Source organism: Dromiciops gliroides, chromosome 2, assembly GCF_019393635.1.
Source record: "Dromiciops gliroides isolate mDroGli1 chromosome 2, mDroGli1.pri, whole genome shotgun sequence".
NCBI classification, from domain to species: domain Eukaryota; kingdom Metazoa; phylum Chordata; class Mammalia; order Microbiotheria; family Microbiotheriidae; genus Dromiciops; species Dromiciops gliroides.
In genome coordinates, this window is record NC_057862.1 from 577,215,395 (window position 1) to 577,287,483 (window position 72,089).

General features: G+C 39.7%; 1 protein-coding gene across 2 annotated transcripts; it reads left to right on the forward strand.

Annotated features, from left to right (window-relative positions):
- The first annotated feature begins 3,524 nt into the window (after positions 1-3,524).
- Positions 3,525-20,951, forward strand: LOC122741802 (prokineticin receptor 2). 2 transcript variants are annotated; one of them, XM_043985585.1, is made up of 3 exons: positions 3,525-3,653; positions 6,500-7,122; positions 17,476-20,951. In XM_043985585.1, exons 2-3 carry the CDS (start codon positions 6,650-6,652, stop codon positions 18,170-18,172), a joined length of 1,170 nt encoding a protein of 389 aa, XP_043841520.1. In that variant the 5' UTR covers positions 3,525-3,653; positions 6,500-6,649; the 3' UTR covers positions 18,173-20,951. The 2 variants fall into 2 exon arrangements, with proteins under 2 accessions (XP_043841520.1, XP_043841521.1); XM_043985586.1 differs by lacking the exon at positions 3,525-3,653 and adding an exon at positions 3,891-3,991.
- The last annotated feature ends 51,138 nt before the right edge of the window (positions 20,952-72,089 follow it).

Consider the following 72,089-nt stretch of genomic DNA (forward strand, 5'->3'; position numbering starts at 1 on the left):
CCTAGGGGAAAGTAGGAACAGATTGGAAAATCAGTGAGCCAAGAATTGAAAGGGCCCCAACTTCAATAATGAATCTTGCCAAAATGAAACAGCAAAGCACATAATCTCAATATTGCCATATGAAATGGCAAGGGGTGGTGGAGGCAGTTCGGGGCTGGGCAGTGGGGGGGGGGTGGCGGCAGAACTGTGCTATAGTAAGCCAAGTACAGCTTTACCAAAATGTCTGCCCAGTGTCCTATGAAAAGATGAACCTCTGTAGTGATGAAATTTCTCCCAGATAAATTTTTTTCTTGCCTATGGAGAGCCAGAAGCAAGGTACTGATTTGTGGAAAATCTTTCATAGGATCATAGATTTAAAGCTGGAAGGGACTTTAGGGATCACCAAGTTCAACCCCTTCAATTTATAGATGAAGAAACTGAGGCTGAGCAAGTGATTTACCTAGGGTCACATAGTCTTTGAAGCAAAGTTTAAACCCTGTCCTGAAGTCCAGAACATTATCTCTTCTACATACCAGACTGTCTCTCACTTTGATGCCTCTTTAAATGTCCCTTTGGATAAAGCAGCATACCCTTATTGCAGGTAAATTTTCGAGGAGGAAATGGACAGCCTTCTGAATGCAAACCATACAAACTGAAGACAAACAGCAAAACGTTGAAGTCTCTTTGTGTTAAAACTTTCACATTTCATGTGTCATATTTCTGAGGACTCCTTTTCTCTTCACTGGGCTTAGGCACTTTGGGATTGATCTGTCGGCTGTTGACAGTCTGTGCTTTCCTGTTCCTTCTGCCTTTATTGGTACATGATGGGGAAAGGAAAGAGAAGGTATTGATGCAGGTGAGTCAATGCCACAAGATGACATAACATTTAGCTGTTATAAAAAGGATAGCTGTAGGAGGCAGCTAGTACAGAGGAAAACTCCAGAGACCTGAGCGCTCCAGGAAGTCCTGAGTGCCTCCTTATTACTTGGCTGTGACCAGAGACAAGTAATTTCTCTGCTCTGGGCTCTAGCTCACTCATCTGTAAAATAAATGTGCTGGAAAGACAATAATAAGGTGGTGACAATATAAATTGTGAGCCCTTCAAGGGCAAGGACTGTCCTTTGCCTTTCTCTGTATCCTCGGTTCTTAGCACAATGTCTGGCACATAGTAGGTATTCATCCAAATATTTATGGACAGACATTTATATAGCACTTTAACGTTTGCAAAGTACTTACTTAATGTTATGATTTTTAAAGGCCCTTCTATCTCTAAAGTTCTGTGATCTATAAGCAAGGATAGGTTTATGTTTGTGTTTCAAAAAGAGGTGGGAACAATACGAAGCATTTGGCAGAAGTTTCTGTACCACCCCTCAAAGCATTGGCAATGAGCGCTCTCCCCTCCCCACAAGGGACATCAAGGGCAGTTACTTCAGCTCCTATCCCCATCTCCCCCCATATCACTATTTCCACAGCAGCCTTCTAGAATTAGGGAAACCCTCCTAATTGGGGGACAGGAGGGGGAGTAGAAAAGAGTACTGGAATAGTTGGAAGGAATCCTGGATCTTCTTACTTCACATGGCCTGAATCTCTGAGACTCAGTGTCCTCATTGGTGAAATGAGGGCTTTAAATGAATTTCCCAGAAAGATGAATTTCAGAGATTCCTATTTTCCTAAGATACAAGAACTTCCCCCTTAACAGGGATTCGCAGTTATGCCCTCTCTCACCTGCTTTCCCTCTACGTGGAGAAAAAAATGAGAGCTAACTTTTACCCAATGCTTTACCTGCATTAACTGAGCTGCTGCTCACAACTACCCTAGGAGGAAGGTTCCACAGGAGTTATTATTCCCATTTCACAAAGAAGACTGAATCTCAGAGAGGCTTTTTATTTGCAGGTCTCTCTGAAATGGGAATCTAGATGACTGGGGGGGGGTGAGGGGGGATAGAACTCTGGGCCTGGGGTTAAGAAGACCTGAGTTCAAATATGGCTTCAGAAACTAGCTGTGTGACCCTGGGCAGATCACTTAACTTTGTTTGCCTCCATTTCCTCATCTATAAAATGTGCTGGAGAAGGAAATGGCAACATCATTCCAGTATCCTTGACAAGAAAATCCCTTGGACAGTAGGGTCCATGGGATCACAAAGAATTGGACATGACTAAACAACAGGAACAACTCCCTGAAATAGAGGTGAGCAACTCTAGCCACTGAGCCATGCTGCCAGTCAAGGAAAGAAAACTGGAGATGAAAAGATTTGCCATCTAGTGTTGGGTCTCTACTGGTGGGTATGACCAGGGTCAGGTCAGGACAAAATTGTGAAAACGATGAAGGGGGCCTTCCTCTGCTTCCTGAGCCCTTGTTTTGGCTTTCAGGGAATACTTCCCATCTCTCCTCTGCTTAATTTCATCTATTACAACTTCTTCCCCTTGCTTAATTTAATCCAGTATAACTGCTTCCCCCTGAACTCCCCGGGGGAGATTTGCATTTGAAGAGGGGGCAGTGTCACCTGTTTGTTTAAACCCAAGGAATGAAAACAGATGCTTGGACTTCAGGCAACCGCATCCCCCTGGAAATGGAAGGGTTCCGTGGTCTAGGGCTGTTGTTTGTCCTTTCTTGAAGAGGACATGACATGGAGAGGTGATGTCATGACTTTCAGTTAATTGGATTTAAGTGAGACAGGACTGTGTAAAGTCGCCAGCCTCTCTCTACTCAGTAGCCATCTGGGGGCCTAAGGCAGAGCGGTGGGCGTGGAAGGCGGGGGGGGGGGCTTTCAATCCCCTTTAAATCACTTCACTCTAGCTTCACCTGTTCGGAAAGCATATCGTTGTCAGGATAGCAGAGGCAGCCTACAGCTCAGCAAGTTGTCTCTCGCCACACGGTTTGAAGACTATGGGTCTTAGCTCCCTTTGAAGAGAGAGCGGGTTTCCCTCCTTTTCTCATCTTACACGCAGGCACGCTCCGGGCTAGGACTTGCTTTTCATAGATCGCAGCCCAAGAGAAGTTGCTCAGGCTGACTTTCATTCCCAGCGATCGCCCTTGTGCGTTTGTGCCCGAGCGCAGCTACGCGCAGACAGACCCCGCTGCTTCACCCACAGACCCTTGACCCGCAGTTGGCCCGCTTCTGAGGAAGTTCAGAGCAGCTTTCTCCCCAGTGCCTGAGGAACTCGCACCAGCCTCCGCAGAAGAGACAGCCTCCACTCTGGCCAGCCGACGCCAACGCTGGGTTTAGACTGATCTTCTACTTCCCACCTTCCATCCGGTGACCCCTTGCCTTCCTTCCCCCTTCCCTGGTATCTCCCCTCCCAGGACGCGAGGAGGAGAGTGGGTCATCAGTCCGCCAGGGGGAGCGCCGGAGCCAAGCGCGGATCTGACCAGATCGCCTGGGTCCGCTGGAGAGTGGAGAGGGTCCCTCCAATCTGCGGGCGCGGAGGGCGGAGCGCCAAGTGGTAGAAGAAAAACCTCAGCTAGCCGGCACCGAGCCCAGAAAGCTGGAGAAAAAGAGGCGATCGTCTCTGCTGGGGCACCTTGGGTGAAGAAACCAGCCGTCTCCACCACGCGCCCCTCTCCCTCTCCAAGAAAAGAAGAAACAACAAACTGGCCCCTGACCCCTTTCCACTGCAGCCCCGTGGACCGTTCTGGGGGAAGAGAAGGCATCCGAAGAGTCCGATAGGATCCAGGTACCCGAGCCCCTCGGAACCAGGGGTGGGGGCGAGGGGACCGTGAGATCAGACTGAGCCTGGGGCCCTGCTGAGGGGGTAGGGCATCCTCCTGTCTTTCTAGGGGAGGCTAGGTCTGTTTATGGGTTTCCCTCTTTTGGGATGTACGACTCCCCACAGTCTCCCTGGGCTCCTCGAAGAAAGTAAGGTGCTAACTAGTTAGGAAATGTTAGCCACCCTCGGAATTTTTGTACTGTGGGGAACATCAGAGAATGAGAGGGTGCGGAGGCTGAGGACTGTACCCGAGGGGAGCTGGCTACAAAGTGGGTGCTGAAAGCAGTCGCCCATGGAACTTCGAGGTAAAGCCTTTAGATGGAAAAAGGAAGGGAAGAAACCCGGTCCTGAGCAATTTCACTCCCGAATGTTCTTGATCACTTCCCTTGCTACCTCCCCCCCCCCCAAAAAAAAAAGTTTTCATTTTTCCCTGTCTTTAAAAGGTGAACTTTAGACTTGCCCTCTAAATTAATAATCCTCTCTGTATATCGAAGTGCCTCCCATAGCAGAAGGCTCCCTTTCTTTCCCTATCCCCAACCCAGTATCTTAGGGGTCAGAGAGTGGCAGTAGCAATTGGAGAAACTGAGGCTGATTGAAATCCAAGGGCTCCTTAAGGAAAGGAAATGACACATCCTGACATTTCATCCTTTGACTGCCCCCCACTTATACCCCAACTAGTTTAAGGGTACCTTCGAGAAGAGGGGCAGGACTGATGATTTTACCTAAGGATGGAGCACCCTTGGAAAGAAGTAGAAGTGGTGCATTGGACTACCTATGTAAAGGGGCTTATAGGTGCTACTTAGAGAGAGAAGGGAAAGGGAATTGACAGGATTTAAACTGCTACTTTACAAGAGGTCTGGTGCTGCTTATCTCTGAGCCTTCCCTTGTTCTCCTGGTCTTTCTTCTAGGTCAGGGGCTCTTAGTCTATGATGCATGAATTTAATTTTGTAAATACTTTGATTAGTGTATTTTGTGTAATAATTTTAAAACATGTTATGAATTTTAAAACATTATTCTTAGAAAGGATTCCCTAAACCACCAAACTGTCAATGGGGTTCATTGCACAAAAGAAAGGTTAAGAACCCCTATTTAACAACTCAGAAAGTAGCCGTTTTTTGTGGGTGACCTAGCTTACCTAGGTTTCTTGAATGCCTCTTTTCAGTGTTGCTTCCTGAACTGGACCAGAAATCTCTTCCCTTTCCCATCTCTTCCAATAAATTTTGTTGACCAGACTGTCGAGTAAGAGATTCATTCTAGTAGTAGTAGCCTACTCTGGTCATTGAACTGATCCAAGTCCTGGGGGAAAACCTTAGAAGCAACCCCAACTGTATTTTTTGAAGGCTTTGAGTTAGAGAAGGAAGAGGGGAAAAGGGAACAGGTTGGTTGTTGGTCAGATGTGACGATCTGGTGTTTGTAATTATATGGTTTTTTTACAGGCATCCAGCTATTTTTCTTTCCTCCTTCCTAGTGAATAACTGGTTAATTCAACATTGATTGTTCACTATTTCTTTGAGTTCTTTCTGATCTAGAACACTACTTAAGGAGGGAGCGTGGAGCCTTAATGGGAAATATTGACACAAAACACTTTTATCAGAACACAGCTTACTTGTGGTAGAATTGAGTTTTCTTGACCCCTTCCCTGTCAAAGACTATGTTACAACCATACTTGTAGTTTACTGAGAGCTAAATAGTCTTAAACTTAAGGTTCTCTCGAAAGGATGCAACTTTTTGTGAAAATTCTGTAATTCTCAGCATCATTGATGAAAACATATCACCAGGAGGAATCATAGAATCAGTGATCTGGGGAGTAACAGAGTAGGTTGAGAAATAATTCCCTTTTGAAGTACAGTCATTGTGGAAAGAACAGCAGTCTCATCTGTATGTAGCCCCATCTCCAAGGAGTGCAAAGTATTTTATAGGCATTAATTCATCCTTCCTTTTTATATCCAAGAAAAGTTATTTATTAAAGACAGTTATTTTGTAGACAGCCTAGGACTCAGGAAGGGTAAATGAGTGGTCCAGTGTCATACAGCAAGTCATTATAAGAATGAACTCTGGATTTTTAGTCTATTTCTAAGCTAGGGTTACAAGGAAGTGTGGCCGGCTTGCTGGAAAACCCAGTGGGGCAAGGTGATATCTTCCTGCCCTCATTGAGATATAGGCTGGTCTTTTTAAACCATTAAAAAGAGCTGGTACTTTGACAAAGGGGGATGACCTCTACAAAGCAAACTAGACAGATTCTCAAGATGTCAAGTTAGGAGGGGGTAGCTAGGTGGCGCAGTAGATAAAGCACTAGCCCTGGATTCAGGAGTACCTCAGTTCAAATCTGGCCTCAGACACTTGACGCTTACTAGCTGTGTGACCCTGGGCAAGTCACTTAACCCTCACTGCCCCACCAAAAATAAATAAATAAATAAAGATAAAGAAATTTTAAAAATAAGATGTCAAGTTAGGCAGAATTTCTAAGGAATAACAGGCCTCCATTTGTTGCCACCTTCTACCTTCACACCTGTTACTGAGGAAAAGTGTTAAAAATGCATGTTCTTCTGGACATGTGTAGATATCAAGTCAGTGCCAGATTATTATCTAAAGTAATGCAACCAATGCCGAGTGTCAGTTTTTCTCCATGTCTTTGCCACCAATTGGTCTGTTTCTAGCCAGTCCTGTTCCCCTTCATTCCCCTTCATATCACCCTTTGATAGTCATTCCTAGCAGGCAGCCAACAAGATCCGGTTGGACTGCAGCCCATACCACTGTGATAATGACATGATTTACTAATATACATATCATTTCTGCTTGTATCTCTCTCAAAGGCCTGAGGTCTCCATTCCAATTATGTTGGGAACAAAGTGGTGACTTGTGGTTTAAGAGCAACATATCTAAAGGTCCAACCCCCTGGTACTCTGGCCTGGGCTGAATTTCACAACAATTGAACTCTCTACTCCCTACCCACATTGACCACCATGGGACCCGAAGAGGTGAATACCACTGATGCACACAGCAACTTTGCAGCTATATTCAACTCCCACCGGGAGCGCACTGCCTCCCTCCCATTCAACTTTAGCTATGGTGACTATGACCTGCCTCTAGATGAGGATGAGGATGTAACCAAGACCCGTACCTTCTTTGCTGCCAAGATTGTCATTGGCATAGCTCTAGTGGGTATCATGCTAGTCTGCGGCATTGGTAACTTTGTCTTCATTGCTGCCCTGGCCCGATACAAAAAGCTGCGGAACCTCACCAACCTGCTCATTGCCAACCTGGCCATCTCTGACTTCTTGGTGGCCATTGTATGCTGTCCCTTTGAAATGGACTACTATGTGGTCCGCCAACTCTCCTGGGAGCACGGGCACGTGCTCTGTGCCTCTGTCAACTACCTTCGAACAGTCTCCCTCTATGTCTCTACCAATGCCTTGTTGGCCATTGCTGTAGACAGGTAAGTATTAGGGTAGAGTGGGGGCACTGGGACAGGAGTGACCATTGAGAGAGATGATTTGGTGTTCCTACTATACTCACCCCAACTGGACTGGTAATAGCAATGTCTCCACCCTACTCCCTCATGTTAGCAAGAGCTGAGTTTCACAGCTGAGGATTAGCAAGAGGAGACCCTGTCTTCCATCTAGGACCTGGTGAGAGATATCTATGCTCCCTAGATGTTGACAAGTCCTGAGTTCCTGGGTCTGGGAGATATTCTACCTGGCCTAGGCTGTTGATTTGTGAGGGCAGTGGTCTTAAATTTTCCCTCACCTAATCTTACTTAGCTTGAGAAGGACAGCTCCAACTCTGAAATTCTGAAATAACAGGTTTAACATTCAGTGGCCTATTACCTCTAAACAGCACACAAGTCAAGAGGGATTTTTCAGTTATGAGAGACCCCATCCCTCCTCACATACCCCCCTTCTACCAGCCCCACTCCCCTCCTCCAGCCAAGTCAGTTCTTTCTTAACAGATTTTTAAAACAAGGTTACTGGATTTGTTTGCATAAAATCCATGGACACATTTGTGTATGTTCTTTTGCATAAATCTGTGTGCTTATTTGCATACATTTGCATGCAGCCCTTCCAGAACCCTGGTTCAGCTATGTAAAGTGAAATTAATGAGAGCAGCCTATAACAACTATTATATATGCTGTATTTATGCATTTCTTACTGTTTAATCACTTATGGACTAAGTGATTTTCATCAGATGGGCACAAACTTTTTTTTTTAATCCAATACAAGCAAATCTCTATTAGAAAGTACTTTTCCACAGTGTAGATTCAATTTAGCTGAACCATTGTTACCTGTGCTATAGAGTCCATCCCTCCCTCTATAATGGGATACCACATTGTTCTCCTTTATCCCCCAACACCAGAGTTATGGTAGGACTCTGATCAACAGGGATCATAGAATTTAGAATTGTAGAGATTTTGGATACTTCCCTATTTTCACACCCAATGCTTGTAAACGTTATATTCCTCAACAAAAAGACATGTATTATAATTTTATAAGGTGAGGACATAGATACCTCAGATTATTCCCCTAAACCAGAGAGAGGGATAAGAAAATCAAGCTGGTCCCAGGGAAATACAGTGTGTCCCAAAACTTTTAGTACATTTTAAGTACTTCGTGACCCTGGGCTATTAAAGTTTAAAATTGCACAAATACTTATGGGACAACCTGTAATATCATCTGACAGTCTGATTCAAAAATTGTAGTCCCTCTCCTCTGTCATTAGGACCTATGGATTATATTTATTTTATGGCCTAATAATAGTAATATAAATATAAATAGCATTTATATAACACTGAGGTTTGTAAAGCACTTTACATGTGTTATTTGATGAGATAAGAATTGTAAAGTGTTTAGCATTGTCCCTGGCACATAATACTAATGTAAGTTATATTGTTATCATCATTATTTCATTTGACTCTCATGATAGCCCTATAAGGTAGGTACTATTATCCCCATTTTACAGATAATGAAACTAAAGGAGAGGTTTAGTGACTTGATCAGTATTACATAGGTAGTAAATGTTTCAGGCAGGATTTGAACTGAGGCCTTCCTGACTCCCAATCCAACACTCTATCCATTGTGCCACCTATTACCTGGCAGCAATGACCTCCCCCCATTCTCCATCTCTAGAACTCTGCCATGTCCTCAGCCTAATACTTTTGCCCTGGCCAAGGTCATCCCATCTGAGCCTCAGAGCCTTGCCCCAACCTCAAATAATTATTGAGCCCGTCACAGAGCTGGAAATGGGTTTCCAGGACACTGGGTTTGCTGTTCACCATCAGTTTTGAAAGTGAAAGCCCACTCCCTTTACTTAGAAAAAGGGCTATGCTGTGCTTTCACTGAAATCTGCCAGCACTGGGAAAACTCAGATTGAATTATTTCATGTGACCTCTTGCTGGCACTACATCGTTTCCCTGGGCATGTGCTTAGCTGCTCTAACATGCAAAAAACACACGCTTTTAGTGAAAAAAATATCAGAACTATTTCTCCACCATAGCTCTCAGCTTGTGTGCTATAAAGCAGTTAGCACTGGCAGAATGCAAGGCTGAAAATTCCGTTAACTTGAATGCAAAACATCTGTTCACTTTTAGATAACACGTATTTTCATTTTCCTTTAATTTAACTTTGTTTCCCAAAAAATGTGGGAGACAAAAGCTAAGGCTCCTCCTGCCCAGTATTTACTTATTGAATTTATATTCAGTGCTCTCCCCCCCTCCCCTGATCTCTTGAGACACTGACCTGAGGGTTTTCAAGTCTACTACATTCTGTACCCATGATCTCCCGTAGGGAGAAATGGTGGGACAAAGGAACAGAGGTAGAGACAAAAAAAGGCAGCCTGACATTTTAGAGGAAGATGACAAAAGCAAAATGGGAAGGAGAAAATTTTCAAATTCATCACCTTTGTTGGCTGGTGCAGTTAGAGCACAGTCCGCAGCCTCTACCAGGATTGACCAAAGAAACAGAAACATCCTGCTGTTTAAAATGTCCCTGTTCCTTCAGAATCTACTGTTCCATTGCAGGTGGTCACTTGGTACAGGAATAACAACTAAACAGAAGGTCAGGTGATAGGGGCAAACCATTGGTATTACAAATCTGTAGGAAAGAATTGGGATTTAGATATTCTTATTTTCTCACCATGTAGAACAGACCAAGTATCAGTCTTTCAACCTGAACTTCTCTCTCTTCAGTTCTGCATTTCTAGCTCCCTGCTGATCAACTCTATCTGGATGTCCTGCTATGATCTCATACCCAGTATGTCTTATAGAACTAAGACCTCTTCTTGAGGGCAGGAATTGTGCTGTTTTTCTTCATCTCATGATCATCAAGCAGAGTACCTGCCACCGAGTAGACACTTTTAAAAGGCTAGTTGAGTTGAATAACAATTCAACTTATTATAGTGTTTTAAGAATTACAAAGCCCTTTTCCCACAACAATCTTGAGAGGTGGGCAATGCAAATATCATTGTCTCCATTATAGAGATGAGACTCAGAGAAGTTTTATTCTTCTCAAATTCCACTTATTGTGCCTGATCTGGTTCTACCCTCTGGAATAAACCAGAATACATCATATCTCTCTTGCCCACAGTCAATACAGGTAATAAATGTCAGAGTCAATATTTGAACCCATATTTCTCAATTTTCAAGTGCAACATTCTTTCCATTGTATCATACTATCTAAAGCTGAACCTGTCATTTTTCCCTAATAAAAAAAATTAAGAAATTGAAATCAAGTTTCTATCTGAACTTTCAGTTGCTCTCCAAGGTAGTACAGAACACTCAACCAGTCATCCAGCTTCAATATCTTAGTTTCATCCTTTACCTTTTCATCCCTTTCTACTTTCTACATTGGCAGGAACCAAGTCACATGGGTTCTTCCCTCTTAATATCTACCATTTTTCAATTTCTTCAAATGCCTACTACCACCAGTCTAGTCCAGGGCGTCATCCTCTGAGACCTATACTTTTCCAGCAGTTTCTTATCTGATATCAATGTATTCAGTCTCTACCCTACTTTAGTCCTTTGTAACATTGTCTTGTATGTGTCCCATTTACTCAGCCCTTACTCAGTGACTTCTCACCATCGATAGGTAAAGTCCAAACTCATTCGCCTAATATTCAATGCTCTCTTCAACCTTCCCATAGCCAAATAGACCTATTCATTGTCTCCTGCACACACAATTCACATTTCTGGCTCATTACCTTTCTTTATGCCATTTCCTATATTTGAACTCTGACTCTGCCACTTACTACAAAACATTCATCCTCTTTGGGACTCAGTTTACTGATTTGCAAAAGAGAGGGATGAACTAGATGATCTCTAAGGCCTCCTTCAAATTTAAATCAGCAATCCCCACCTCAGAATATATCTTTTTCTTTGCTTCTGATGATCTATATTCAACTCATGCTACAAAATCCAGATTTCCTGTATCATTTCTCATTTGTGCCAGGATAGCTACTTAGTTTATGGTGTGTTTTAACATGTGTGTCCTGCTTCCCCAACTAGATTCCAACCTCCCAAGGGCAGCAATTTTGCCTTCTCCATTTTTGTACCCTGAGCCTAGCAAATACTTGTCAGTCAGTGATGGTGATGGTGGTGGTGGTGGTGGTGGTGATGATGACGACGACAACGATGATGTACGTATTTTGGGTACCTATGTATCTAGGTGGTACTGCATAGAACACTAGACTTTAGCCAGGCAGACCTGAGTTAAAATCTTAGCTCAGAAATGACTGGCTGTGTGACCCTGGACAAGTTATTTAAGTTCTGTCTGCCTTAGTTTCTTTGTCTGTTAAAAGGGAATAACAGTGCCTATTTCACAGAGTTGTGGAGGGGAACAAAATGAGATAATATTTATAAAGTACTTTGTAAGCCTTAAAGAGCTAAATAAATATTGTTGTTGTTACTTTGGGTCCAAACTGTCCTATCACCAGTACCAAGAGTGACAGGACCAACTATAGAAGATTTATAAGACATGGCCATTTTTCTCAAGGTGTTTATAATCCACGGGGGAGGTGGAGCAGGAAAGGACAAAACAAATATGTAAATATGTAGATGTATGTTTGTGTCTACATACATAAAGCTTTATAGATATAGATATATGAAACAATTAGATACTAACCTATACAACATTTAGCAAAGTGCCTGACACATAGAAGAATAGAATAGAATCAATGCTGTTTCCTTTGATTATAGCATTCAGAGAAAAGACAGATCTGAGTAACTCCGGTAATCAGGGAAAACTTTGGAGAAGAGGTTGGTCATCAGCTGGGCTTAGCAGGATAGGCAGAGGGGCAGCTAGGTGGCACAGTGGATAAAGCGCTGGCCCTGGATTCAGGAGGACCTGAGTTTAAATCCAGCCTCAGACACTTGACACTAGCTGTGTGACCCTAGGCAAGTCACTTAACCCTCATTGCCCCGCAATATATATATACATACATACATACATACATACATACATACATATATACACACACACTCATATATATATATATAGAGAGAGAGAGACAGAGAGACAGAGAGACAGAGAGAGACAGAGAGAGAGACAGAGAGAGACAGAGGCAGGATCTAAATGAACAAAAAAAAGAAGAGAGTATTTCAGGAGGAATTACTCTAGCAAAGACCTGGAGACAGCAATGATCCTGGCATGTACCAGAGACAATGAGAAAACATGTGACTGGAGTAAAGAATTGCTGTTGAGGATATTAGGCTGGTGGATTGAAAAAAGTCCAAATTCTGAAGGGCTTTGGAAGAAAAGCAAAAGAGAATAAACAGAATCATTGTGATTTGGAAGTGGAAGGGATCTCAAAGATAATCTAGTTCTTAGGGGCAGGGATTATGGGTTGTTGTTATTGCTGCTGCTGCTGTTTTCCCTAGCATTGTATCCCCACTCTCCTAGCACATAGTTACCTGGAGTATTCTACAGGGGTTCCCAACTTGGGGTGCAAATACACTCAGAGGGGTACAAGATGTTTATCAAGGGGTATTTAAATTAAAAACTTTATTATCCTATTAAAATTAATCTCTGTGCTTTATTTCTTATATACCTATGCTGGATAAATGCTAGAATTTATTTCCTTTCATAATAAATCGGGTGTATGGGAAGATTGAACAAAAGCCAAGAAGTATGAGTCTGAGAAAAGGATAGGAATTACAACTCAAACAGCAACCTGAATTGTTGAGACCACCTAGAGAGTGGAAAGCAGAAAACTTTTTTTTTTCATTCATGGAATTCCCACTCGTTTTTGTAATTGTAGCCAGAATGTTCCAAGATGAGTTTTATTTGTGATAGAGTTTATTTCAGATTGACTTCAGGAAGCAGAAAGGAGGGAATGAAGGCTCTATGGTCATGTATCCATTGCCCTTTACATGGCTCACCTGGTGACTGCTACAATAAAGATTGACATGGATAGGTATGGTGGTGAATCCATTTAGTTATCCAAGAAGAAAAGCAACACAGTTTTCTGTTTCATCCGCTGGCATGCCTTCATCTCACCTTGATTACTTGGGGTTTTGCCTGCCCAGACAACCTTTCTTTCCTTGAAATATCAGCAATAAATGGATTGAGAGATGAATCATTGAGGCTGCCTATAGCTAGCTGACTGGGCATTGGGCAAGCTGGTGATAGATACATAGGCAGAAAAATTAAATCTGCTGATTGAGGTCTTTCTTCTTAGAACATTAGTGCAGGGAGAAGTGGACTATGGAGAGGAATACAAATAAAGAGAGGTGTCACTCACTCAATAAGCATTGATTGAAAGGTTTCTGTGTGTCCAGGTTTTTGATGGTTATTGTGAGTGAACTTAGAGAAGGAGAAATTAGGATGTAGTCAATGTATCAATCTATAGCAAAAGCACCAATTGAGGTTGTAGCATCCTCTCTTACATTGAACTTTCTCCTATCCAACCTCTTATCTAACTTCTAATCTCATACACCTTTTTTCCAGCCGCTTCCCAGAAACGGCAAGGGATTCTTCCATTTTCCCCACAGAACATTTGTTCAGTGCATGAAGAATGGAAGGAATACTAGAACTATAGAATGATAAAATTGGAAATGCCCTTCCACATCATAGAGAGTCTAATGCCTTCATCTTACAGATGAGGAAACTTTAACCAAGAGAGAGAAAGTGACTTGCCCAAGGTCATCCTGCTAATAATGGTAGATCCATAACTCCTGGCGGTGATCTTTTCACCACTCTATGCATTATTATAATGAATGAATTCCTTTTATTCAGACTGAGCTTGGTGAAAAAAAAAATTCACAGCTGAGTCAAAGAAAGTCATGGGTTCTAAGGCATCTTTCCCTTTAAGTCTGGGTTCTTTAGCTGATGGATGTGTTCAGTCTCTGAAAGCAAAATTCAGATGCTCACACTGTACTTACTTTAAGCACTGACAATGAGCTGCACAGCACTGGTTTTCAAGTTATAAGATCCTGGGCTGAAGTTCAGGGCCTCCTCCATCTCCAAGGACTAGCATTACCAGGAGCCCTCCCTCCCCATCAACATACCCCAAGTTCAACCTGACTCCTTCCCTTCATCTTGGATCAGACAGACAACAAAAGCCCAGAAAAGTGTTATTTCTTTTTTTCAACTTGCATAGCACATCAAAGCTGCAGGGCTGATTTCACATCTTACCAGAGCAGATATATAATGGTCCTAGGAAGCTGAAATATAAAGGGATGTCTAGGATGAAATTATTTTCTGGAGGCTAGTCAACAGAACTACCAGAAATTACTTGTGAAGTGGAGATGAATCCAGGAAAACTTTAGACAAGTCATTTCCCCTCTCTTGTTCTCAGTTTCCTTATAAATAAAAGGAGGTGGTTGGACTACATTCCTTTTAGGTCCTTCACATCTCTAGATCTATGACTCTATGATCTCTAAAGGTCCTTCCAGCTCTAAATCCTTTGAGCCAAACCTTGAAAAGAGAAGTTTTGCCAATGAATTCACTGAAAGAAAATAGCAACTTATGCATTCCAAGTGCCATTGAATTACATTTTAGTACCCCAAGGGGATTGAGTTATCAAATTACTTGAAATTCCTTATGAAATATCCTTAAAAATTAGATGCCATTGAGCAGGAAGGAATAGAATCAAAGTGCTGACTACAAAAACATATAAATATGGAAATCCTCTTTGACTAAGTTGCCATTTATGCTTAATATGATAGAGCCAAATTGTGATAAAAAGCCATAAACTCCTGGATTCCTATCATGATACAGCAATAGGTTTGGAGCACCCATTGCTGTAGACAGCTGTGCCAGGCTAATATCATGGTCTTTGTAAGAGGACCCTTACTTAGTGATGAGGGGATTGTTAGCACACTTCAAACCACACTAATCCCTCTGTAAGTCCCTTTGTGACACTGTTATACTCACCCAAGTAGCATTGATGGGCTTGGCATTGAGTTCCATGAAGGGGCTGAACTTTGGCTGGAGAACTCCACCAGCCACCATGCATAATAATGCAGCCAGCTGGGGTGAATAGTAGGTGGAATTTGATCCAATTTTATCTAACATCTTCAGAGAGCTAGAAGAGGGAGGGATTGGCATTTGAGTAAAATCTCTATTTGCATAGATAGATAGATAGATAGATAGATAGATAGATAGATAGATAGATAGATAGATAGATAATATTAAGAGCTCTTCATCTCTTACAAGAATAGCTTGAGATATTTTATAAAATGAGTCACTAAAATCTAGGCAAATTCAGACTTCAGAATTTCTCTAATATAAAAGTTTTGTAGCTCAAAAAAAAAAAGGAAATGAAGTTAGTCTAGCATGACTTTCCTTTGATGAAACCTTTTTGGTCTTTGTAAGCATTGATTCCTTCATTAATAATTTTGGATGTCAACTAATCATCTTTTTAATGATATGTTCTTCAATTTTCCAAGGAATTGAAGTCAAGTTCACTGGCCTACAGTTTGTAGATTTTGTTCCTAACCATTTTTTAATCATGCAAAAACAAAACAAAACAAAACACGTTGCCCTTCTCCAGTCTTGTGGTACTTTTCCCATTCTTGACAAACTCTTAGATGTCACTGACAATGTTTCACTAAATCATATGTATCAATTGTGCCCAGACCTAAGGAGAGATGAAGTGCATTTGGATCAAGTGACTTGAATTTATCAAGGACAAGTAGTTGGGCTCTTACTATATCCTTACTTATCTTCGGTATCTATTCCTCATTAATTATTGTTGTTCTGTTATTTCAAGGGGAAAGAGAAGTGTCCTTAGCAAAGAAAAGGGAAATAAAATAATAATTGGATAGCTGTCATCCATCCAAAGAGGGCCTCTTATCCTTTCTTTAATATTCTTCTCCATATAAGCTTAATTTTTTTATTGTCATTAACTTTGCTTGCCAGTTTTAATTCATTCTTCCAGAACACAAGGATACCGCATACATTGTAGCTCTTTGGACTTCCTCCTGGAAGAAATCCTTCTTCTCACATAAATGAGCTCATTTCCTTCCCCAAAGTGCTATTTTCTTGTCTGGATTACTTTAGGGAAAAGCAATGTGCTTCAAGGAAAGGACAGCAAGGAATTCTGAGTTGTTGTCCAAGTCACAGTAGTAGAAACAGAGTGTAGCTCGGTGGTGAAAAGAGGACAAGAGAAAATCACGAAGCTTGAGTTGCAGCCTCTACTCTTCTTGACCTTGACCCATGTCACAAATCTTTTCCTTGATGCAGTTTTGTTAATGGATGTTTGTGAGAGAAGAATGAGGTAAATAGGGAGGCGGCATAGTACAGGGGAAAAAATGATGCATTTGAAGTCAGAGAATGTGAGTTCAACCCTTGGCTCTGCCCCTTGCTTCCTCTTTGATCTTGGACAAAGTTACTTAAAGTCACTAAGACTCAATATTCTAAACTGTAAAATGAGGGATTGTAAGGAATGATATCCAAGGTCTATCATGACTCTATATCTACAATCCTTTAAAAGAGCAATATGCTCTTTTCCCTTTCTTCATTTGAGGAATAATTTCTTTTTCTAGTGATGTCCTAGAAAGGAGTGATTTATTCTTTCACCTGCTCTATGAATTACTGACAGTCCTACTTTTGAACTACAAATGAATAGGAATAAATATCTAGCAAAATACTGCTAGTATCATAGAATTAACCATAGAAGGAATCTTAGAGGTTATGTAGCCCAACTCTTTCATTTTTCAAAGGAGGAAATTGATTAATGGCTACCCATAGAAGAGAAATAATTTACCCAAGGTCATACAGATAGCAAAACTCAGATTTACATCCAGGTATCTGACCCCCAAATTGAACATTCCTTCTTCCTGTCGCAGCACACACAGTCTCAAACTCAGGGAGTGGCAGGCTAGGAATATAGTTGGTATTTATTATTGCTTCTTTCTTTAATACTTAAAAAACTGGTGGTTTCATAATGTGTGGGTACTTCTGCCATTGATGCAAATTGCAACTGCTTAATAGAATGACTGGTAAATTACCATGGTAAAAAAAAAAATCCATTCCCTAGTTTCTAGTTTCTTGGATACAGTTACCTCCAAGATTAGCTGGAGTAGTCCTTGGACAACAATCTACTTCTTGAGCCCATTTTTGAAGACTTCTCAGCTTGGTAGAATCTTCTAAGGTCTGTGCTCCACTGGCAGCACACCCTTTAAATAATCAGGGTTGTCATTTCCACCCCATAATGAGGCATCAGAGAAGGCCTTAGGTGGAGGACCACTATTAATAGCATTAGCAATGACTGTTTTACTCCTAATAATAGTGTTGCTAAAATTAGAATAATATCAAGCCCATTGTCTTCATTATTATTATGGCTATTTTCCTCCTAGATATCTAGCTATTGTCCATCCCCTGAAACCACGGATGAATTATCAAACTGCCACCTTTTTGATAGCATTGGTCTGGATTGTATCCATCCTCATTGCCATCCCCTCAGCTTACTTTGCAACAGAGACTGTCCTCTTCATCGTCAAAAGCCAGGAGAAAATTTTCTGTGGCCAGATCTGGCCAGTGGACCAGCAAATGTACTACAAATCCTACTTCCTGTTTATCTTCGGCATTGAGTTTGTAGGACCTGTGATTACCATGACCCTGTGTTATGCTAGGATCTCCCGAGAGTTGTGGTTCAAGGCTGTCCCTGGCTTCCAGACAGAGCAGATCCGGAAACGTCTCCGTTGCCGAAGGAAGACAGTCTTAGTGCTAATGTGTATCCTGACTGCCTATGTGATCTGCTGGGCCCCTTTTTATGGTTTTACCATTGTCCGGGACTTCTTCCCGACCGTTTTTGTGAAGGAAAAACACTATCTTACAGCTTTCTACATTGTTGAGTGCATTGCCATGAGCAACAGTATGATCAATACTGTGTGCTTTGTCACGGTCAAAAACAACACCATGAAATACTTTAAGAAGATCATGCTGCTCCGCTGGAGGTCTTCATACAATGGGAGCAAGTCCAGTGCAGATGTTGACCTCAAGACCAGTGGCATGCCCATTACAGAAGAGGTGGACTGTATCAGACTAAAGTAATCTATTGGATCTTTTAAAAAATTATTTTCAAGCTGTAGGGTATCAGAGGTATTAAAAAAGCATGCTATTAGATGAGTGTCACCAACTGAATCAAGGCTCAAATATTTAATGATGACAAGTAGATACAGTCTAGGATCTCACAATTTCACCGATGAACAAATATCATCACTCACCCATATTTATTGAGCACCTACTGTATACAAAATAGTATGTTAGGTGCAGGGGATATAAACCTGTGTCCAGAATGTATTAATAGAAGAATAAAAAATTTAAATTAAGACAATACATTCGCAAACAAGGCAGCATTACATGGCATATCAAAGTACTGAGCCTGGGATTAAAGAAGATCTGGGTTGAAATCCTACCTTCAACATTTACCTGTGTAACCCTGGGCAACTCCTTTAGCCTCTATGTGCTACAAGCAAATTGCTGGGATTTAACTAATAAGTTATTAATGAAGAGTGACCCATACCAGTAGAAGAAGATTATACATTGGGATTTCCTTGCCTCGGCAAAATCACAGACTTTTCCTGTGTTTTGAGTATGAACAATAAAGTGTTGGCATCATATATATCATTAGGGCTGGTGAGCACAGATAGGTAAATGCATTCCAAGAGCTTAGGTTCTGCTTCTGGGACATGCAGGACCACTTCCTGAACATTGGCATGGATCTTCTCTGACATTACTCCTAGCCAGGGACTGGTCAAGCTCCAAATCCCAGTTTTTCCTGTGCCATCCATGATAAAGAACATGAAGCCTTTGGAAATGAAGATGTTACTCTATGGGGAGACCTTAAGACTCTCAGTTTTTTTGTATTTTACAAAAGCTGTTGTTATTTCTAAAACAAACTCCATGGTCGGGGGTGCCAGAGAGGTAAGAGGCCCTTTCCAAAAGGACCGACCTTATTGTGGGCAACTCTCTTATGTGGTATGATATGAAGGGCAAAAGGAAAGTTCCCAATGGTCTCTTCATACTTGAAATTCTACTATTCATGATTCACAAGCTGACTCTCTCAGTGATCATCTTTTAGAATGCAATGAATTAATTGATTAATTGAATGAAATGAATTAATTTAGCTGACCTGCCCATTGCAGAGATTGGGGGATTTGGAATAGCATCGGGCACTTTCTTGGAAGAGAATCACAGAAAAGGGAGGAATGTACGTAGAAACAAGGAGGCCTTTTTTTCTAACCCGTCCTTCTTGGTGGAGCCACAGACTCCCATATTACTGCTAATTAAGAGTTGCTTATTAATATTAGGTAGCTTCTTTGGACAAAGGAAGACCCCAGTCCAAATGCTATCATCTCCAACCTTTCTTCATTGTTCTTTGTGTGAACTATTCTATTGTTCTCTTAGAGGTTAGCTGACAACCTGGTGAAAGAGATCAAGGTCTGTGAAGCAATTAGGAGCAAATGATCTCATCCATTTGGCTCAGTGACCTCCACAATAGCAGCATGATTTTAGCCGTGAACCACTGACGAGATTCTCCATGTTTGAGAAGCCAAATGATGCAGCAAACAGCAAGTTGGATTGGGAGCCAGGGGATCTTGATCCTGGCTACGTCACCATGGCAAGTTACAACCTCTTTGAGCCTCAGTTTCCTGACCTGTAAAAGGAGATCATGTTTCTTGCACTACCTACCTCACAGGGTTGTTGTGAGGAAAGCAACATAAATGTGAGTTATTGTTATGTGATTTCTTCCAAAACTGCATGTTCCTGGGACTCCATCAGTTGTCATCTCTAGTTGTGCTTTTCTTATTCCATGTATCTCTCTCTCTCTCTCTCTCTCTCTCTCGAATGACTTTATTTTCTGATTGACTTTTGGTATACATAAAAGTTCAAGTTGATTGGGAAATGGGTTTGTGGAAATTATAAAAAGATATGGTGGGGGTGGAGGTTTTGTTCTTTTCCAAATACAAATGTTCTTTTCTGCAGTGAATTGTCAATCTCTGGCCAATTTCTTCACACCATGCAGCATTCTCAGCCTCATTCCCCAGCCAAGATATCCTCAGAGGATGCAAAGGATTTTAATAGTTGTCTAGGAAAAACATAACTTGGAACACACCAAATCGCATAATGCATTCTAATGCCAAGAAAATAAGTCTGCGATTATCTGGGATGTTATTTGAGTTTTGCTTTTTAGAAAGTAGTAGGAACCATGCCACTACCTTGTCTCCATTAGCAATGATAATTGAGAGTTGGCTATATTAAACCTGAACCTTTTTAGATAATACTAGGGACCCCCTCCCCCACTGTCATTATGAAATGTACAGAATCTTCCTCTCCACTCTCATAGTAATGGAATCATTTGCAAGATGCAGAGCTGTATAAGTGCTGGAATTGGAGTCAGAAAGACCTGATTTTAACTTCTGCCTCAGACACGAGCCATATGACTCTGAAAAAGTCACTTAACTTCTTAGCCTCAATTTCTTCATCTTTAAAATGGGGATAATAAATGATAACCCTTACCTCACAGAGCTATTATGAAAATCAAATGAGACAATGTATAAAAGGTGTTTTGTGAACTGTAACACTATATAAATGTCACTTATCATTATTATCATTATTATGGTTATTGTTAAATATTGTTGTCTGCTTGTGGTGTTGTAGGGAACATAAATCTTGTGTTGTTGACCAAGTGAAACAATGGATATGAAAAACCAACCACACTATTCATGGATATCCCCCCCCAAAATTTGTTTTCTTGTGCTTATATAGTTGGATATAAATGATGTAAGATTAACTGAGCAAATCTACTTTTGACAGGAAGCGAACAGGGCTTTGCCCACACAATGTACTTAAATAAATATTTGTCAGATTGTGTGAATTGAATTACTGAATTATTGCTTACAAATATCAAAGTTGTCTCATAATCACAAACTTCTATTTAATTTTTTCAGTGTCTTGTCTAAAACCTTTCTGTTTTCTTACAGTGGCATGCTTATAGAGGGTCCATTTTGTACATAATACATAAAACAAAGCTGAAGTGCTATCTGCTAATGGTGATCAATTTAGTGCCTAAAATGACACTTCTATTCCCAATGTGGCAGTTTGTCTATTTAATTGATGGATCCAATCTCAACCTTCCCACCAGTTACTCATCATGCTTTTGTTATTCAGTAGTTTCAGTTGTGACAAACTTTTCATGACCCCATTTGGGGTTTTCTTGGCTGATACTAGAGTGGTTTGCCATTTCCTTCTTCAATTCATTTTATAGATGAAACTGAGGCAAACAGGGTTAAGTGACTTATCTGGGTCCACACAACTAGTAAATGTCTGAAGCCAGATTTGAACTCAGTAAAACATATCTTCCTGATTCCAAGCTCAGTATTTAGTCCACTGTGCCATAGGCCCCTAAGAGGTATTAGAAGGTTGAAGTACTATTAAAGCCACCAGAAGAAGAAATTGTGCATATCTTTTTTCTTTTGTTCCCAAGGCCAGTTGTTTTCATTTAGGTACACATATTCCTCTTTTACTGGGGCACCTAGTTGGTCCAGTGAACAGTACACTGGGTCTAGAGTCTGGAAGATCTGAGTTCAAATCCAGCATCAGATATTTACTTATCCAGTATATTATTTGTACATGTTTGTTTGCTTATTGTCTTTCTCATTAGATTGTGAGCCCCTAAAGGGCATTTTGACTCTGTATGCCCAGATTTTAGCACAGTGCTTAGCACTTCATAGGTACTTAATAAATACTTATTGACTGATTGAATGTTAGAGAGGTTAAGTGATTTGCCAAACAACACATAGGTATTAAAAAATCTCTGCAGAGTTTCAGACTCAGCTACTCTTACTTCAAATTCAGTGTTTTACCTTCTCCCTAGGAAATAACGTCTTTCATAAGGCATTTAGGGCAGTGAGGTGGTATAGTGGATAGAATGCTAGCCCTAGAGTCAAGAAGATTTATCTTCCTGAGTTCAAATTCAGTTTCAAACACTTATTAGTTGTGTGACTCTAGGCAAGTCACTTAACCCTGTTTGCCTCAGTTTCCTCATCTGTAAAATGAGCCAGAGAAGGAAATGACAAATCACTCCAGTATGTTTGCCAAGAAAACCTTAAATGGGTTCATGAAGAATCAAACACAACTGAACAACACTCCTTTTCTATGCTTAGAGTTCCTCACATCAGAAAAGAATGACATTTAGAAAAGTTGAATATATTTCTCAGTCTTCACAAGACCAAAGAATATACTTGATATGAAACCTTTGTTTTTAAGGTAGGCTACTGTCTACATAATTTTAAACAAATTACTTCATAAATCGAAGAGGCTGAAAGATATTACAACCACCTCTGTAGACCCTCAAGCGTGAAAATGATCCCATACTGACTGAACATGAAGGCTAAAGAATTTATGAAATAATTAGAAAACTAGAAATGAATTTCATTTCTTAGATAATATCATGGTTTTGTAGTTTATACCTCCAAATTAGCTCATTTCTTCCTTTTAGACTTATGCAATATAGAATCACAGAATTACATGGAAAAATATTAGTTAACAATTATACAGTGCTTTAACACTGATAAAGCAATACATATGCATATGTGTGTATAACATATATGTTATACATATATGTGTGTATTTTTTTAATTCTTCAAAACAACCCTGTGAAGGAAGTACTATTATTATGCCCATTGTATGGATTTTTAAAAATTGGGGTCTGAGAGAGGTTAAGTATTTTGCCCAAGGTCACAAAGCTAGTAGTGACTACAGCAGGATTTGAGTACAGATACAGATCTTCCTGAATGTTCTCTCTTTCTCTGACTCTCTCCCTCTCTCTCTCTCTCTCTCTCTCTCTCTCTCTCTCTCTCCTCATCTCTCTGTATTTCTGTCTGTGTGTGTCTCTCTCTCCTTCCCTCCTTCCCTTTCCCCACCCCATCTCTTCCTCTTTCACATATATGTGAATGTATGTATGTATGTATATGTAAATTAACTTAAAAGAATAAGATGAGACAGGTATGGTTAGATAGTAGTTTGCCAGAAAAACATCTGTGGGTTTTAGTGGACTAAAAGCTCAGGATGAGTCAGCAGTGTCTTGTGGTAGCCAAAAAGTTAAGGTGACCTTGGGCTGCATTGAGAAAGGCATAACTTTCTGCAGTCAGAAGATGAAAACCCAGCTAAAATCACCCTGGTCATCCATGTGGAGAACTTTTTTTTCCGGTTTGGAGGCCCACAATTCATAGAGAGGATGTTTATAAGCTAGAGAATGTCTGGGGGAGGCCAATCCCAATGGTGAAAGGCCCTGAGTTCATTCCCCATGGGAATTACTAGAGGAGCTAGGCATACTTAGGCTATAGAAAAGAAGGCTGGGGGGCAGGGAGATCTGCAATCCATGATAGCTGTCTTCAGGTACTTGAAAGGTTGTCATGGTGAAGAGAAAAGGGGGGAAAGACCAGAATTGCTTGGGGCCTGGAAATGAGGTTAAAATGAGCCTTACTCAAGGTAATCAAAGGTGATGTGTGAGTGGTGACAATTCCCTGCCCAGTGTAAGATAATGAGGGAAAAGTATTCCAGGAATATTTGCAATATTGACAATCAAAGATTGAAGCTTCAAATAGGAATTCAAGGAATGTTAAGCAAATTGGGACAAGGAGAAGATCCAAGTAATGAAAGCTATGATTGGACAGTAACATCTGTTTCAAGTGGAGTTGGGGTAGCTATGTCCCATCTCTCCTTTCTCTTCCTGGTACTATACTATGAGCTGGACCTGACAGCCAGTCAGATCACTATCATCAGAAGAGTCACTGATGCTGGCAAATAAAGCTTCAGCCTACATGCCTTTGTTGTTGTTGTTGCTCTGTCATGTTTGATTCTTCATGACTCTATTTGACATCTTCTGGGCAAAGACACTGGAGTGATTTGAAATTTCCTTCTCCAGCTCATTTTAAAGGTAAGAAAACTAAGGCAAACAGGATTAAGTGGCTTGTCCAGGGTCACACAGCTAATAAGGGTCTGAGACTGGATTAGAACTCAGGAAGATAAGTCTTCCTGACTCCAGGGCTGGCACTCTATCCACTATACTACCTAGCTCATCTAGATACCTTATCAAAGGCATTATTTCCTAGGGGGAAGGGAAAGCACTGAATTTGAAGTAAGGGGAGCTAAGTTTTATTCTCCATACAGCCTTTTGAATACCTATGTGACATTGGACAAATTACTTAACCTTTCTGTTATTCATTCAATCAATCAACATTTACTAAGTACCTACTATGCACCAGGCACTGTGCTAAGCACTGGAGATACAAAAAGTAAAAAACATGGGCAGTTAGGTGGCACAGTGGATAAAGCACCGGCCCTGGAGTCAGGAGGACCTGAGTTTAAATTCAGTCTCAGACACTTAATGCTTACTAGCTGTGTGACCCTGGGCAAGTCACTTAACCCCAATTGCCTAACCAAAAAATAAAATAATAATAAAAATAAAACAAAAAACAACATGTCCTACCCTCCGGGAGCTTACAATCTAAAGAAAGCAAACAAAGGTACAAACTATATACAGGATAAATAGGAAATAATTTACAGAAGGGAGGCATTAGGATTAAGAGGTGGTAGGAATATTTTTTTATTTTAAAAAAAGAGGGGCTAGATCTTGGTTTCCTCATCCAGTCCAATTAGGAAATTAGACCAGATGACCTCTGAGGCCCCTTCCAGTTCACAATCTACAATCCTTTGATCAATGATTCTATTCTTCCAGTGGAAGCTACAGCTGATCAGTATTTGCTCCCTGCTATATGTTCTGTCTGCCTTCCTCCCCATGTCATATACCTGTACCTTTCTTATTTAAGGACTTCACTGACTATAACTGGGTCATGAATATGCCTTTCACTGGGTTTGCTCACTGTGTCTTTAGAATTCGACTTTGAGTTCGTTTATTCTCTACCTGATGCCTGCATTCTTGAGCATCAGGGAATTTCCCCATCATCAGCTGTGATGAACTGGAGTGGCTCACATCAAGCACAAGTGTCAGCTGTGTCCACAAGATGCCAAAACAGCAGGGTGAAAAGAACTGGCAGTTGAATTAATTATCCAGGTGTTGGTTTTCATTTTTGGTCTGTGTAGCATCTTGTAACCAAATACTGAGAAACATCTGGACCAGTGTTAACATTTTATTTTGCCATCTGCATGTCTGATGTCATGTATACACAACCATAGCAGAGCATGGAAAGCTCTGAGATATCACTTCTATTACACGTAATTATCTATGGAGGGCCCACTCTACACAAAAAGCTGTGAGGACAATAAAAGGAAACAGTGGTCTTGTTTCCTGACCTCAAAGGTGAAGACTGACATCTCCATGCCCATGCCAGGGGAATGCTACTCCATTCATTCTGAAATAGCATTTCACAAGAGAGGGTTGTTTTTTTTTTAAAAACTCTTGAATGGACAGATACTTTCCAAGTCCCTTAGCATGTTTTCATTAGAGGTTAAAGATAACCAGAGATTCAACTCCATGGACATGATTTTCTTATAAAGTCACATGGGAGGAAAAAAATAAAGTCACATGGATATTGCTCTGCCTCTGTCTTTCTTTGTCTCCCTCCATCTCTGTTTCACTGTCTCCCTTCTTCTCTTTTTCTTCTTTTTTTTGTTTTGTTTTGTTTTTGTTTTTTGGCAGGGCAATGAGGGTTTAGTGACTTGCCCAGGGTCACACAGCTAGTAAGTGTTGTGTTTAAGGCTGGATTTGAACTCAGGTCCTCCTGAATCTAGGACCAGTGCTCTATCCACTGTGCCACTTAGTTGCCCCCTCTTCTCCTTTTCTTCTATCCCTTCTCTTCTTCCCTCCCCCTTCTCTTTCTCTCTCTCTCTCTCTCTCTCTCTCTCTCTCTCTCTCTCTCTCTCTTTCTCTCTCTCTCACACACACACACACACACACACATAATTTGTATAGGCCCAACTATGACTTCTCAGCCTTTTGGGAGTTCCCCCAACCCCAGAATAAACCTGTAAGCCCCACCTAGCATTAGGTAAAGAAAGTTTTTGAAATGGCTTTTAAGTGGGTTTTCTCTTCTACAAAGTTTGGATTCCATTGCTGTCACCAAGGGAGAGTAGCTCGAAAGCAGATTTATCACACTTGGACTCCATAACTCAGACGACATTTTACCTTCTAAAATCATAATAGTTTGAATGACGATAGGAGTGACCAGGAAAGACAAGGAAAAGAAGTCTAATTAAATCAGAAGAATCTGCTGGGTAAAGAAAGGGTCAAGTTCAGGGAGACTGACCAAGATGAAGAGGAGCAAGGAGGAATCATGAGTCTAGGCAGTTAAGCAGGATGCTATTGTTGTTTGTCCTTCTTTCTCAAAGGACCAAGAGGATCATGACATCAGGGTGATGTCATGACTCACACTGAATTGGATTTAAGTGAGGGAGGGCTGAGCAAAGTCACCAACCTCACTCTCTCCTCCAGAGCCATCTGGGTCCAGTGCCAAGGTACACATCAAGATGACTGGAGATGGCCCCAGATGTTTAAGCCAATTAGGGTTAAGTGACTTGCCCGGGATCACACAGGTAGTAAGTGTCTGAGGCAGGACGCAGAATCCAAAGGAGAATAAAGTCAGTGAGCAGAACTCTGGTGAATAGCACAGCTTAGTTCTATTCTCATGGTAGAAGCTGATTTTCCTCTGGCCTGCTTCATTTACTTTACAGAAAACCTCAGAGGTTTATCAAACATGACACTCCAGCTCTTAGCCTTTGCTCTGATTGTCCCCATGCCTATAATGCTCTGTCATTTCACTTTCAAGACAGAGCTCAAATCCTTCTACAGAAGCCCTTTCCCAGACCTGCCAGCTTCCAGTGCTTTCCCCTAAAATATTTTTAATTTAATTTAAAAAAATGTATTAAACAAATTAAGCATTTCCATAATGTAGTACAATAAAAAAGATGATTACACATGCAACTGCAAAGCCATTATGTACAACTTGCTATTATCTTCAAATATCTAATAAAGTTATTGTGTAAATTTCCCATTTTCCTTTCCTCCCCACCCCAGAGATGACTATCATTAGACAAAAATAGGCGTGTGCATGTATGTGTGTATATACATGTATGTATGTATGTAAAATTATTGTATACCTACTTCTATTTTTCAGTTCTCCCTCTGGATGCAGAAAACATCTTTCTTCATAGGTCCTTTATAGTTAATTTGGGTATTTATAATGATTTATTAAAATTATTAAATGATTAAAATTAAAATGATTTATTCACTCAAAATAATTCTTAAAACAATATTTCTGTATACAATGTTCTCTTGGTTCTGCTCATTTCACTCTTAATTATTTTATGTAAGCCTTTCATGTTTTTTCTAAGATAATTCATCTCATCATTCCTTATAGCATAGCAGTATTCCATCACAATCATATACACAACTTGTTCAGCAATTCTTCAATTGATGGATATCCCTGTAATTTCCAGTTCTTTGCCACCACAAAGAGAGCTACCATATACATTTTTTAGAACATATAGGTTCTTTTCCTTTTTTCCCTAATCATCTTTTGAAATAAAACAAGTAGTGGTATTGCTGGGTCAAAGGGTATAGGCGGTTTCATAACTCTTTGGGCATAATTCTAGATTGCTCTCCAAAATGGACTAACTTCATATCTCTCTGTCTTTCTCCATATATATACATATACATATCATGCACACATGTGTGTACATGCACATGTGTGCACATATGTGTATTTATATATGCACATAAACAACACATGCAAAATACAGATATGTGTGCTCACACATCTCATTGTGTGTGTACACACATACACTGCCCACCTGTGCATATACGCATGCATGTGCAATACATATACATAGTTTATACATGTAGTATATGTGTGCATGTGCACACAAACATGCATGCAAACATGCATGCGTTCATGCATGCATACACACATAGTATCTGGCTATTTTCATGTTGCCTCCACAATTAGATTGTGAGCTCCTTGAAGGCAGGAACCATATTTTTGCCCGTTTTTGTATCCCTAGAACTTAGCATAGTGCCTGGCAAATAGTAAGCACTTAATAAATATTTATTAACCAATTGACTTAAGGCCACTCCAGTAGCCAGGGGCAGAGATAGAATATAAATCCATTTCCTCTTATTCCACATCCAATAATCTTTCTTTTATGCCTTCAGACGGCTGGAAGGAATAATTGGTTTTGCATTATTTCCATTTGGTCTATTTTCAGGCAATAGAATGGAAAAAAAAAACAAAATGAGATGAAAACGTTATATCCTCTTTCGGTTATTCACAACCTCCCTATTATCTGTGGCTCATACCTGTCTCTTATTGCTTGTGGTCTTTCTCTTCTCAAATGTCTTCTTACATTCTTGCTGTTGTTGTTCAGTCAACTCTTCATGAGCCCATTTGGGGTTTTCTTGGCAAAAAATAGTGCAGTGATTTGCCAATTCCTTCTCCAGCTCATTTCACAAATGAGAAAACCAAGGCAAACAGGATTACATGACTTGCCTGGGGTCACACAGTTAGTAAATTTCTGGAGGCCGATTTGAACCCAGGAAGATGTCTTCTCGACTCCAGGCCCAGTATTCTATCCACAGTGTCACCTGGCTTCTCCTATTATTATACGCCAAATGGAGAGTAGTATGGAGCAGAAAGGAGGGGTTGAAAACAAGAGTTCAATCAATCAACAAAACCTGATTAAGCACCTACTACATGTAAGGCACTGTGCCAGATATTACTGATACAATGCAAAAAATTAAAATGTTAAGAAGGGACTGGATAAAAGAAAGTAAGTTGGTTAAATGTGATGCTTAAAGTAGTTCTTCTTAAACAAGGTTAATAGCAACAGTCAGGGATAGATTTAGGCTAATTAAAAGATGTTCCTTCAATGGGAGGTTATTTGGTGCGACTATTAAATATTTGTTGGTACCACACATAAAGAATGCTTTAGTAGGCTTTGGAGGAAAGCCATCCATAGAGTTTTTTCAAAAGTAAGTCTAATTTTTGTTCTTTTTGTTGTTGTTTTGTTCTGGTTTTTTTTTTGTTGTTCTTTTTTATCATGAACTTAACAACCATCAAGAAAACATGCAAATTTTAATAAATGAATAATTTTTAAAATAACTATATGGGACCATGAACTGGTTGCATACCTTCCCCCCAAAGACGTATTAAAATGAAAACTATAATAACAAAACTTACCTGATTGGTTCTGTATCCTTCTGAATTTCCTAATCAAAAGCAAGTTTTCAGTGCTTCTAATTAGCTGGTTTGAACATAAGGCAAGTTATTTAAGTCATTTCAATTCAACACTTAAAAAATCCTATATACAAGACATTATTCTAGGCACCAGGACTATGCAGATAGTTACAACATAGGCTCTGATCTCTAGTTTATAATAGTGTCCAAAAAGTCTTAGTGCAGTTTTAAGTTATTAAAATTTTAAACCACACTAAGATTTTTGGAACAGCTGGTACTGTGGGGAAAGTTACAAATAACAAAAAAAAAAAAATAGCTGTGATACAAGGAAGAAAGAAATGCAAAAGAGAGAGCCATGTGTAGCTGGCACCCGCCCAACAAGAGTTGAGGCAACCCCTCCCCACCACTGCAAAGTTGAGGGAAAGCCTGATGTCAGCAAAGGTGAGGAGAAAATGGAGCTTCTGGGTCAGCAACCATGTGGGAGGAGAGTAGCCTAAGGTGCCATACAGGAGAGTGATGAGATGTCCAACAGCAGAGGAACCAGAAAGAGCACAATAGTGAGGTCTGGCAAGGACTTATGTTTAAAGGGAAACAGCCATGAGGCTTTGTAGGCAATGGGGAAGGGGTGGGGGGAGATTGAAGAGAACCTCCAATGCATTTCAAGATTTTATATTTCATTTGTTAAGCAATGAGGGGTCATTAGAGAGTTTTGAGTAGACAAATGATGTGTTTAAAGCAGTAGATTAGGGACATTATTTGGGCATGCTGTGGAAAATGAATTGCAGAAAAGAACTTCAATGAAGCATTTAACAAACATGCAGGAAAAAACAAAAAGGAGATCAGAAGAGGACACAAAGAAAGCAATTTGGTCACTACCTTGTTAAATGTAAAATACACTTAAGGAAAACTGTACAGCATGAGAGTTCACGGGTTCTTATATAATCAACGTCTTTGTTCTTCTTTGGGCACTCATTTTGGTATTTTTTCTTTGGATAGTAAAATTGGGTGATTGTTTATTATATTTGTTCTTTTTATGGTAATGTTCTGTGATCATTCATTATTATTATTTGCTTTCCTTTGTATAGTAAAATTGCTTGATTCCTCACTATTATTTGTTCTTTGTATAGTAAAATTTTGTGATTGTTCTTTATTATTTGTTCTTCTTTGTATATAAAATTTGGTGATTGCTAACATCATAAGAAAAAAAGAAAAAAGAAAGAAAGTGCATTGAAGAGGAAATGTAATTATAAAGTCAAATCTAGGCTAGAAGACATGAAATACTCAGACACTTACTTGTTGTGTGACCCTAGGCAAGTCACTTAACCTCTATTTGTCTCAGTGTACTCATCTGTAAAATGTAGATAATAATAGAATATACCTCCCTGGTTTATTAGAAAATAATTTTAAAGTGCTTAACATAATGTCTGGTGAATAATAAACACTATATAAATGTTGACCATTTATTATTATCATTATCATCATATGGGAAGGGTGGAAGAGAAGGATGATTATTCCAATGGAAGAGGAGAAGAAAGCCTAGATACAAGAGATGAATCAGTCCACAAATATATATTAAGCACTTATTGTGTTCCAGATGCCTTGCTTACTAGCTGTATGACCCTGGGCAAATCATTTAACCTCTGTTTGCCTAGGAGGCAGCTAGCTGGCTCAGTGGATAAAGCACTGGGCCTGGACTCAGAAAGACCTGAATTCAAATCTGGCCTCAAACACATTATGTGTGACCCTGCACAAGTAACTTAACCTCAGTTTCCTTTAATCCACTGGAGAAGGAAATGGCAAACCACTCTAGTATCTTCCTGAAGAAAATCCCATCAACAGTATAGTCCATGGGGCCATGAAGAGTTTGAGATGACAAAATAATAACAATAACAACAAACAATGACATCATAAGTAAAATATGATATGTAAATAGTTATCCTTTCCACATCTCAACTTTCCCCATTGTGGTTTCAATATATCACAAGTCAGCATAAGAAATTAGATGGGAGTTTTTTGGAAATTTGGGGAAGGCCAGCAGATAACACAGAGTCTATAACCAAATACTTAACCCAAATTTTATAGTAAGGGATTGTAAACACTGCATAAAAGAAAAAGAAAGAAAAAAATCAGATCTCCTCTAGCACTAAGGGAGAGCCAAAAAAATTTACACAGATTTTCCACATCATGGAATCCCCATGCCCCTAACCTCCATGATGTGGAAGGAATTACTATATGAATGGACAAGGAGGAGGTCTTTTTCCTTCAAGACCAAAGGGAAAGAGGAAATGTTGGGTGAGGACACTGAGAAGATTGAAGGAGAGGAGCAGCAGAGTTAGAGGAGTTGACAAAGGACACCCTCAGTCTTTTCAGTAAAATTGGAAGTGAGATCATCTGCTGAGAGTAGAGAAGAAGGGCAAAAGATGAGGCCTGAAAGAAACATTTGGAACAGTCCTCGTGAAGAGTATTAAAGCTTGAAAAAGAGATGAGTCAAAGAACTGTCACATGACTGTGGTGGCCTAGCTGAAAACAAAAAGCACAAACTTATTCTGGACATAGTCAACAAAATATAATTTTCTCCAATGGCTCTGGACATCATAGAAAAAGGAGTGGAGAAAGCAGATCATAGAAGTTATCCACAGTTGGGGGTTAGCAGGGTAGAAATAGCAGAAAGGGAGTTGAGTAGAAAAGGGGATTATTGATTAAATGGAAGGGAGGTAGGAAATTGAAACCAAAACCAGGTTGATAACAGAAAGTACATAGGAATAAAGACCAGGGTGAAGACTAGGTATGGATAAATTAATGGAGCTACAGAGGTGGGAGGACAGGAGATTATGGTCAGAAAGTGGAATTTCAGAATTAAAGATCCTGGAAGTGGAACAGTTTTGAATGATGATGAAGCATAACACGGATGGAGGTGGTAGGAGCTGAGGAGTAAGAATATAGTGTTAGAAGGTTCATTAATGTGGATCCAAGGATGAAGATAGAAGATGGAAAAGTGGTGAAGGTACCAAAGTCATAGAGAAAAAAAATGGAACAGTGATCAATAGAGGGAGAAGATAATAGATTAAGGCAGAATAGTTTCACTAAACAAAAGGTTGTTGAGTCATGGGACCAGTGTTGCTATAGCAATTTATTGTTGCTTTCACACCCAATTCAAACACTACTAAGTTGATCAAGTTGGACCCCTGGGCGTCTGCCAAATTCCATTGCCCCTCCTGGCCCCCACTCATAACAATTGTCCATTTACTAAAGATGAAATGTCTTTCACACAATGGACAACATCCACATTTCTGCCCACAAGGAACTCTCAAAGGGAAGAGGAGACAGCCAAGCATGAACATTCAAAGAGCAATGAGAGGGAAGGAAGGAGGGAGAGTAAAGTCTGGAGATGATGAAGTCTAAACAGTGGCCCATTGATTCATTCTTTCTGTCTGGTTGTGGGAAATTTATCTCTTCTTCTAGGAGAAGCCTATCTGGGGACCAGATGGGTCAGGACAGCTCTGGTAGAAGCAAGATCCAACTGTGTCCCTAAAACCCTGTCTCATTTCCAACCATTTCATTGTTTCTCCCTTGCTCCCTGCCTGGAACCGTGACAGACATTACTAGCCAATTCCCAGCTGCCACTAAAGTATATTCAATTATTCTGTCCTAACTCAATTTTTCTGTGTTTTCCCAACTGTATCTCATGTTGTTATTTTCCTCCCGTTTTCTCCCTCTTTAAACTCATCTGTGCCCTCCCCATCACAGCTGTTGTCACATGACCATGATTTCACATTCCTCTCTGAATTAGAAACTTATGGAGTGGAGTGTGGTTGCCATAACAACTGTTGTCAAATCATATTTAGACTGGCAGCCCCAGAGCCCCACCTTGGAAAACCCAGTTTGGGCAACAGGACTGGAGATGCTGACAAATTCTCCCAAACCTTTATTAAAGTTAACCACCTGTTTGTTCTCATTTGGTAAAAAAGTTAGGAAGCGGGCTTGCAGATGATTGCAAAAGAATAAATAGAATCAAAACAAAGAAAGACTGAGCAGAATCAGACTTCAGTGTGAATCACTACAAGTGAAATGGAGAGAATCCAATTACAGCCAGCCTTATGGTAGCACAGGTAGAGAAAGAAGCCTTGTCCTAAGTGGCATGGTCCCAGGAAGGATGGGAAGAGATCCTAATACCCCTTTCTAAGCCCTCTCCAACCTTCTGAACAATGCCTGCAATTCCACCATCTGAGATTTATTGCTTTTGGTTAAGCTCTGATTCTTATTTTAAATGGCTATAAACTTAATTACTTTAAGTTGTGATTAGCCATTTATGCCTTAGGGTTAATGAAGGATCCGAAAGCAATAATGAAGACAAGGCAACTGGAGGTTTTGATTCAGGTCCTGAAATTTAGAAGGCGCTGAGGGTACTTTTGTTCCTTCGGTAGTGTAGAGACAAATGAATTTAGCACTGAGTCAGCCAGAGTAATTAGGTAAAATAGGAAACTACCTGGTGATGTGTTTTTCTCCACTCTAGGTGAGTTCCTTTCTGGGCCCATTCACTCTGTGACTTCCTCACAAATATCCAGATCTCTTCACAAGTTTTACATCCCTTACCCAAGATGCCGTTTTGAGCAGTTAACCCTAGGGCCAATCGCTATTCATAGTTCTGCCTGCCAGTCTGAAACAAAATTGTGAAGCAATTTGTCTTTGGTAGACTTAGCTGCAGCTAGGTGGTGCAGTGGATAGAATGTTGAGCCTAGAGTCAGGAATATCTGAGTTCAAATCTGGATTCACACACTTATTAGCTGTGTGGCTCTGGGCAAGTCACTTCATCCTGTTTGACTTGGTTTCCTCCTCTGTCAAATGAGCTGGAGAAGGAAATGGCAAACCCCTCCAGTATCTTTAACAAGAAAACCCCAAATGGGGTCACAAAGTGCTGGACGTAACTGAAATGAATGAACAACAACGACATATTCTGTGATCCTTTCCCCTACTCAACGGATTCTCCTTCCTCTCTCATTCACTCCAAACCCCATCAAAACCTAGGGTTCACTCTATTCCAGTCTGCATGTCTTGAAATGGCAACAGAAGTCTATGCAGTCCCCTTGCTCCAAGTCCATACTAGACTCACTCTTGCCACACTCCCCACTGATTGCTGAACAACTCAACCCCACCCCCAAATTATAAAGCAGTAATAATTAAAACTAACTGGTACTGGATACACACATACACACACAAAATGGAACCAAGGATATTAATGGAACTGAAAGTAGAATCCAGAAAGAGAACTAAAAATGAAAGGATCTTAACACTCAGGCACACAATAACTCACATCATTCAACAACCTTTCCTCCTTTGAGATTCTCTTCGTCCATCTTTACTACCCAGTTCCTGGTTGCTGTTATTTACCAGCCCCTAAGTCTGTCTGTCTGTCTGTCTGTCTGTCTCTCTCTCTCTCTCTCTCTCTCTCTCTCTCTCACACACACACACACACACACACACACACACACACACACACACACACACACACCCTGTCCATACAGATAATCTCAGATAAACCCCTCCTCCTTGCATTATTTAAAGTTTTGAGTTCCAAATTCTATTCCTTCTTCCTTCCCTCCCCATGTCTATAAGCAATCAAATATAGGTTATATATATGCAATTATGTAAAACATTATGATACTTGTCATTTTGTATAAGAAAACCTGAATAAAAGAAAAAAAATGAAAGAAAGTGAAAAAAAGCATACTTCAGTCTGTGTTCAATCAATATCAGTTCTTCCTTTGGAGGTGGACAGTATGCATGATCATTCATCCTTCTGTATTACATCTTGACCTCCTATCTTTTAATTTTTGTCTCTGCCTCACTTTGTCTATTCCTCATCATGACTTCTAGTCATTCTACCACTCCTCTATTTTGCCAGTTCACCACCCCTCCTCCGACCTTCCTTCATGGTTGTGACTCTATAGTTAACTAGTTCTGCTTTATACTAATTCCCTTGCCCCCTTATCCTATGTGTCAGTTGTGTCTGACTTTTCATGACCCTAATTGGGGTTTTCTTGGTAGAAATATCAGAGTGGTTTGTCATTTCCTTCTCCAGCTCATTTTACAGATGAGAAAACTAAGGCAAACAGGGTTAAGTGACTTGCCCAGGGCCACACAGCTAGTAAGTGCCTGAGGCCAGATTTAAACTCAGCCTGGCACTCTTTCCACTGCACCTAGCTGCCCAGTTCATTCCTTTTCTTAACTCTGACCCTCTATCGCCTTTTCTACTTTTATGTGCTGATGACTGTCCTTGGAGAAAATCTCATAATATTGGTGGTTGAGGCTACTACAACTGTATGTTACTTAATCTCAATTGAACCCTCATGACTTCCTGGCAATTCCTTGACTCTTCCCTGATTAAGTCATCACATTCGGCATGGCAGTTGTTCAGCGCCTTTTCTCTTCTTCTGTCCTTAAACAACCACCATTCCTTTCCCTGTTCTCTCAGCAGAAGACTAGACTTCATCCTTTACCAAGAAAATGGAGGCCATTCATCATGTCCTCTTCTCTCCAGTTCTATATACTAAGTCTTCCTCAATATCAGCCCTGTTTTCCTTAGCACCATTCTCCTTTTTTTTTTTTTTTTGGGTGAGGCAATTGGGGTTAAGTGACTTGCCCAGGGTCACACAGCTAGTAAGTGTTAAGTGTCTGAGGCCGGATTTGAACTCAGGTCCTCCTGAATCCAGGGTTGGTGCTCTATCCACTGCGCCACCTAGCTGCCCAGCACCATTCTCTGATGAAAGAAACCCTATTCCCATTCCCTCATATGTTGTCCAGCGTTTTTCCCCTTCAGGGGCAAAGGGATTCCTTTTGTCTTTCTAACTTTTATCCACTGAATCTTTCCCTGCTACCTACATTCTTACCCAGATCTCTCCCATTCTTAAAGAGCCTTCACTTGACCCTATCATTTCTTCAATCTATGATCTGACATATTTCCTCCACTTTGCATGACAAACTCATTTATATGAATTGCCTCAACTTCCTTATTTCCTATTCATTTTTCAGCCCCTGAAATATGACTTCTCACCCCACCACCATCAGTTAGTCAGCCAACAAGAATGTATTAAGCTCTTACTATATTCCAGACTCTATTAAGGGCTGGGTTACCAACAAAGAAAAAACATGTCCCTTGTTCTCATTCTAATGGGGGAGACAAAATGTAAACAATTATGTATATACAAGATATATACAATGTAAGTGCAAGGCAATCTCAGAGGGCACTGAAACTGCTCTCTCCAAGTTTACCAGCCATCTCTTAATGGCTAAGTTCAAAGGCAGCTTCTCAATCTTCAAAAAGTAGGTAATAGGGGCAGCTAGGTGGCGCAGTGGATAGAGCATTGACCCTGAAGTCAGGAGGACATGAGTTGAAATCCAACCTCAGACAGTTAACACTTACTAGCTGTGTGACCCTGGGCAAGTCACTTAACCCCAATTGCCCCCCACCCCCCACCACACACACACAGTAGGTGACATCATGAATAGAGTATTGTACTGGACTTGTCAGGAAGATCTGAATTCAAATCTGATCTCAGACATTAGCTGTGTGATCCTGGGCAAGCCATTGAACCTTTCCCAGCCTCAGTTTTCTCATCAGGAACATTGAGATAATAATAGCACCTACTTCTAGGGTTCCTGGGAGAATCAAATGAGATACCTCACTAATCTGACTTTGTTATAAGAATAACTCAGATCCAGGACCTTCTTCCTAAGGACAGCATGTTTTATGCTCATGAATGTGAAGACTTTTGTAAGTCATGTGTACATATGGAAATACCAATGTATAAAATTCAAACAGGGTATGAAGCTAACACCACAGGGTTTTCTTTTGTTTTTTTTAAACACACCACTCCTTTGAAATCTTTGAGATCAGGGTGTAAATTGAAATGTCTGTACAGATGTAGCAGAACACCTTGCTGAATTTAAATTCCTCTACATTTGTTATTCTTAATGTAAGTTGGTGTTTTGTATGAAATATATTTTCATAGAAAGAAAGATTAAACAAAAAAGAATGAAATGAAATAATGATTGGAAATTGTTCTGCACACCTTAAAGTGCTACAGAAATGTTGCCTCTTATGATCATTTCTGACTTCTTCAATACTATTGACACCACCACAACCACCACCCCTTCCCCTAAACACTCTCTTCATCCTGGGTTTTTATAATACTGGTTCCCCTACTTGTCTGACTACTCATTCTTGTTCTTTGTTGAATCATCATTCATGCTCTGACCAGTATCTACCGATCAATCCATCAAAAAATATTTTAAGCACCTCCTACATGTCAAGGCCCTAAGGATACAAAGACAAAACAAAGCATTCCCTGCTCCTATGGAGTTTATGACATATTGAGGAAAACAACATGTATATATCTTAGCAAACCCAAAGTAAATGAAAAATAATTTCAGGATAAATGGGAAGCATTCACAACTCAGGGCATAAGGCAGGGCCATATAAAGCAGGCAGCACTTGAGCATTGAAGGAAAACTTGGGATTTTAAAAAGTGGAAGTAAAAATATAGTAGCACATTATAATCCTCTGTGCAAAGGTGTGGAGATGGGAGATGAGATGAGATGGCTGAGGAATGGCAAGCAGGCTAGTTTGGTTTGAATATCATGTGAGAGATTAGGCATAGCATAAAATATGCTTAGAAAAGTAGGCCTAACATGAATTTGTATTTTGTATTTTATTTTGATGCAAAAGGAAGCCAGTGAATCTTTTTAAGCAGTGACATGACCTATGCTTTAGTAACATCACCTTGGGTGCTGTCTAAAGGATGGATTGGGGAAGGGAGAGACCTGAGGCAGGGAGACCAATTAAGATATATTAGTGTATTATCCTAGTGCCACTCACATTTCTTTCAACACTCACTCTCTTGGTGCTCTCATTAGCAGACATGGATACAATTATCATCTCTATTCGGATGATTCCCAAATCTATATAATCAGCCTTCATTTATCTCCTGAAGTTCAGTCCCACACAGTATTTTCTTGCTGAATACCTCCATCTTGATATCCCATAGACATTTCAAATTCAATATATACAAATCAAAACTCATACTCTTCTCCCACAAATTCACCATTCTTAATTTCCCTATTTCTGCTAAGGGTAATATCCAATCACCCAAGTTCACAACCTGTGAATTATTTCAGACTCTTCCCTCCTCCTTTACACACATATTCAGCAAGTTGCCAAATCTTGTATATTCTAGACCCATTATATTTCCCACATATCCCTTGCTCTCCACTCACATGGTTACCACCATAGTTTAGGTTCTTATTACGCCTTGCTTAGAATTGGCTCCCCATGCCCTTATGTCTCTATAATCCAGGATTACCCAACATTTGTAGACTGAGTTGATATTACTTCCCCCCAACCCCCATTTGATCTTCCAGGTAAATAACCAGCCAATGCAATGCTCCCTGTATGTACCATTCTATTTCCTAGAATGGTGTCATTTTAGACTGTCCTCCTATACCTGATATGCACTTCCAGAAGTAAGCTCCTTTTTTGTCTTTATATATTAAGAATCTGGCATAAGGGGCAGCTAGGTGGTGCAGTGGATAGAGCACTGGCCCTGGAGTCAGGAGGACCAGAGTTCAAATCTGGCCTCAGATACTTAGCACTTACTAGCTGTGTGACCCTGGGCAAGTCACCTAACCCCAATTGCCTCACTTAAAAAAACAAACAAACAAACAAAACAAACAAACAAAAAAGAATCTGGCATAGTCTCTTGCACATAGTAGGGACTTCATAAATTCTCATTGGATTTAATTTAATTCAATATTAATTTGATATTAAGCCAATGGAAGAAGTTACTGGTACCATAGCAGATGGAAAAAAAATAATGATGATTACTCACATTTATAGAGTTTCTTTGAAGTTTACAGAGTACTTTCCTTGACAAAAATCTTTTGAGAAATAAAGCTATTAAAATTATCCCCATTTTACAAATAAAGAAAATTAGGCTCACATGAAATAAATTAATTACTCTTGGTCACCCAGTAGGTAAATGATAGAATTAGGATTCAAACGCAGATCTTCTGAACTCAATTCTATCACTCTTTCCACTATAGTACACTATCCACCTTTTAGAGTGATAAGCACCCTAAAAATGTAACCACAATGAAAAGGAAAAACCCCAGTTCCCATAAAATAAATTATCCAAAGATTTGAACAACTTAGAAAAGAGCCAGCACAAACAGTAATCACCTAAGGTATTCATCATTAATAATAAAATTAATTCAAACCAAGACCTTTTTGAGCTATGACCACACAACCATCAAATTGACAACAATAATTAATAGTGACAAAACTCAATGCTGGGAAACTTATGGAGAACAGGTATAGTCACCCATTACAAATTGGTGCATATATATGGAAAGCAATCTGGTCATACACAAAGGAAATTATAACACTGACCATACCCTTTAACCCAGAAATTCCATTACTGGAAAATATGCTCTAAGGCTATAATTAGAAAGAAAAAAGTAATAATTATTGTCAACAAGAATTTTGAAGCCACGTTATTTGTAAAAGCTAAAAAGTGGAAACAACCTAAATGTCTGACTATTATGAAATAGCTGACCAAATTATGGTGTATCAATATAATGGAGTACAATGGATTACATTGGACTTAGTTGCATTATTAAAACGAAAAATATAGCTACAAAGACATATGGGGAAATATTCAAAACAATTCAAAGCAAAAACGCCTATAACTATATAAAAACTATACACACTAATGGTGAATAAAGAAACAGATTAGAAGAGGATAGAAAGGAAATAATAGATACATATCATTAATCTCTTAAATTTTTACTGTATAATATTCACATTTTTGTTATTTCAAATTCATCTTTTAAAAATTTAAGATGTTCCACAAATAGGACTAATGCCTTTGTATAGATATAATGATGTCTACATCAAGCCGAGTTTCAGCTGAAGAGCATCTCCCTTGAACCAATACCTAAGCAAAGCCTAGCAAGTGGAGTGTACAAAAGATTGATTTCCTCAGTATTTCCCTAGGGATATGTTTTACCTGTAGTAAGCAATTAACGAATGTATGTTGAATCGAATTGGAATGGATTTTTTAAAGCAAAAATATGGATCAGTTAGAATAAAATATTGAAGAGCTGTCATCTGGAAGAAAGATTAGTCTCATTGTTCTGCTTTGCTCCAAAGGACAGAACTAGGAGTGATGGGTAGAGAAGAGAGGGAAACATAGGCTTGACATAAAAAACAAAACAAAACAAAAAAAACCTTCCTAAGATTTAGAGCTATTCAAAAACAGGAGGTGATAGGCAAGGGAGGAGACCTTCCATTCACTGATGATCTTTAAGCAAAAGCTGAATTTGTCAGATAAGCTGTAGAAGAGATTCTTGTGAATCAAGAGTTGGAACCTCCTGTGCTCTTTGAGGTACCATCCATGTCTGATTCTGTGACTATCAGCTTTCTGCTCCAGCTTCTGTATATATATATTTTTTTTTTCTTTCAAACACTTTTTTTTTCGGGGCAATGGGGGTTAAGTGACTTGCCCAAGGTCACACAGCTAGTAAGTGTCAAGTGTCTGAGGCTGGATTTGAACTCAGGTCCTCCTGACTCCAGGGCCGGTGCTCTATCCACTGCGCCATCTAGCCGCCCCTCAAACACTCTTTAGGGCATCAAAGGCTGTCAGAGCCTAAGTTGAATTTGAATCATAGTGTTACTACAGACTCCCCTAAGGTGTAATTAACTTCAGCTTTGCTTCAGGTCTCAGTCTCAGACACTATACTCTACATGAGATGTTTGTGAGAATTAAAACATATCCACTGTAGCCACTTTTCTACGTTGCCGCAGGTTGGAACACCAACAGTATACAAAACACAAAGTCGTCTTTAGATTTAATTATCATCTCTATGCTGCTGATTCTCAAATCTACTTATCCAAACCTGACCTCTCTGCTGATCTCATCTCACATTTCCAACTGCCTTTCAGACAGAACTGAATGTCCAGTAGACATCTTAAACTCAACATACCCCAAACTGAACTCGTTATCTTTTCCCCCAAACCCTCCCTGTTTTCAAATTTCCCTATTGTCATTGAGGGCACCACTAAACTCTTAGTCCCCCCAGTCTTAAAACCCAGGCATCACTGACTCCTCGCTCTCTTACCACCATGCCACCACCCCCAGAGCCAATCTGCTGCCAGAACTGTTACTTTTACCTTTCCATTATCTCTAGAAAATATCCTTCTCTCCACTGATACTGCCACCACCCTGGTGCAGGTCCTTACCACCTCACATCTGGACCATTACAATAGTTTGCTGGTTGGTGTCTAAGCCACGTCTCTCCCCACTTTAGTCCAATCTCCATTCAGCCACTAGAGTGATTTTCTTTTTTTTTTCCTTTTTTTTTTGTGGGGCAATGAGCGTTAAGTGACTTGCCCAGGGTCACACAGCTAGTAAGTGTCAAGTATCTGAGACTGGATTTGAACTCAGGTCCTCCTGAATCCAGGGCTAGTGCTTTATCCACTGTGCCACCTAGCTTCCCCCTAGAGTGATTTTCTTAAAGCACAGGTCCAACCATGTCCCTCTCATGCTCAATAAAATCCAGTGGCTCTGTATCACTTCCAGAATTAAATATAAAATCTTCTGTCATCCAAAGCCCTGTGTAATCTTGCCCCTCCCCTTCACCTTTCCAATTTTCTTACATATTACAGGGCCTCCTCCCTACCCAGACCTCCCATCCTTAGACAGGCTTCCTGGCTGTTCCACAAATAAGACACTGCTCCATTTCTTAGCCTTAGGCATTTTCTCTGCCTGTCACCTCCTAGCTTCCCTTTCTAGGTAAAAGCCCATTCCTCTACAGGAAGCTTTTCCCCATTCCTTTTAATTGTAGTGCCTTCTCTCTGTTAATTATTTGCAGTTTATTCTGAATATAACATGTTTTTACATAGTTGTTCACTTCTTGTTTTCCTCAATTGATTATGAGCTCCTTAATAACAGGAACTGTCTTTTGCCTTCCTATGTATGCCCAGTACTTAACACAGTGCCTGACACCTAGTAGGTACTTAATAAATGTTTATTGACTAACTACAACCACGGTATGTTTCTTCACTTAATACCAGAGTCTTACCTGGATCTGTCTTTCTTCTACTCCTATCAGGGGTATGCTGGAGCCAGGTCAAACTCAAGAGCTAATTGTCAAATTTTCAGTGTAAGCATCTACAACTTGGATTGACAAACACTATAAATCACAGCTTAATTTATTGCTTCATTGATTATGTAGACTTAGGAAAGGGGTAGAGAACATTTTAATGATGCAAATTAAACCTCAAATGTACAATACACTTAAGTATATTGAGTGTCCTTTTTTTTTTTAAAGAACAAGTAGTCAAACATTTACCAGCACACCCTTGCTTCTACTCCAGAAATGCCCCAAAGCAATAGGGTCTTGTGCCAGTCTACCACTACTACAGCAACGATAATTGCTCCTCCCAGCTTAACTATCTTTGCTGAAAGAAATTCTCAGTACAATGGAAATGGTGGCATATTTGAGAAGCCATGCTACCTGGCACATTTTATCTCCACAGCTGTTAGTTTGTCTCATTTACCATGAGAACACCAATATATTCTGCTCCAAATACCACTTAAGTAGTTGGGTCAGGAATCAAATTCATCTTCCCTTACAATGTCCTGTCTGCCTCTAAATAGAGTAAACACCATGAGAGGAGATACCTTACATTTATGTTTTTCCCCAATGTTCATAATACAATGTTTGACATTTACATTGGAAATGCTCAATAAATGTTTTTTTTAATTCATTCATTCTTTTTTTTTTTTAGTGAGGCAATTAGGGTTAAGTGACTTGCCCAGGGTCACACAGCTAGTAAGTGTTAAGTGTCTGAGGCCGGATTTGAACTCAGGTCCTCCTGATTCCAGGGCCGGTGCTCTATCCACTGAGCCATCTAGCTGCCCCTTAATTCATTCATTCTAGGATCATAATATTATAGGCTTAGAGCCTGAAAAGATCTTAGAGATTATTTGATCCAAACACCTTTTTTTCTTTTCTTTCTTCTTTTTTTGCAGGGCAATGAGGGTTAAGTGACTTGCCCAGGGTCACACAGCTAGTAAGTGTCAAGTGTCTGAGGCTGGTGCTTTACCACTGCACCATCTAGCTGCCCCTCAAACACCTTGTTTTTTTAAGGAAGTCTAGGCCCTGAGAAGTGGGCAGCAAAGTGGTTAAATCATGGGGCCTGGAGTCAGGAAGACTTGAGTTCAAATTCAACCTCAGATACTTACTAGTTGTGTGACCCTGGGCAAAATCACTTAAACCTGTTTACTTCAGTTTCTTCATCTGTGAAAAGAGCTGGGGATGGAAAGATTTAAACAAAAAATAACAACCCAAATTGGGTCAAAAAATTGGACATGACTGAAATGACTGAACAATAACAACAGCTTAGAGAAGTTAAATGCCTTATCCAAAGACAAGGAGCAAATGAATCTAAATTCAGGTCCTCGATTCTAAATCTGCTATGCCCATTCTGTTATGCCATATTGCTTTGTTTTGTCTTTTACTCATTTTAAAGATTTATAATTTCATGGGAGTAGGAGACCCCTAATGGGGGAACTTCACCTACAAAGATGATAGCAGTATACAGGTAAGTATATGATAATAAAAATAACTAGCATTTATATAGAACCTATTGTGTACCAGGCACTATATGAAGCACTTTACAAATTTACCCCCTTTGACCTTCACAACAATTATGTGAGGTAGGTTACTGTTATTGTCCCCATTTTATAATTGAGGGGACTTGAGGCAAATAGAGGTTATGTGACTTGCCCTGGGTCATATAGTTAGGAAGTGTCTAAGGATGGATTTTAACTCAGGTCTTCTTGACTCTAGGTCCTACACTCTATACCCCGGGTCACTTGGCTGCCTCTAAGCCTGTAAATCCTGGACAGTTGCCTGAGGACTCCTCAAAATACAGAGATCTAATGGAAGAAATTAAAACCACATGGAATAAGATTAGGAATCCATTGTCCTGTCTGCTACTGGTTATTTCAAAAAGACTTGGAGAGAATCTACAGAAAATGAGCTTAAATCCCCATGCTCCTAACCAATTACAAGATGGAGTCATTTTTGCAGCTTCACCACTTCTTCCAAACCAGTCTTCCATTTCCCACAATGGGACCACATTCCTTTGAGTGGTAGGAGTTCATCATATCTGCTTCACTCCAGACCCACTACAGAGCACTCTGGTGGGCTTGCTTGCCGGGCTCAAATGCCAATTTACACCTCTTTCTCTTAGTACCTTAATTAAATTAAATGCCACCGATTTCAGAAGTGGGATTTGAACCTAAGGTGTCCTAATTCCAGAGCACTTTATTTAGTACAAGCCTTGTTGTTGTTGTTGAGTCATTTTTCAGTCACGTCCAAGTCTTTGTGATCCTATTCATGGCAAAGATACTAGAAGAGTTTGACATTTCCTTCTCTGGATCATTTTCCAGACAAGGAAACTAAGACAACTGAGGTAAGTAACTTGCCCAAGGTCACATAGCTAGAAAATATCTGAGGCACTCATGAAGATGAGTCTTTCTGACTCCAGGCCCAAAACCCTATCCACCGAACCAGCACTCTAGCCACTGTGTCAATTGATGGTCCTCCATTCATTCAGTTCTGTGGTTTCTCAGGCCAAAATTGTCCCTGGCTTTCCCTTCCTTATGTGTGTTATATCCCTCTGGTTGAATATAAGCAAAGTGAGGGCAGAAATGGCCTTGCTTTTTGTATATATATCCCCAGAAATAGCACAATGTCTGGCATCTAAGTGCCTAATAAATATTGTTTCAATACTACTATTACTACCACCACTACTACTACCACTATGAAAAAGGAGAAGAAGAAAGAAGAAGGAGAAGGAGGAGAAGAAGGAGAAGAAAAAAAGGAGGAGGATAAATAATGTAGCAAGAAAATAAATTATGGCTATATAATAATAATAATATATGGCTACCTTGCAGGTATTAGAAATAGCATGGCAGCTGGATCCTAATTTTAGCTCTGCCTTAACTTACTATGCAACTTTAGACAAATAACTTAAATTCTCTGGGCTTCAAGTTCATTACCTATGAACTAAAGATGATTATCTGCCCTGCCCTCTCTCAGTTGCATTTTGAGCATCAAATGAGTTAATGAATGTAAAACGACTGTGCAATCCATAAAGACCCATGTAAAGGATTTTAAGGTTGGAGTACAAGCCTACTCTTGTTTTGCCCCAACCTCTACTATTACCTTCTTCCCTGCAGACCCCTTTTCCTCTATTGCTTTGATTTCTGACAAAGAATAAGTCACCTATTTATGCCTTTGAGATTCATCATCCCACCCCCTTCCCCAAAGGCACCATGACAAGCAGCACGGCACAGCAGAAAGAAGACTGGACCTAGAGTTGAGGAGACCTGAGTTCAAATTCTACCTTTCACATCTGTAAGCTACAAGAATATAGGAGAATTCTTTAAATTATCTGAGCTTTATTTTCTTTGTGATATAAGTGAGGGGAACAAGATGGCCTATAAGATCCCTTAGCCCTCTGAATCTATGGTCTGATGTAAACTGAAATAGTCACTGCATAGTCAAACACAGGAGAGAAGTCAGTAGTTTACCTTGACTCACCTCCCCTGCAACAAACACTGAATTTCATTCGGTTTCAGGTTCATTAGGCCTTCTACTTTGGTTTCTCTGAACTCTCTGACTGTTTTGCTGATGAACTTGGTTGTTTGCTATCCATGGAATAAAGCTTTCCTGGAAACCTCTCCATCAGCCTTTCTTTGCCTCATTCGTCCTGGATGGCATATTCAGTACTGGAAGTGACCCAGCTTTAACTCTCCTTATCTCCACAGTTCTTAGTTATTTCCTCACAAGAGCCTGGGTCTCAGCCTGGCTATGTTTGGCACCTGCCTGCAATCAGGATGACCTCAATCCCCTCTGTGCCTGGTATGTGGTACTTCTTTCCATTATCTTGGGTGCGCTCCAGCTTGGGTTTTTCATTCCAAGCTCCCGGGGCTAGGGGGCTTACTTTTTTGTTCTTTCCTATATAGAGCATTGTATCTGCCTACAATCCTAGAGAAATAAAGAAATAATGCTGTTTCTGTTTATGAGTATGAAGGGGTGGCAAGGGCAAGCCAAGACAAAATAAATGTTGTTGCACCTACAGCTGCTACTGTTCTCACACTGAAGGCTGTTTTCTATGTAGCACTCGGGGCCTGGGGGCAGCCCACATTCACACAGTTCTTCCTTCCCTTATAAGGAGACTTTATGTTTAAGTTATTCTGTGGTTCTGAATCCATTCAAATCTGTGGCTCACTAGCCCTCACCGCTGAGTTTACCTTGTGTTGTCAGTCAGAGTATGCAATCAGTTGAAAGCAAAGTCTTGTCATGAAACAGAATAAGAAGAAAAGTAACTATAAAATATTTCCCCATGTGAACCTGGGACATACTCTCCCACAATGCACGCACCATCACTGGGAAGAATGTGCACACCTAAGGAAGTTATAGTGAGAAGTTAGTCAGGGTCCATTCATGGAAGACCTCCAACTCCGAATGGCTGCAAGTGTCTTCTACTGATGTTAGCACGCTTGGTCCTTAGTGGCTTATTCTTTGCTGGTCTCAAGTGGTACTCGGTTGTGGCATGTTCAGCATGCCACAAATTCTCTGCTGAGTGTGGCATACAATCTCTTTGAGACAGCTGGGTGGAACAATGGATTAAGCATGAGCCTGGAGTCAGAAAGACCTGAATTCAATTCTGGTTTCAGACACTTACTAGCTGTGTGACTCTGGACTTAAGCTCTGCTTGCCTCAGTTTCTTCAACTGTAGATTGGGTATACTAATAACACCTACCCCTCAGGGTCATTATGAGGATTACATGAGATAATATCCATAAAGAGCTAATATAAAAAAGCCTGGCACATAATAAGCACTTCATAAATGCTTATTTCCTTCCTTTATTCTTTCCCTCCTCCCCTCCCCACTTCCTTCCCTCTGTCTCTGTTTTCCTTGCCTGTCTCCCACTCTAACTTTCTTGTTTCCCTCCCTTCCTTCCTTCCTTTCTTCCTTGACTCCCTTCTTTGCTTCCTTCCCTCCCTCCCTTCCTTGCCTCTTTTACATCCTCCCTTGCTTTCCTCCCTTTATTCCTTGGCCACCATGAACAGCCTCTTCTTTCCTCCTTTCCCTTGCTTCACTTCTCTCCTTCCTTTTTAGACTGTCTTCCTTGCCTCCCTCCCTTGTTTCCCTTCCTTCCTTCTTTACCTCCCTCCTTTCCTCCCTTCTTTGCCTCTCTCTCTTCCTTCCTTCCTTCTTCCCTTTCTTCCTTTTCTCTTTCCCTCCCCCTCCCTTTTTCCCTCTATCCTTTCCTCCTTCACTTCCCTCCTTCCTTTTTTGTCTGTCTTCCTCCCTTGTTTCCCTTCCTTCCTTCCTTGCCTCCCTCCCTCTCTTCTTTGCCTCTCTTCCTGTCTTCTTTCCTTCTTCCCTTCCTCCCTTTCCTCTTTCTCTCCCTCTCTCCTTCCTTCCTTCACTCCTTCCTTCCTTCCTTCCTTCAGGAGCTATTTCCAGATGGTCTTACATGGATGTCACTCTGCTGCTTCTGTAGTCCCTTCTGATTCCTGCCAGGCATCACTACATTAAGTTTATCTGTATGCCCAGATTCTGGCTTTAGCTGGAGTCTTTACCTGAGGTGATTGAAGCTTCTTTCTTACAGGAGGAATAGACTCAACCACTGCTTTTCTCCTACAGCTCTTTTAGAACGATAAGCTCTAACACACCCAACCATCAATAGCTTTTCTTCCTTAAGAGTCCTGTTCATTTCTCTGAACCAGGGCTAGAATGCATATTTCCTCTTGTGAAGGAGATTCTACATGTGAGCCACTAAGCTCTTGAGAACACAGAGCCAGGTCAGCCATAGCTAACTAGTGACCCTTCAGCCTCATGTCTATTTTTTTAACTTTATTCCTTGTCCACCAAGAGAAGGATCTCTACCTAGAGTCTTAACCAGACTTGAGATCAGAAATATCATTTAGCTCCTTGCTTAACTTTTACTTTTTATACTAGTCTTCAAACATTTAGATAGTGCCTTCCAGCAAACCACTAAGGACTCTTTGGAGTTGGAGCCTTCCAGGTTCTCAAACCTCAAACTCTTTGGCTCTCCTATGCAAATGAATGGTAGGGGCAAAGATTCAGGAGTAGTCTGCTAAATCTGGGGAATTTGCCAGTGTCCTGGACCATACATTCCTGGCCTTTCATATGCATTAGCTTTTCTAAAAAGTTAAATTCTAACCCATGTCTCTTCCCACCCTCACCCTAAGACACAAAAAGTCTCTAAGATAATAGGACTGACCATAGGAAAGGACCTCTATGTCTTTTGAACTCCTTTGGCACTTAATCAGGGTATGCTCCCAAATGTTTAACAACTGGTTCTTCAGTTGTACACATTACCCATTTTAAAATAAGCTTTTTATTGATGTTTTTTTAAAACATCATTATTATTTTTCCCAGTAGGTCTCCCCTCTTCCAGAGAGTCATTCAATCAAGTAGCATTTTTTAAAAGACAAAAAAAAGAAGAAAAGAGAGGAAAAAAATCAGCAAAACCAATCGATACATTGAAAATGTCCAAAAACATACAAAATGCACTTTTGATTTTTTGTTTTTGGTATAGGTTTGTTCATTCCATTTGCATGGTTGTAATCTTGGTGTCTATTGTTTTCTTGGCACTGCTTGCTTCATTCTATCATGTAGATCTCTCCATGCTTCTCTGCATTCATCACACTCATCATTTCTGACAAGACAGTAATATTCCATTACATTCATGTACCACAATTGGTTTAGCTATAGCTCAATCAATGGGCATCTATTTTGTTTCTATTTCTTTGCTATCACAAAAAGTGTTTCTATAAATATTTTGGTGTATATGGGGACTTTCTTTTTATCAATGGCTTCCTTGGGGGTATAAGCCCTGTAATGGAAATTCTAGGTCAAAGGGTATGGACATTTTAGTCACTTTACTTGCATGATTCTAAATTGCTTTTTAAAATTATTGTACCATTTTCCAATTCCACCAACAATGAATCCAGGCATGTTTCTACCTCCCCATTATCCCCTGCCCCCAACACTGACTATTGCCCTTTTCAGGCACCTTTCATATTTTTATGAACACAACATACTTATTAGCTTAAGCTGAATTTCTGTTAATATTTTTTACATTACTTTCTTAAGTCTGGACCATCCACAAAACGATCAGTCAAGCCCTAATTTGTGTTGAAAGTTGATTTCTGAGGTATAAATTTTCACCCTAAATAAATTGAACAATCAGCTGTCCGTAACTTAAGCTGACTCCAACATACCCCTAGACTTATTACTCATAGTCTGCCTTATGTTGCTATTTAACTATTTCGTGTGTGTGTGTGTGTGTGTGTGTGTGTGTGTGTGTGTTTGCAGATGAGATATTTAGCTTCTGGAAAGAAAGCTAGTGATAAAGTGGATAGAGCATTGGAGTCTGGAATCCTAAATTCAAATCCAACCTCCGACACATTACTGGCCCATCACTCTAGTCACTGTGCCATCTAGCTGCCTCAAAGGAATTAGCTTGCTAAGCAAGCCAAGGATTCTGAGCACTGGAGATTGGACAGGGGAGTACTATATATAGAACATCAATCAAAGGCATGAAAATGGGAAATGGACTGTCAAATGCAAGGAACAGCAAGTGGCCAGTCTGGCTGGACTGGAGGCTTCATATAGTGGAATGGGATATAAGAAAACCGGAAAGGTGAGAAGGAGCCAGCTTGTGAAGAATTTTAAATGCCAAAGGACTTTCTAGTGTAAGCAGCCCTTGGGCCCCTTAGCTGTTTGTGTCCTAAAGTCCCAGTAACAGATACCCCTTCCACAGGTGCACTAGCTTACAATAGATTGAATTGTCAATCTGTCTTGTAAGAGTGACCCAACTTCTCAGCCTCCTGGCCCCATCAGACACCTAGAATGTGTCCAATACAAAGCAGACAATGCTTCTGTTCAGAATGAAAAGCAGATGGGAACAGATACTCTTCAATATGTTTCTAATTAAGCAGAACTGTAGCTCTTGAGGTTAGCCAGAGGACTGATGCCTGTGAGAGTTTTATATCCCTTACAGAGTGGATCATAAAATAAAATTAAAGACCTGACCATTTTGATTTTAAATTGTGAGTGTGCCAGATGAGGACTTTATCTCCACATTTGGCATAACAACTGGCTCATTGGTACAGTTCCAGAACAATTTGCTTTTCCAAGATCTGCATCAGGTGACTGAGGTTCAACACATCCAATGCTCATACGCTTATGAGAGGATTGGACTCAGAGATCCCAAAGTTCTTTCAGTGACTCTAAAGAAAGAACTTTCAAACAATCAGTACTGTCCAGCTGTAGAATTGTCTGCCTCATTCATATAGAATATGTCTCACCACTTCATAACTTTGTAATAAAACCAAATTAGTTGCTTATTCTGGAGTTACAGAATTTTGAAAGTAACTCCAATTATAGTCCAAACATCAAAAAAAAATCCAAAAAGCTTAAGAATCATGCCAAGAAATAGTCGATGAATGTAAAATGAATTGAGCATGTATTCACTGAGAAAGGCACCTCTAGATACAACTGACAGAAAACATCACTCCCTTGTCCCTAAGGAAGTTAATCCACTCAGCAGAACTCCCACCCTAGAGATAGGAGCCTTGATTCTTGAGTTTAGTCAACTAGTTCACCTTATTAAAGCAGGTCCAGGCCTCAGACCATATCATTAGACTATCTTTGCTTCACTTTCTATCCAGCTGTCCAAGACAGCCATCTTGTCATCTACCCTGCCATGTACAAGTACTACCTCTTCCTGCTTCATGATCTGGGCAAAGTAACCAAATTGGTGCTGCTATCATTCCTAGAAATACTATGACAGTTGGCTACCCAACACATCAGGTCATCACCTCTCTAAATCCCCAGATACTTGGTTTCCTGGGCACCGTTCCCATATATGAATTGTCTCCCTTTACTAGAATATAATGTCCTTGAAGGCAAAGACTTCCCCATTTCAATTTTGCATTTGTATTCAACTGTGCTCAGCACAGTGTCCAGCATATGGTATAAATTCAGTGAATGTGTTTTCTTTTCTTTTCTTTTTTTTTTTTTAGTGAGGCAAATGGTGTTAAGTGACTTGCCCAGAGTCACACAGCTAGTAAGTGTCAAGTGTCTGAAGTCGGATTTGAACTCAGGTCCTCCTGATTCCAGGACTGGTGTTCTATCTACTGAGCCACCTAGCTGCCCCCAGTGAATGCTTTTTCATCCCTCCATTTATTGCATGGAAGCTGCACAGCCATCTGTTGATGTCACAGAGAGAATTCCTGCATGAACTGACTTTGGAGCCAGAGAACTTGGGTCCAATCCTGGCTCTACCCCTTACTAACCGTGACTTGTCCAAGTCACTTAATTTCTCTGCCTCAAGGCTATTGGGGGTTGGGGAGAGTGGTCCCTGCCTGCCTCCCATTTCACTGTGACCCTATCCCAGGATCATCTCCTTCATCGATTCTCCTTCTGGAGACAAGACCGTTTCCATCTTCTGCCCCCCAGGGCCTTCTCCAAGGAAATTAGGGTATTCCTGGGGCCTCACAAGACATAATGTCACCATCTGCCAAGAGAGCTAACTGTAAGAAAAGATCTGGAATTTAATCATGTGCTCAATGGATTTCTCTCCAACTATGATACTCTGCTGGCATTCACTCCTCAAAGGCTAGAATAATCCCATACCTTTACATTCACCCCATCCTGGTGATTCTGAACCCCTAGATGTTGATATACAAACTCCATTCCCCATCCTCTGAGGCCTGCCCACTTTTACCCTACCTTCACCTCAATGTCTTATTCCACATCTGTCCTACTCTTCCTCTTCCTTGGTGACAAACTGTACATTTCCTTTATATAATAAGAATCTATCATTCCATCTTTCCCTATGCCTTATGACCTCTAGCCTTGTTTTTCATCCTCACTGTGATCTTCATTCCTTCTGCCCCTTAATTTTATCCCAGATTATCACTCCTGCTTGGCTATATTATCCTCTCTTCCCTATCTTCACTTCTTGGTGAACACTAAACTAACTCTGTTCTCAAATCTCTTGCCCCCCTATCCTATTAGCAATCATGTTTTGCTAAACTCCAACCATGGAATACTTTACCATTCACCTCCTTCACTCCTACTCAATGCTACTGAACAGGGCTAGAGGAAATGAAAAAACATGCCGAGTATCTCTCCTACAAATTTGTGTTCTACAATCTCAACTGAGCAATTAAGGCAGATATTCTATTCCACTCTAATTGATTTGTGATCCCACTCTCCACTATGACTGTTCTAAGTATTCCCATCTCCCTTCAAGAACCCCATGGTATCTCCTCTCCCACATCTCAGTTGAAGTCCTCACCTTATATTTCAGGAAAAAAATGAGGCCATTCTCTCAGAGCTCCTCTGTCTCCTCTCCTACTCATCACATATCATTGAAACACCTTCTTTATTCTGGTCTCAGATAAATAGATGGCTCTTCTGGCCCTAGTCAATCCCTTGAAATGAACCCTTAATCCCATCTCCAATCAATTTCTCAAAAAGATGGCCTTCAGTGTCTACCTCATTCTTTCCCACATAGTCTATCTTTTGTAATCTGACTCCCTCTTCGCTGCCTCTGGGTCTCCTCTATCATTAAAAATTTGTCCTCTGTGGCTACCCATCCTTAAAAATGGATAACTTGATCTGACTTGATCCTACCACTCCCTCTAGCTATCATCCTTTATCTCTCCACCCTTTCTTGGCTAATGTCCTTGAAAAAGTCTCTATACTAGGTATCTTTACTTCCTCTCCTCTAGCTTTATTTTAAATCCTATTCTGACCTTCTAATTAAATGTAAATTGCCATCTCCAAAAGTACCAATAATCTTTTAATCATGTCTAATGGCCTTTTCCTGGCCCTCAACTTTCTTGACCTCTTTGTAGCATTTGACAGGAAAAATTTCTCTTCCTAGATACTCTCTCTTCTCTAGATGTTTATGATACTACTCTTACCTGGTTATCTTCTTCTCTAACCATTCCTTATCAATTTCCTTTTTTGATTCTTCATCCAAACACATCCCATTAACTGTGGGTGCACCCATCTCTCCACTCTGGAATGTTTTCTCTTCCATCTATAAACTGTTTTGTTTTGTGATCTCATCAGCTCCAATGTTATTCACAGAATATTATTCCCAGATCTATATTTTCAGTAGTAGTCTCTCCCTGAACTACAGTCACACATTACCATCTGCCTCTTAGATATATCCCATAGGCATCTCAAACTCATCATGCCCATTACAGAATTCCATCCCAATCATTTCCTTTTCCAGACTTCCCCATTAGTATCAAGGGCACCATCACCATCCCAGTCACTTTGTGATCTCTCACAATGCTTGACACAGAGGATAACACTTGTCATCCTTGACTCTTCACTCCCATTAACCATATATATATATATATATATATATATATATATATATATATATATATATATAAAATCCTTTACCAGATCGTATTGTTTATATCTTCACAACATCTCTCATGTATGTGCCCTGTTCTCCCCTCACCTAGCCACAACTTGGTTTCTTCCCTCATCACCTCTTGTACTTTGTCCACCTGCATCAAGTCTTTCCCTCCTCTAATCTCCCCTCAGCTTCCAAAGTGATTTTTTTTGAAGCATAGCTATCACCTCCTGCTCAGTGAGATCCAATGGCTCCCTATTACCTTTAGTGTCAGATGTAAACTCCTCAATTTCACATGTGATACCTTTCATAACCTGGTCCCTTCATACCTTTATAATCTCCAACTCTTTACTCCCCTTCAATAACTCTAGGATGCAGATATACTCCTTAAAGTTTATTGGTCATAAAATTCCATCTCCCATCTCCTGGTCTTTGTACTCACTGTTCCCCAGGTCCATTGCTTAACATAATGGCTGGCACACAGTAGCTACTTAATAAATGTTTATTGGTTGAAGTTCATTGATTGAATTCTCTTCCACCTCACCTCCATCTCTTAGTTTCCCTCAATTCCTATAAGACTCAGTCCATATCCTACCTTCTGCTAAAGGCCTTTCCCAGTCCCCCCCCCAATGCTCACACCACCCCATGCTCATCTGAAATTATCTTCTATATTCTATTCTATTCTTCTATATTTACATATTATCTCCCCCATTAGAATGTAAGCTTCTTTTATGAACAAAAAGTATTGTAAATTAAAAAGTAAAAGCAGTTCTGAAATTACACCTCATATTCATCAGTTTGGTAAATATTATAATTGCTAATATTTATATAGTACTTTAAAGGTTGCAAAGTGGTTTATATAGGTTATTTCATTTGACCCGCAAAGCAATCTTGTGAAGTAGGTGCTATAGTCATCTCCACTTTACTGATCAGGAAATTGAGGGTGAGAGGTAAAATTATTTGCCCAGGGTCATATAGCTAGAATATATTTGAGGCAGGATTTCAACTTGGTCTTCTTGACTTCAAGGACAGTCTTCTATCCATTGCACCATCTATTGCCCTTAACCCCCCCCCCCCGCAAAATGATAAATGTTGGATGAGACTACTGGTATACAAACACATTGATGCATTATTGTTGGAGATGTGAATTGCTCCAGCCATTCTAGAAAGCAATTCACAACTATGGCCAAAACATCACAAACTGCACATATTCTTTGACCCAGAAATACCACTATTACCCCACAGAGATCAAAGAAAGAGGAAAGGGATCCATGTGAATAAAAATAGTTATTGTATTTTTTGTAGAGGCTGGAAACTAAAGGACTACCTATCATGCAGTTTGAGAAGATGTAGACTAAATGATAATAAAATGAGATAGATTCAGAGCTGGTTTGATTGCTGGATTCATTACCAATGTGAGAAGAGTTCTCCAGAGAAAGTCCCTGTGTTGGTTAATATTGTTTTAATCAGTGACTTGGATTAAAGCATCAATGTCATATTCATCACATTTTCAAAAGATTCAAAGCTTCAAGACCCAGCTAACACTGGGTAACAGAATCTGGTTTCCATAAAAATCTAGACAGTCCTGAGGACTAGGCTAAATCATATTAGCTATGAAATTATTAGAAGAAATTCAATAGGGATAGGTATAAAATCTTATAGCTGAGTTGCAAAAATCAACAAGTACTAGATAGGGGAAGCATGGTAGTATTTGAAGTATTTGTCATGTAGAAGAGAGATTAGATATGTTTAGTTTGGTCCCAGAAGGCAGAACCAAAAACAAAGGGCAGAAGTAACAAAAGAGGCCAATTTCAGCTTAATGTCAATTAAAGTTTCCTACAAATAAGAGCTGTCCAAAAGTGGAAGGCGGTGTCTTAAGAAGCAGTGGGTTTCCCCTCCTTGGAGGTCTTCCAGTAAAGATGGATAACTACTTGCTGGGTATGATAGAGTGAGGATTCCTTTCAAGTATAGGCTGGATGAGATGGCCCCTGAGGTACCTTTGAAGTCATCACATTCTAAATGATTTGTTCTCCTGTAGATAATAGAAGACTTTTGTAACACACTGAGGTGAAAATGTAAGCATTTTGTAAAGCATTGAAAACGGCGATCCGAAAACGGTGGGCTCTCAACAATTATTGACTAATCAACTCATTATATCTGCCAATGACCCAAACCTTACTATTTAGGTCAGTTCTTCCAACCCTATTACCTTGATAGTGAATCCCACTGTACTGGTTAGAACATCTTGCTGCTAATCCCCACCTATTACTCTCTTCTTTTCTTTCTAATTCTAAGGAATCAGTGATCAAGAGTTCTCAGAAAACTCCAAGATCTTTCCTAGAATTTCAAGAACTAGATGGTAGAAATCATGTATTTCAACCTTCTCACTTTACCCATGAGGAATCTTTAATTAAACAATTACTTGTATTTAAATACACCAAATTCCCAATGAACCAGAATGCTTGGGGTATACATTTGCTTGGTCAAATATTCTAGTGAATTTAAAGCTACCAATATAGGACCATCCATAGAAAAGTAGTTGTCAAGGAATTATAATATAACCAAATAACCTTAATAAGAAAATTATACTAAGCACAATTTGATCTTATTCTGAACGTTCTCTATGCCATCATTAGTTACTCTATTTTTCATCATGTAAGACTGTGGGGTAAAATTCTGGTTATTTGATCTTTCAGTTTGATTAGATCCGAGATAAACAAGTTTATTAACTTCTGTGTAGCAAGTTAAAACTCATTTTCTATTACTCTACAGGTAGATCCTCCAGTTCATTACCCTTTATATTTTAGGTATGTCTTCCCTATGACCTAGAAATGGTTCTCCAAACTATGGATAATTAAGAGCTGCTGGCTCATTAAAGATTGTACCTTTACCTGGCAAAAGCATGCCTTTTCATGTAGTAGAATGGTCTATAGAAGGGATTGGCAACATTTTTAAACTTCTGAGCCAAGGCTCTATCACTCTTCTTTCTAGGGTGCCCTGGAGTTAGGAGAAAGGTGATGACCCTTCCAAGTAGGAAAAAGAATGCATACCAGCTCATCCCTCCTGAGATCAGCAGTGATACTCACAGGGAAAGAGGAGTAGAATGTAGCTCTTGAACCAATGAAGATCTGTGATGCTTTCCATAAGTTGTCAAGCCTTAGTTAATATAGAATTCCATCCTTTGTTCAGGCAAGAAGCTGGATCCTCTTGGCCATATTAGAAACCTCACCATCAAATGAAATTCCTTCCTGCCCACAATCTCAAACACTGATTTTTAAAATCTGAAAGCAATAGGAGTAACTTAAAAAGAAACATGCACATAGAGGTATGAATTGGTACAATCTCTCTGGAAATCAATATAGGACTTTACTATAAGATCTAACAAACTTTTCATGCCTTTGACCCAGAGATCCTTTATGCCCTAAGGATGTTATTGAAAGGAAAACAAAAACCCACAGAAATTCACAATAACTTTATTTGTAATAATACAGAAAACAAAAGACCCCAAAACAAGCCACATAAACCTAATTACTAGGGCATGACAATAAACTGTGACATATGAATAGAATGCAAGTCTTTTCCTTCTGAGTATTTTTCATATTTTTTCCTCTTATTATAACTCTTACATTATATAGTTGCAGTTCAGTTCAGTTGTTTGTTAGTTCTGTCTGACTCTTTGTGACCCCATTTGGGGTTTTCTTGGCAAAAATACTGCAGCGACTTGTCATTTCCTTCTTCATCTCATTTTACAAATGAGGAGACTGAGGCAAACAGGGTTAAGTGACTTGCCTGGGATCACACAGCTAATTAGTGTCTGAAACCAGATTTGAACTCAAGAATGTGAGTCTTCCTGACTCCAGGCCTGGCACTCCATCCACTGTGCCACCTAGTTGCCCCCTTATAGTGGCAACCTTTCTTTTTGTTATTTCTTATGGTACAGTAATACTTTCTGTATTTCCCCCCATTAAACAGTGAGCCCCTGAGGGTGTCATCATTTCATTCCTGTGTCCCCATTTGGGTTTTTTGTGGCAAAGGTATTCAAGTGATATGCTATTTCTCTACTTTTATAGATGAGGAAACTAAGGCAAACAGGGTTAAGTGACTTGCCCAGTGTCACACAGCTAGTAAGTGTCTGAGGTTGGGTTTGAACTAGGAAGATGAGTTTTCTTGACTCCAAGCCTGACTCTGTCCACTACACCACCTAGCTGCCCAAAGTGTCCCTGAGGGCAGGGACTGTCATGTGCCTTTCTCTTTATTCTCTGCATTTGGCACATTTCCTTGCACATAGTGGGTACTCAGTAAAAGCTTGTTAAGTTCATTTGACTATATATTGTTTCATCTTTGTCTCTCTAAAGCCTAGAACAGTCCATTGAAAATGATAAGCAGTTAATAAATGATGGATTGAACTTAATGAATTAGAAGGGGATATGACAGAACTCCAGTCCCGTTGGAGCTGGAGCACTTACTGACCAGGGACCTAAAATAGGACCAGAACACAGAGGACTTAGGCCAGAGTTCTATTATTGGAATCAACAAAGGCAAAGTAGAACCAGAAGCAAATTTGGCTTGACATGGAACCACTGAACTAATGGCCTATGGCTCCTTAAATTCTGTCTGTCTGGGGATTGGCTTGGCCCCCAGTCTGAGGCCTAAAACACAGACCAGTTAAAAGGATACATGAATACAGAGCCAACCCAGACATTATACTCAACAGTACCTGCAGCAAGTGCAAGGGTGTATTTACAAGGGGCCCAAGTATAATTTCTGGGATTGGTGCCAGTCCAGGTGACATTGCTTATTTTCTTACCAGAGGCCCTTTTTGCTAACTTGGTTAGAGACACAATAAGGTTATAGCAGTGGCCATGGTATTCTTTTCTCTGAACAGTGGCAGTCTGTGGCCTCAAGTCTTCCCAACATCCTCCTTTTTGGTTCAACTGGGTGGGAGATTGGGGGAAGGTGGCAGGCTTTAGATAGACCTATGGATGAAATTAAATCAGAAAAGGAGGTTAATTCATAGAGCATTGGTCCCCTAGTTAACAGGGAGTAGGACATTCCTAGGGTTCCTCTAGGTAAGAATCTATCCATCTACATATCCATATATATTTAAATATATGGGTGTCACATTTATGTACACATACACATGTAGATAATTTATATATAATTATGACATAAATATATCATAAATGCAAGACAGGTATATAACATATAAACATATAACAAATACTAAGAAACATGTCAATATGTATATTATATATACACCCATAAAAGTTTAAGACTTTGGGGATACATTGCACACGCACATGTATATACAAATATATTTATGCGTGTATGTGTATTCACAAGTTTCCATGATTATTCAGGAAGAAGCTATGCCAATGTAGGGTGTCTCAATGCCCAAGAAGTTTGTTGATGGCCATACTTATATTGGAAAGACAAAATTTTAAAGTAAAGGATTTGTATCTCAGAGCTCTGACCTTGCAGCACCCCTACCTAAATTTTTTTCTTGCCTTTCCCTTCCTGTTCATTTGTTTCACAAAACTCATTTTGATACTGAAGTAGGTCTCATTGGATAGCTTCTCTATATCTCTTGCAGAATTTCTTTGAGAGAGAGAAGGCAAAGGGAAGGAAATATGTATTTATATAGCACCTACTATGTGCTCGGTACAGTGATTTACAAATATTATCTCATTTGACTCTGGAATTGGTTTTGGAAGTAAAATATCTCCATCAAGGGTTAAACAGAAGTTCTGAGGAGTTTATAACTCACGATTAGATATGCTGTCGTCTGGTATAAAGGCCCTAACAAGCCCCAGCCATCAGTAGTTAAGAGAATAACTTTCATATTAGCCTTTGAGTACTCTGCCAGGTCTTTGTTATAATGACCCTAGGTTGAACAGGGTGATTCATAGCTTCTGGTTATGACTAAAGAACTATTAACCTCATTGATAAATCAATAAACTGTTTTTTGTCACTGTCTTAGCAAACAGAAGCTGAGATGACCAGTTGGAGGTCCTGAAGATGTGAAGACAAGAAACTGGTAGTAGGGAGTATGATAAAGGAACAGAATAAACAGATGTAAAACCCAATGGAGAGTAGCCCCAGCAAGAGCAGAATGATTACATTACCACAAGATATAATCAGTCCCATAGCATCAGTTATGTAAGTAATCAGTAAAGTAAGTAATCACCACATAAACCCTGAGCCTGTATGTCCCTTCTATGTGTGTCCCTCCACAGTCTACCCTAACCACAAGTGTTCTATAAGTGTGTTCCCCTTGGCACCTGACCTGGCTACATGTTTTCCCTAAGTATATGTTCCTTCATGTATGTTACTCTCAATTCACTTGAGAGAGTAAGATCCAAATTTATGGAAGAATATTCTGTTACTGTTTTTCTTCTCAGACTATTTTATTAAATCCCTTTCTTTTGAACTCATTATGTCCTCTGGTTGACTATTAGAAAGTAAATATTTTAGGGGAAATCCATGACCTATGGCTTTGAGGGTATGTCAACCCATAGAACATCTAAAACCTGGTAGGAAAGAAGAGAAGAGAAAATCTATTTTCGTTCATTGTAGGAAAATTAATTTAAAAAAATACATAGCTATCTATAGAGGATAGTTCTTGATGTCATACATTTGAGTTATCTCCCTATGTATTTCAAATATCCAAATTTTATTGGTGATTTTTGATTTGAATATTTTCTCCACTCTACTGTTTCTACTCTAATTCTATTTTCACTGATTTGTTTATTGAAAAGTTATTGTGTCATTAAAATTTTCTCTTTTATTTTTTATGATCATCTTAGTAACTGGTTTAGTTAAGAATTCTCCCCCTAGTCATAGTTGTGAAAAGCACCTGTTCTTGATCTCCTAATTTTTTTATGGTGCAACCTTTTATATTCAGACCACGTATCCATTTTGAGCATTTTGCAGTATATTGAAAGATATTGGTCTAAACCTAATTTTCGGGAATGTCTGAGGGCAGAGTCAAGATGGCAAAGTAGAGGAAGTATTACAGCCATGATCTCCACATATTCCCTTCCAAACAACTTTAAAATAATGTTTCATATTGAATTCTGGAGTGGCAGAGACAACAAGAAGTCAGGGGGAGACATTTTTCCATTCCAAGACAACTTAGGAGGTCAAAGGAGAAGTCTGTGACATGTTGGTGGAGGCAGAACAGAGTTCACATGGATATAATACCAATAATTGGACTTGTTGGCAACAGAAGCTACAGCAACTTTGGGAGCTCTCAAACCAAAGATGGTAAGGGGATTGGGCAACTGGTCAGAAAGAGATTATAAGGAGTCCCTCTCCTAGCACTGGGCATAAGACCAGACACAGTTTGGCAATTTCATTGCCAATACACACCTCCAGGTCACTGTTCAAGGGCAGAGAAAATCACTTCTGCTCATAAGGGAGCAAAGGCCCTAAAGAGTGGTATCTCTTTCAGTCACAAAGTATCAGGGGCCATGAGGAACAGACTCACTTGCAATCCCAAGGGAATAGAGGCCCTGGGAAGAAGTATCTATCACTTCTGGCACAAGGAGATTAGTGGCCTTTCCTGAGTAAGGATAAAGACCACACCTCTTCCCATATCACACCACCCTGGAAAAATTAAAAATTTCCAACCCCCCTGAATTAGTTCTGAAAAAAAAATCCCTGAAGCTTGGACTAATCCCTCCCTTCAACACCAGGAACAGTGACCAACTTTAACATGAAGTTCAAAATAAAGAAATAGGCTTAGAAAATGGGAAAATAACAACAATGACAAAGAATTTGACCATAAAAAGTTACTATGGTGACAGGGAACAACAACAAACTCAGAAGAAAACAATGATGTCAAAACAGCTACAAGAAAGCCTCAAAGGAAAAAAATGTGAATTTGACATAAGTCCAACAAAAGTTTCTGGAAGCATTAAAATTATTTTCAAAATCAAATAAGAGTGATAATAGAAAAATTAAATACAAAAATGAGAACAAGAAATTATTACAAGATAATTAATAGGGCAGCTGGGTGGCACAGTAGATAAAGCACCAACCCTGATTAAGGAGGACCTGAGTTCAAATTCAGTCTCAGTCACTTGACACTTACTAGCTGTGTGACCCTGGGAAAGTCACTTAACCTTCATTGCCCTGGGAAAAAATAATTAATAGCTTGGTAAAAGAAGTACCAAAAATATTGAAGAAAATAACACCTTAAAAATAGAATTTACGAAAAGGTGAAAGAGGTACAGAAATTTACTGATGAAAGCAACTACTTTTAAAGTAGAATTGGCCAAATGAAAAAAGAGGTACAAAAGTTCACTAAAGAAAATAAGTCCTTAAATATTAAAATTGGGCAAGTGATAGCTAATGAATCCATAAAACATCAAAAAAAGTCAAAAGAATAAAAAATAGAAGAAATGTGAACTATCTTATTTAAAAAATTGGCATGGGGTCAGCTAGGTGGTGCAGTGGATAGAGCACCAGCCCTGAAGTCAGGAGAACCTGAGTTTAAATCTGACCTCAGACACTTAACACTTACTAGCTGTGTGACCCTGGGCAAGTCACTTAACCCCAATTGCCTCACCAAAAAAAATAAATAAATAAAATAAAAAATTGGCATGGAAAATAGACCAAGGAGAGATGATTTAAGACTTATTGGAACATCTGAAATTACCTTACCTTAGATACCATATTTCAAGAAATTATCAAGGAAAACTGTCCTGATAGCCTAACCAGAGGGTTAAATTATAATGAAAAGAATCCACTAATCACCACCTAAAAGAGATTCCAAAATGAAAATGCCCAAGAACATTACAGCCAAATTCCAGAGTTCCCAAGTCAAAGAGAAAATCCTTCAAGCAGCTAGAGAGAGAATATTCAAAAGTCATGGATCCATAGTCAGGATCATACGAGATTTAGCAGCTATCATGTTAAAGGAACAGGGTAGTGGTGCTGAAGTGTTAAAGTAAAAAAAGTATGATATTCTGGAAGGCAGAAGAACTGGTATTACGACCAAGAATAACCTACCCAGTAAAACTAAGTATAATCCTTCAAGCGAAAATGATATTTAGTGAAATAGAGGAAATAATTCCTGATGAAAAGATCAGAGCCGAATAGAAAAAAAAATGGATGGGCAAGAAAGAGGGATGTACTAGAAGAAGAGGGAAAGGAGAGAAAGAATAGGAAAATTATTTCACATAAAAGAGGGGTAGACAGAAGAGCTTTTTACACTGGGGGGGCAATGCTTGAACTTCATGCTAATCTAAATTGGTTCAACAAGGGAAATATATATCAAGATAAAGATACACAGACACACACACCTAATTGTGTATCAATATTTTACACAACAGAGAGAGAGAGAGAGAGGGAGGGAGGGATGAACAGAAGAAAATAGGATAAAGGGGAATGTACAGTTGGTAATCATAACTGTGAGTATGAATGAGATGAAATTCACTCATAAAATGAAAATGAATAGGAGAATAGATTAGAAACCAGAATCCAGCAATATGTTATTTGCAAGAAATATACTTGAAACAAGAAAAGACACACAGAGACTTAAAGTAGGGGACTGGAGCAGATTCTATTATGCCTCAACTGAAAGTAAAAAGGCAGGGGTAGAAATCATGATCTCAGACAAAGCAAAAGCAAAATAGACCTAATAAAAAGAGATAAGCAGGGAAACTACATCTTGCTAAAAAGGTACTATAGACAATGAAGTAATATCAATATTAATATATGTACTAAAAGGCATAGCATCTAAATTCTTGAAGAAAAAGTTAAATGCATTACAGGACTCTATACCTTTCTTGTTGAACTCACCAGTTTACATGGGTTCAAATATCTCTATGCAGATGTCTTCCACATCTATATATTCAACCCTCTTTTCTCTTCTGAGTGGCAATCCAACATTGCCAACTGCCTGATGGATATCTATACCCGGGTTTCTCATAGGCAGCTAAAAACTCAATGTGTCCATAACAAAACTCTTAATCTTTTCCCTCAAATCTACACGTCTTAAGTTACTGGTGATTGTTGAGGTTGCTATGATGCATCCAGGCACCCAATTCATAACTTCCGAGTCATCCTCAAATCTTCTCTCTCCCTCATTCCACATATCCAATCAAGTGCCAGGTCATCTTGATTCTACCTTGACACCTCATTCCTCCATTCCCTTTGCCCCACTTATACAGCCACCATACTAATTTAGTTCCTCATCACTTCTCAATTGGTCTTTACTGGTCTGCCTGCCTCCAGGTTCTCCCTTCTACAATCCATGCTCCACAAAGCTGCCAAATTCATATTGCTAAAGCATAAGACTGACAATATCATTTTCGTTTTTCTCATAGTTGTTCAAAAATCACTTACAAGAGGTTAGCAATCATATTTGTCAAATCTTTTGGAATTCTGTGATGTAATTTATCTGAGTCAGAAGACTTGAATTCAGTAAGGACAATGAGGTGCTGTAAAGAATTAATTGTTATTTGAGGTTTTTATGACCCCATCATTAGGCTAGAATTAAAAAAAAAAAACCTCAGCTCACACACTGGCTTCTGGGGCTCCACAAACAGCAGGGTGTTCCACCCACTGGTTGTAACCATTGCCATGGCGCTGGCACCTCACATCATCACCACTCGCCCACGCCTACATGAACCTGGCAAAATTATAATGATTAGAAGCCCAGTGAGGGCAGTCATGTGACTGTCAGAGCGGCCAGCCAATTGGCTGGGGGCTGTGTGTGGTCAGCCTGGGGTCTGCTGGGAAGAAGGGAGGTTTGTTCGAAATAACAATTAATTCTTTACAGTGCTCTCTTACTATCTCCTCACTTGGGTTTAATTCTCAGCTATTTTTGCTTTGTCCTTTCTAGCTTGACATAGTGGATAGAGACTAGGAACACCTAGGTTCACATCTATCCATGGGACTGTGGGAAAGTCACTTAACTCTCAGTGGTCTAGGAAGCTCTCCAAAGCTATAAGTTGCAGAGGAGATACCAGCTTGAATTGATAGACGATGTTTTCTTATCTGGGAATTTCCCATACCAACAAAATCACAGGTTTACTCCCTATCTCTATCCCTTTCCAGTACAAAATACATTCTCCTTCATGATGGGGGGGGGGAGAGACAGAGAGAGACAGACCGACAGAGAGATAGAGACAGACAGACAGACAGACAGACAGACAGAGACAGACAGAGACAGAGACAGAGAGAAAGTAAGAGTTGAGTATTTTCACCATCTTTCTGTTGTCTCTTCTATTGTTCCATCTACCCCTAAGCAGTGGTTCTATCCATTCTTTGATTTCCTAATATAGCTTAAATAGTCATTTGGAATGTCATTCACTTTCACTGTAGTCTTCATGCCTTCATAGTTTTAGCACAAATGATATTATTCTTAAGGAACCATTGGATTTTCCTTGTATTGTTGCTGTTGGGTTGTTTCAGTTGTGTCCAACTCTTTACAACCCCATTTGGGGTTTTCTTGGTAAAGATACTAGAATGGTTTGCCATTTCCTTCTCCAGCTCATTTTACAAATGAGGAACTGAGGTAAACAGTGTTAAGTGACTTGCTCAGGGTCACACAACTAGCAAGTACCTGAGGCCAGGTTGGAACTAAAAAAGATGAGTCCTCCTAACTCCAGGCACAGTATTCTACTGTACCACCTAGCTGCTTTCCTTGTATGATTGTTTTCAAAATCCTGTTATTTGATGAATTCCTTGTGCATACACATCAGTTTCTGTAGAGAAAAGGTAGGGTTTGACTCATAAAATGACAGTTTCAAAAACCTAGCTACAAAGAACTCTCAGGGCAGTTAATAAAGAAAAATCCTGTTTGTTAAGAGCACTACCCTGATGTTAAATGACAATACCTGCCAGATGTTAACAGTTCTTCCCAGAAGTTAACTGATAATGCCTGCCAGGTGTTAAAGAATAGTACCTCCTAGATGTTCAACTGTACTCTTGATTTTGACCACCCCCCAAAAATGCAAAATACGCACACAAAAAACCCCATCAGGAATCCTGGTATCAAATGTATATGAATTTTCCATATGAGCCTATGATATCTGATATCTAAAATTATTTGTTCTCAGCATCAAAACCATAAATATTTTTTCATAGCAAATAAAAGCCCCACATCCCTTGACAGAATTATTAGAGTGTGGATTTCACAATTAGCTCTTGGGTTAATGCTCTTGACCCCTTCATCTCCTCAGGCATAATTCAATAACAGAATAACACTAAATTCTGACTTCACCCCGAAGGCTTGCATTAAGACTACCCAACATAGAAGTAACCTTACATGGTCCAAAGACTATGTCTTCATGTTCCCATTTGACCATAATATTGAAATTTCTCACATGCTATATTACAATGTGTCTTGACTATTCAGCCAGGAAATAGGGTTAAGTAAATTGAAATAGAGGGCAAAGCACAAGTCGTCCAAAGCCAGAAAGTTCAGAGTCTGAATTAGAGACTCAAACAGATAGGAATCTGCTTTAATTCTCTAGGGTAAGTCAAAGATTTCATTTTTAACTTTACTTTCAGGATAACAGCATCCCTCATTCACGTGACTGCCCCTCAAATACTTGAAGACAACTACAATAAGCCTCCTCTTCCCACAAAAGGCTTCTCTTCTCCAGACCAAGCAATACCAGTTCCTTCAGTTGATCCTCAACTAGAATGATCACAATTCCCTTTACCACTGTGTTAAAGACCAAGTTATTTGAACCTCTCCATTCTCTTTCTTTCTCCATCAAGAGCGTGCATTTTTAGTCATCCCAAACCTAGAAACATCTCTTTGTGTTTTTTTCCATTGTTCATTTTCTTCACACTTCAGAAAACAAAAGAAAATTGTTCTAAACATGTTTCAAAATCAACTTCTTCCAGGGAGCCTCCCATGATTGACCAGGCTACCTGGTATAGTGGTATGAATATGGGACTTGGAGTCACCAAAGACCTGCTTCTGACATTTATTGTTTGTGTGACAATCTCTCTGAGTTTCAGTATCCTTGTCTGGGAAGTGGGGATAATAATAGTAATAGGACTGATCTCATGTTGTAGGATTTGTCCTAAGCCTTCTCATAAGGACCATCATGAAGAAAATGTCAGCTGATGCACCAACATCTGTTACAGAGGGAAGAGAAGTAGAGAAATTCTATGAAGTATATCAGACCCTCTAACTTAAATAGATATCCAATTTTAAAACTTGGGACTTCAGTGCTAAGGTGGGTATATGAAAATGTCCAAAATATATGTTGGAAAACATGGTTCAGGGGTAAGAAATGAGAGGGGCAATAGAGAGGCACAGGGCATGAGCAGGATGCAATGCATTACAAATGAAGAATTGCCCAGGAGAAGCATTGTAAAGGATATCATCAGAGACATGTACAAAAAAGGGGGCAGAGAAGGATGGACTTGTCACATGGCAAAACTGAGAAATAACCAGGGTTGTGCTGGAACCGACTTAAACCAGATCAAGAGAGTCAATTGTTAAAATTTCAACGTCAGCATTAATACCTCAGAAATCAGCAAACACTACAAGTCAGATCTTGATTTATCATTTTGTTGATTGCCTAGACTTAAGAAAGTGATGGAGAAAATGTTAATACTGTAAATTAAAGGTAAAAGTTTGTTTTTGTACTTTTTTTCAGAGAACCATTTTTAAATGTTTCCCAAGACACCACTGGGGATAACTGATCAAATAAATGCTTATTGGCTTACTGACAAAATTACTTGACTGGACAGCCCTCCAAACATTTTTGTCCATGCAATGTCAAGAGATCTACAGGAAACTCCACAGAACATTGTAACTCCTGTAACAATTTTATAGAACTGAACAAGCATTGTACAGGACAAAGGACAGGTAGGTTGCAATTTACATGACTGGAGTATCCTCAGCAACAGATAACAGTTCCATCAAAGTATGTAAGTACTGAAGTTGTTTAGTGCTAAAATGGTACCTAGCACATAGAAAGTGCTGCTCTGAGCATCATTACAGTACCATATTACTTCACTTTCTCAACCTCACAGGAGCAATTAAAATAAAAAATAAAAATTCCAATCAATAAAATTAACTAAAGTTTTTTTTAAAAAATCAACTTGATATAAAACCCTAAAAGACTCTTTTGTTAATGTATTTATTTAGAATTTTCCCCACCTTACATATAAAAACAAATTGTAACATCGATTTTTAAAAGTTTGTGTTCCAAATTCTCTTCCTCCCTCCCTATCCCCCCTTAAGAACTCAAGCAATTCAATATGTTATACCTGTGCAGTCATGCAAAACATATCAGACAAAAAACTTTTTTAAAAGGAAGTAACAACAACAACAAAATATACATCCATCTGTATTCAGATACCATCAGTTCTTTCTCTGTAGATGGACTGCATTTTTCATAAGTCTTTCAGAGTTGTCTTGGATCATTGCATTGCTGAAAATAACTAGGTCATTTGCAGCAGATCATCTTACAATATTGCTGTCATTTAGTACACAGCACATTTCACTTTGCATCAGCTCATGTAAGTCCAGGTTTTTCTGATAGCATCCTGCTCATCTTTTTTTAAAAATATATAGTAAACTACATTTATATAGTACTTTAAAAGGAGATTTCCTTACAAAAACACCCATGAGGTTAATTATTGTAACAATAATAGCTAACATTTATATAGTACCTGACAAAGAATTTTCTTCACAGAAGCCCAGCAAAGTACCATCCTCCTCCTCCTCCTCCTCCTCCTCCTCCTCTTCCTCATCTTACATTGCTCTTGCCTCTGCTTCAATTTTTTATCCCAGTTACTATTGCTAACTGTGTTTCCCTTCATCCTATCACTCCCCATGATATTGATAATTTTGGACTATGGAAGGGAAAGAAGGCAGGCAGCTGATGGTGCAGTGGATGGAGTGCTGGACTTAGAGTCAGGAAAACCTGAGTTTGAAACTTACCTCAGACACTTATTAGCTGTTTCATCCTCAGTAAGTGATTTAGCATCTCTCAGCCTTATCTTCATCATCTGTAAAATGAGGGGCTTGAACTAGCTAGTCTCTAAGTCCCATAAAACTCTAGATCTGTGATTGCATTGTGAGGGCCAAATCTAATATATGGAAAGTTAATTGGGTGACTTGCCAAAATATTAGGGTCCCGGAAATAATGAGGGACCTCTAGGTTCAAAGCTCTCTCCCTTCTGAACTGCCCTTTTAGATATTTCTCCCAGGCCAATAAAAAAGGAGCCTTACAGCTTCTTTTCCACAAAAGGATCAGAATTTATTACTTGGGAATCAATTAAACAACAAAGGTGAAATTAATAAAAATCAAAGATAAGGAAGTAGGGAAAAAGAAATACAGATAAATTCTCCTAGCTCTAACATAAGTCTATACAATCCCCAGCTCATTTCCAATTAAGCTAATTCAAAGGAATTTGTGTTCACTCACCACACCTGGGATGTCTGCAGTTGCTCCTGCCTACCGGAAAGGCAGAGAAGAGAGGGGGGGGAATAGCGTTCCCCTCAGGGAGAGCTCAATCTTCCTCCTCCAAAAGGGGAGGTCCTTCAAAAACTGCCTATGGAGAGGTTTCTCCTTCTGACCTCAGTAGTGTACATAACTTCATGGTGGGCCAGGTGTGGCCCCTCCAAAATGAGTCAGCTAAACTCCAATAATTTTTACCACAGCATGAAAGGAATTAGTGAAATACCCACTTGGTCCTTTGATGCGGTCCAAGGGCTTAGATAGGGCTATGTGAGCTAGTGGACCAAACACGACCTTCAGGCTGGCAAATTCCTTCACATTTTTAATTACCCATGTAATTTTACAAACTCTTTGCTCACTTTCTAAATTTTACAGATGGAATGGGAATATTAATGACCTAGAATAGTTCTAGGACCATGTATCTTATTCTTAAGACATCTACTCTCCCTTGGGTTAGCATAAATCAGGCCCCAGCATCAGTATCATATAAGGCTTCCGATATTATTCCCTTTTTCCTTTCCTATTTCAACCCATCGGATGTATAAGCTCAGCTGGTCCCCAAGAGAACTTAGCAGATGTCCATTGTCTTCTCTCAGCTGCTCACTTAGGCTCAGTCTTCTTTGCTTTCAATGATGATTCTCAGAAAGCATCCTTTTACCTATAAAGGGTTATTGTTGTATTCCAAGCTCCCCCTTTAATAAAAAAAATCTCTTGACAAAAGTTTTGAGTAGAAGACTTGGGTATTTCTACTTATCTCAAAGATAGAGAATGTATGAAGTTCTCAAAATAAAATTCAATTGAATTAAATTTCATTTTTTCAAGAAGGAAATATGCCACATAGCACCTTTAGGAGAGATAGAAGAGTGTAGATAGTAGAAATGTTTTTACACATGAGGGGACGGTAGGGCTAAATGCAAAAAGATTGTGCCAAAAGGGCCCCAGCAACAGGTATTATGTTTTTTTTGGGGGGGGGGGGCAATGAGAGTTAAGTGACTTGCCCAGGGTCACACAGCTAGTAAGTGTCAAGTGTCTTTGAACTCAGGTCCTCCTGAATCCAGGCCCCATGCTTTATCCACTGCTCCACCTAGCTGCCCCAGCAACAGGTATTTTGAATGTACTGAGCACAATGTATTACATGGAGCAGAAGCTTAAGAAATGTTGAATGCTAAATAAATATATATAGAGAGGCAGATAATAGGATACAATTTTGCCTTTGTTTTGACTTTCTACACAAGGGGAGAGATGATGATTCTGTAGCCTGAAGCTGTAAAAATTGATTTGTAATCTTAACCTCTAGCTTACATTTGCAGTTATTTTTCAAAATCAGACTCGCAAAGATTTCTGTCCATGTCCATCAATAGATGTGCAGTATGGCAAAACCGCTGAGTTGGCTGATGGCTTTGAGGCAAACTAGATTTAAAATGAATAATGCATTCCATAATCCAAAAATGACATTACAGTCCATAATGCCTTGGGAGATTTTGTGAGTCAATGTTACTTAATGTTCTCCCAAGTATTTCTCATTAACTCACAGGATGATCAAACATATGTTACAAGTGTTCAGAAAGGAAATAGAGAGGATATTCCTGGCCACATACAGAGTCTTTCACAATAAAGAGACCATTCATACTTGATTAAATATTGTAATTGTATTTTCTGAGATAAAGGAAGAGAAGGAGGAAAGGTCCATCAATTTTTATGTGATTCTTCCAAATTTGAATTCTATAGAGAGGATGGACATAATGCTGATTGGCATTTGGCTGAAAGATAAGAATCTCAAGGACTTCAGGGAATGGAAAGGTTTTTTTGTTTTTCCTTCTCAGTTCCTTCTCAGTGGCATGGAAGTGTTGGTGGGGGAGGGGAGGAGGAATCCAGAAGTCGTACCAGTGTCTCTTCTTTCTGAGCCCTATATTTGGTTCAGTTCAGTTAAGTTGACATTTATGTTGTGCATGCTATGCATAAGGCACTCTGCCCTGCACTGTGAATACAATGACAAAAATGAAACCGTCTTTGTCCTAAAGGTGCTTACATTTTGCTGAATGGATTGGGGGGGGGGGAGGGAATCATCAATTATTAAGTGCCTACTATATACCAGGCACTATGTTAAGTGCTTTACAAATATTATCTCTGCCTCACAGATAAGCAACTACATAATATATGTAAACTAATTCAAAGAAATTTAAAGAGGGAAAGAGCAATCACAATAAGATAAATCAGGAAAGACTTTATGTAGATGGCCACAGGTTGTGTGATAAAGGAACATGGGGACTTTTATTGAGTAGAAATGAGGGGCAACTGCATCCCAGACACTGGGAACCAGAGAGCTAGCAGATGAAATGTTGTGCATAGGGAACAACCAGAGAGTGCAAGGTTATAGGAGTGATACAAAATGACTGGGGAAATAATACATAGCCCTACTGGGTAAGACATTAATTTATAGTCTGAGGACTTTGTATTTTGTTCTAAAGGAAATAGAAAAAAAACACACAGAAGATTGCTGTGGGGGAGGGTTTGGGGGAGGGGCATTGTTAGCTCTGTGTTTCAGTATTTTTGGTTTGGCAGTTATGTGGATGGATTGGGAAAAGGTGAGATTAGAGGCTCTTTAGGAGGCTATTACAATAGTTCAGATTAGAAGTGATGAAGCTGTGAACTAATAATAACAGGCTACAGCCCTTTAAAGTTTGTAAAGTGCCTTACTTAAATTAGCTCATTTGACCCTCGAAACAACCTTGGGGCATAACTGCTCTTTATACTCCTATTTTGTAGATGAGAA

Bases quoted from the DNA above. Each gene is read 5' to 3' on its own strand.
- LOC122741802 (XM_043985585.1), top strand. From the start codon at position 6,650: ATGGGACCCGAAGAGGTGAATACCACTGATGCACACAGCAACTTTGCA. The intron at 7,123-17,475 runs GTAAGTATTAGG...TTTTCCTCCTAG, and splicing joins TTGGCCATTGCTGTAGACAG to ATATCTAGCTATTGTCCATC.